The sequence below is a fragment of the Oncorhynchus keta genome, chromosome 18, assembly GCF_023373465.1.
Source record: "Oncorhynchus keta strain PuntledgeMale-10-30-2019 chromosome 18, Oket_V2, whole genome shotgun sequence".
NCBI classification, from domain to species: domain Eukaryota; kingdom Metazoa; phylum Chordata; class Actinopteri; order Salmoniformes; family Salmonidae; genus Oncorhynchus; species Oncorhynchus keta.
This window is the reverse complement of record NC_068438.1, coordinates 46,341,263-46,406,262: the sequence shown is the minus strand read 5'-3', so window position 1 is coordinate 46,406,262 and position 65,000 is coordinate 46,341,263. Positions and strand designations below refer to the sequence as shown.

Sequence of the window (65,000 nt, the reverse complement as noted above, 5' to 3'; positions counted from 1 at the left end):
CCCTCTCTTTTCTCTTACTACCTTACTGTTTCTCTTGCTCTTCAAGGATATTCTAATCTATTCAGTTATTTTCCTTTCTTTGCTTATCAGTTTATTTATCTTACTACCACCTTCTGAGTTTAGATATCTTACTTCCTACCACCTTCTGAGTTGTCACATCCCTTTCTTCAGTGAGCCTTGGGGGCGGTGACATGGGGAACATTGACAGACAGGGCAAATGACAGGTATCATCATCTGTCCTACACTTTAAAGGATATTCCCTGTATTCATGTTCTCATGACCAACTATTTATATGAGACTCTCCCTATATTCATGTTGTTCTCATGAGCAAGTATTTACCATGGCAGTCTAAACATTCCCAGCTCTGACCTCTCATTTGTCCCAGGCTTTGATTTTGTTATTCTTTAAAACGTCTGATAGCCAAAACAGTTTATCCTCGTTTCTAGCATGACCTATAGCTTGGCTGGCTGTTTCTCCAGAGGACTGGTTAGTGACAGTTTACTGCAATCCCCGGTTAGTTGGGGGTGATTATTCAAAATTATAGAGAGGTCAAAGGTTATACTGACTCTTAAGATAAGAGCAAGGGGTTAAATCATTATCGTATTAATAATAACATCTCTGTATACTGTATCTACCAGCCCCTTTGTGACAACAAGAAAGACGCTGCAGTTATACACCAAACTCAGCGTTGTAAAGTACTCAAGTAAAAATACATGAAAGTACTATTTACAGTTTTTGACAATTGCTTACACATGATTTCTGAAGCTATGGCTCCTTCTCTCTAGACTACACAAAACCCCCAAAACACACAACATGCAAAACGTCACGCATCTCTTGCAAAACCAAACACTTCATTGAAAACTACTTCTCAAAAAATTGTGTTTTTGCATCAAAACTATACACACAAACCATCAAATGATTAGCACTTAAACACGCCAACGACACACGGATGTGACAAATGTAAAACACTACTACTATCTTGTGTCTTTTGCATGTCCAGTGGAGTCCACGGCAGTTTGTCATAGCACTCACACATACATGCATGTGTACACATATATCTAGTATGTATGCATATTTAGTATATATTTACACTATAAGCAGGAATGCAAGGGGGGGTGGGGGGGGTGAAATGTATTTCTTTCTCAAAACATTGTATTTTCATCCAGATTTCGGGATGAACAGTCACAGACCAAGCACATACAGTAGAAGATAAACAAATAGGCTTCCTCCTCCTTGTCCTCCTCCTTGTCCTCTTCCTTGTCCTCCTCCTTGTCCTCCTCCTTGTCCTCCTCCTTGTCCTCCTCCTTGTTCTCCTCCTTGTCCTCTTCCTTGTCCTCCTCCTTGTCCTTCTCCTTGTTCTCCTCCTTCTCCTCTTCCTTGTCCTCCTCCTTGTGTTCTTCCTTGTCCTCCGCCTTGTTCTCTTCCTTGTCCTCTTCCTTGTCCTCTTCCTTGTCCTTCTCCTTGTTCTCCTCCTTGTCCTCTTCCTTGTCCTTCTCCTTGTTCTCTTCCTTCTCCTCTTCCTTGTCCTCCTCCCTGTCCTCCTCCTTGTCCTCTGCCTTTTCCTCCTCCTTGTCCTCTTCCTTGTCCTCTTCCTTGTCCTCCTCCTTGTTCTCCTCCTTGTCATCTGCCTTTTCCTCCTCCTTGTCCTCCTCCTTGTCCTCTTCCTTGTCCTCTTTATTGTCCTCCTCCTTGTCCTCCTCCTTGTCCTCTTCCTTGTCCTCCTCCTTGTCCTCTTCCTTGTCCTTCTCCTTGTTCTCCTCCTTGTCCTCTTCCTTGTCCTCTTCCTTGTCGTCGTCCCCTTCTTACTCTCACTCCCCTTCCTCTAAGTCTCCAAAATTGGCCTCCATTGTTGTCCAAACCAAGAAAGCCAACCTGAAGCCAATTTATAGTGATCAAGCTCTGATTTCTAAGTGAAGAAATGAGCTATGTGTTTTCACACGTGAGCCCTGAGTGTAGGTAATCACTGAGTGTAGGTAATCACTGGGTGTAGGTAATCACTGGGTGTAGGTCTCCTGACCCCTCCTGTCTCAGCCTCCAGTATTTATGTGTCGGGGGGCTAGGGTCAGTTCGTAATATCTGGAGTACTTCTCCTGTCCTATTCGGTGTCCTGTGTGAATCTAAGTGTGCGTTCTCTAATTCTCTCCTTCTCTCTTTCTTTCTCTCTCTCGGAATGACCTGAGCCCTAGGACTACCTGACATGATGACTCCTTGCTGTCCCCAGTCCACCTGGCCGTGCTGCTGCTCCAGTTTCAACTGTTCTGCCTCATTATTATTCGACCATGCTGGTCATTTATGAACATTTGAACATCTTGGCCATGTTCTGTTATAATCTCCACCCGCCACAGCCAGAAGAGGACTGGCCACCCCACATAGCCTGGTTTCTCTCTAGGTTTCTTCCTAGGTTTTGGCCTTTCTAGGGAGTTTTTCCTAGCCACCATGCTTCTACACCTGCATTGCTTGCTGTTTGGGGTTTTAGGCTGGGTTTCTGTACAGCACTTTGAGATATCAGCTGATGTACGAAGGGCTATATAAATAAATTGGATTTGATTTGATTTGATTTGTAGGTAATCACTGGGTGTAGGAAATCACTGGGTGTAGGAAATCACTGGGTGTAGGAAATCACTGGGTGTAGGAAATCACTGGGTGTAGGAAATCACTGGGTGTAGGTAATCACTGGGTGTAGGTAATCACTGGGTGTAGGTAATCACTGGGTGTAGGAAATCACTGGGTGTAGGTAATCACTGGGTTTAGGTAATCGGTTAATGAGTGTGGCATTTTGAATGGAGGTGTTTTCCACACGAAACTGTTAGTTTTGAATCATCTGTCTAATGTACAAAACTGTGTTTAGTGTTTTGCAAAAAAGTGTGTTTTATAATTGCAAACTGAGTGTATAGCAGATAATGTATTTGCAGATTTGCAAACTTGGTCTGAAGATTAGGAACATGAGTTAATGGTTTCACTGAGAGTTCCTCAAGTACCGCTTTTAGTGTGTAAGAGAAATTGTTTTTAAACTGTAAGTTGTTTTTTGTGGTATCTGTACTTTACTTTACTATTTATATTTTTGACAACTTTTACTTTTTAATTCTCTACATTTAATTCTCTACATTCCTAAAGAAAATGATGTACTTTTTACTCTATACATTTTCCACGACAACAACATGTACTTATTACATTTTGAATGATTAGCAGGACAATACAATTGTCTAATTCACACACGTATCAAAATAACATCCCTGGTCATCCCTACTTTTTCTTATCTGGTGGACTTAGGAAACACATGCTTTGTTTGTAAATGATGTCTGATTGTTGGAGTGTGTCTCTGGTTATAGGTAAATGATGTCTGATTGTTGGAGTGTGTCTCTGGCTATAGGTAAATGATGTCTGATTGTTGGAGTGTGCCTCTGGCTATAGGTAAATGATGTCTGATTGTTGGAGTGTGTCTCTGGCTATAGGTAAATGATGTCTGATTGTTGGAGTGTGTCTCTGGTTATAGGTAAATGATGTCTGATTGTTGGAGTGTGTCTCTGGCTATAGGTAAATGATGTCTGATTGTTGGAGTGTGCCTCTGGCTATAGGTAAATGATGTCTGATTGTTGGAGTGTGTCTCTGGCTATAGGTAAATGATGTCTGATTGTTGGAGTGTGCCTCTGGCTATAGGTAAATGATGTCTGATTGTTGGAGTGTGTCTCTGGCTATAGGTAAATGATGTCTGATTGTTGGAGTGTGCCTCTGGCTATAGGTAAATGATGTCTGATTGTTGGAGTATGCCTCTGGCTATAGGTAAATGATGTCTGATTGTTGGAGTGTGCCTCTGGCTATAGGTAAATGATGTCTGATTGTTGGAGTGTGTCTCTGGCTATAGGTAAATGATGTCTGATTGTTGGAGTGTGTCTCTGGCTATAGTAAATGATGTCTGATTGTTGGTGTGCCTCTGGCTATAGGTAAATGATGTCTGATTGTTGGAGTGTGCCTCTGGCTATAGGTAAATGATGTCTGATTGTTGGAGTGTGCCTCTGGCTATAGGTAAATGATGTCTGATTGTTGGAGTGTGCCTCTGGCTATAGGTAAATGATGTCTGATTGTTGGAGTGTGCCTCTGGCTATAGGTAAATGATGTCTGATTGTTGGAGTGTGCCTCTGGCTATAGGTAAATGATGTCTGATTGTTGGAGTGTGCCTCTGGCTATAGGTAAATGATGTCTGATTGTTGGAGTGTGCCTCTGGCTATAGGTAAATGATGTCTGATTGTTGGAGTGTGTCCCTGGCTATAGGTAAATGATGTCTGATTGTTGGAGTGTGCCTCTGGCTATAGGTAAATGATGTCTGATTGTTGGAGTGTGCCTCTGGCTATAGGTAAATGATGTCTGATTGTTGGAGTGTGTCCCTGGCTATAGGTAAATGATGTCTGATTGTTGGAGTGTGCCTCTGGCTATAGGTAAATGATGTCTGATTGTTGAGTGTGCCTCTGGCTATAGGTAAATGATGTCTGATTGTTGGAGTGTGCCCTGGCTATAGGTAAATGATGTCTGATTGTTGGAGTGTGCCTCTGGCTATAGGTAAATGATGTCTGATTGTTGGAGTGTGCCTCTGGCTATAGGTAAATGATGTCTGATTGTTGGAGTGTGCCTGGCTATAGAAATTGTCTGATTGTTGGAGTGTGCCTCTGGCTATAGGTAAATGATGTCTGATTGTTGGAGTGTGTCCCTGGCTATAGGTAAATGATGTCTGATTGTTGGAGTGTGCCTCTGGCTATAGGTAAATGATGTCTGATTGTTGGAGTGTGCCTCTGGCTATAGGTAAATGATGTCTGATTGTTGGAGTGTGTCCCTGGCTATAGGTAAATGATGTCTGATTGTTGGAGTGTGCCTCTGGCTATAGGTAAATGATGTCTGATTGTTGGAGTGTGCCTCTGGCTATCTGTAAATGATGTCTGATTGTTGGAATAGGTAAATGATGTCTGATTGTTGGAGTGTGCCTCTGGCTATAGGTAAATGATGTCTGATTGTTGGAGTGTGCCTCTGGCTATAGGTAAATGATGTCTGATTGTTGGAGTGTGCCTCTGGCTATCTAAATGATGTCTGATTGTTGGAATAGGTAAATGATGTCTGATTGTTGGAGTGTGCCTCTGGCTATAGGTAAATGATGTCTGATTGTTGGAGTGTGCCTCTGGCTATAGGTAAATGATGTCTGATTGTTGGAGTGTGCCTCTGGCTATAGGTAAATGATGTCTGATTGTTGGAGTGTGCCTCTGGCTATAGGTAAATGATGTCTGATTGTTGGAGTGTGCCTCTGGCTATAGGTAAATGATGTCTGATTGTTGGAGTGTGCCTCTGGCTATAGGTAAATGATGTCTGATTGTTGGAGTGTGCCTCTGGCTATAGGTAAATGATGTCTGATTGTTGGAGTGTGCCTCTGGCTATAGGTAAATGATGTCTGATTGTTGGAGTGTGCCTCTGGCTATAGGTAAATGATGTCTGATTGTTGGAGTGTGCCTCTGGTTATAGGTAAATGATGTCTGATTGTTGGAGTGTGCCTCTGGCTATAGGTAAATGATGTCTGATTGTTGGAGTGTGCCTCTGGCTATAGGTAAATGATGTCTGATTGTTGGAGTGTGCCTCTGGCTATAGGTAAATGATGTCTGATTGTTGGAGTGTGCCTCTGGCTATAGGTAAATGATGTCTGATTGTTGGAGTGTGCCTCTGGCTATAGGTAAATGATGTCTGATTGTTGGAGTGTGCCTCTGGCTATCTGTAAATGATGTCTGATTGTTGGAGTGTGCCTCTGGCTATAGGTAAATGATGTCTGATTGTTGGAGTGTGTCTCTGGCTATAGGTAAATGATGTCTGATTGTTGGAGTGTGCCTCTGGCTATAGGTAAATGATGTCTGATTGTTGGAGTGTGCCTCTGGCTATAGGTAAATGATGTCTGATTGTTGGAGTGTGCCTCTGGCTATAGGTAAATGATGTCTGATTGTTGGAGTGTGCCTCTGGCTATAGGTAAATGATGTCTGATTGTTGGAGTGTGCCTCTGGCTATAGGTAAATGATGTCTGATTGTTGGAGTGTGCCTCTGGCTATAGGTAAATGATGTCTGATTGTTGGAGTGTGCCTCTGGTTATAGGTAAATGATGTCTGATTGTTGGAGTGTGCCTCTGGCTATAGGTAAATGATGTCTGATTGTTGGAGTGTGCCTCTGGCTATAGGTAAATGATGTCTGATTGTTGGAGTGTGCCTCTGGCTATAGGTAAATGATGTCTGATTGTTGGAGTGTGCCTCTGGTTATAGGTAAATGATGTCTGATTGTTGGAGTGTGCCTCTGGCTATAGGTAAATGATGTCTGATTGTTGGAGTGTGCCTCTGGTTATAGGTAAATGATGTCTGATTGTTGGAGTGTGCCTCTGGCTATAGGTAAATGATGTCTGATTGTTGGAGTGTGCCTCTGGCTATAGGTAAATGATGTCTGATTGTTGGAGTGTGCCTCTGGCTATAGGTAAATGATGTCTGATTGTTGGAGTGTGCCTCTGGTTATAGGTAAATGATGTCTGATTGTTGGAGTGTGCCTCTGGCTATAGGTAAATGATGTCTGATTGTTGGAGTGTGCCTCTGGTTATAGGTAAATGATGTCTGATTGTTGGAGTGTGCCTCTGGCTATAGGTAAATGATGTCTGATTGTTGGAGTATGCCTCTGGCTATAGGTAAATGATGTCTGATTGTTGGAGTGTGCCTCTGGTTATAGGTAAATGATGTCTGATTGTTGGAGTGTGCCTCTGGCTATAGGTAAATGATGTCTGATTGTTGGAGTGTGCCTCTGGCTATAGGTAAATGATGTCTGATTGTTGGAGTGTGCCTCTGGCTATAGGTAAATGATGTCTGATTGTTGGAGTGTGCCTCTGGTTATAGGTAAATGATGTCTGATTGTTGGAGTGTGCCTCTGGCTATAGGTAAATGATGTCTGATTGTTGGAGTGTGCCTCTGGCTATAGGTAAATGATGTCTGATTGTTGGAGTGTGCCTCTGGCTATAGGTAAATGATGTCTGATTGTTGGAGTGTGCCTCTGGTTATAGGTAAATGATGTCTGATTGTTGGAGTGTGCCTCTGGCTATAGGTAAATGATGTCTGATTGTTGGAGTGTGCCTCTGGTTATAGGTAAATGATGTCTGATTGTTGGAGTGTGCCTCTGGTTATAGGTAAATGATGTCTGATTGTTGGAGTGTGCCTCTGGCTATAGGTAAATGATGTCTGATTGTTGGAGTGTGCCTCTGGTTATAGGTAAATGATGTCTGATTGTTGGAGTGTGCCTCTGGCTATAGGTAAATGATGTCTGATTGTTGGAGTGTGCCTCTGGCTATAGGTAAATGATGTCTGATTGTTGGAGTGTGCCTCTGGCTATAGGTAAATGATGTCTGATTGTTGGAGTGTGCCTCTGGCTATAGGTAAATGATGTCTGATTGTTGGAGTGTGCCTCTGGCTATAGGTAAATGATGTCTGATTGTTGGAGTGTGCCTCTGGTTATAGGTAAATGATGTCTGATTGTTGGAGTGTGCCTCTGGCTATAGGTAAATGATGTCTGATTGTTGGAGTATGCCTCTGGCTATAGGTAAATGATGTCTGATTGTTGGAGTGTGCCTCTGGTTATAGGTAAATGATGTCTGATTGTTGGAGTGTGCCTCTGGCTATAGGTAAATGATGTCTGATTGTTGGAGTGTGCCTCTGGCTATAGGTAAATGATGTCTGATTGTTGGAGTGTGCCTCTGGCTATAGGTAAATGATGTCTGATTGTTGGAGTGTGCCTCTGGTTATAGGTAAATGATGTCTGATTGTTGGAGTGTGCCTCTGGCTATAGGTAAATGATGTCTGATTGTTGGAGTGTGCCTCTGGCTATAGGTAAATGATGTCTGATTGTTGGAGTGTGCCTCTGGCTATAGGTAAATGATGTCTGATTGTTGGAGTGTGCCTCTGGCTATAGGTAAATGATGTCTGATTGTTGGAGTGTGCCTCTGGTTATAGGTAAATGATGTCTGATTGTTGGAGTGTGCCTCTGGCTATAGGTAAATGATGTCTGATTGTTGGAGTGTGCCTCTGGCTATAGGTAAATGATGTCTGATTGTTGGAGTGTGCCTCTGGCTATAGGTAAATGATGTCTGATTGTTGGAGTGTGCCTCTGGCTATAGGTAAATGATGTCTGATTGTTGGAGTGTGCCTCTGGCTATAGGTAAATGATGTCTGATTGTTGGAGTGTGCCTCTGGCTATAGGTAAATGATGTCTGATTGTTGGAGTGTGCCTCTGGCTATAGGTAAATGATGTCTGATTGTTGGAGTGTGCCTCTGGCTATAGGTAAATGATGTCTGATTGTTGGAGTGTGCCTCTGGCTATAGGTAAATGATGTCTGATTGTTGGAGTATGCCTCTGGCTATAGGTAAATGATGTCTGATTGTTGGAGTGTGCCTCTGGTTATAGGTAAATGATGTCTGATTGTTGGAGTGTGCCTCTGGCTATAGGTAAATGATGTCTGATTGTTGGAGTGTGCCTCTGGCTATAGGTAAATGATGTCTGATTGTTGGAGTGTGCCTCTGGCTATAGGTAAATGATGTCTGATTGTTGGAGTGTGCCTCTGGTTATAGGTAAATGATGTCTGATTGTTGGAGTGTGCCTCTGGCTATAGGTAAATGATGTCTGATTGTTGGAGTGTGCCTCTGGCTATAGGTAAATGATGTCTGATTGTTGGAGTGTGCCTCTGGCTATAGGTAAATGATGTCTGATTGTTGGAGTGTGCCTCTGGTTATAGGTAAATGATGTCTGATTGTTGGAGTGTGCCTCTGGCTATAGGTAAATGATGTCTGATTGTTGGAGTGTGCCTCTGGTTATAGGTAAATGATGTCTGATTGTTGGAGTGTGCCTCTGGTTATAGGTAAATGATGTCTGATTGTTGGAGTGTGCCTCTGGCTATAGGTAAATGATGTCTGATTGTTGGAGTGTGCCTCTGGTTATAGGTAAATGATGTCTGATTGTTGGAGTGTGCCTCTGGCTATAGGTAAATGATGTCTGATTGTTGGAGTGTGCCTCTGGCTATAGGTAAATGATGTCTGATTGTTGGAGTGTGCCTCTGGCTATAGGTAAATGATGTCTGATTGTTGGAGTGTGCCTCTGGTTATAGGTAAATGATGTCTGATTGTTGGAGTGTGCCTCTGGCTATAGGTAAATGATGTCTGATTGTTGGAGTGTGCCTCTGGTTATAGGTAAATGATGTCTGATTGTTGGAGTGTGCCTCTGGCTATAGGTAAATGATGTCTGATTGTTGGAGTGTGCCTCTGGCTATAGGTAAATGATGTCTGATTGTTGGAGTGTGCCTCTGGTTATAGGTAAATGATGTCTGATTGTTGGAGTGTGCCTCTGGCTATAGGTAAATGATGTCTGATTGTTGGAGTGTGCCTCTGGCTATAGGTAAATGATGTCTGATTGTTGGAGTGTGCCTCTGGTTATAGGTAAATGATGTCTGATTGTTGGAGTGTGCCTCTGGCTATAGGTAAATGATGTCTGATTGTTGGAGTGTGCCTCTGGCTATAGGTAAATGATGTCTGATTGTTGGAGTGTGCCTCTGGCTATAGGTAAATGATGTCTGATTGTTGGAGTGTGCCTCTGGCTATAGGTAAATGATGTCTGATTGTTGGAGTGTGCCTCTGGCTATAGGTAAATGATGTCTGATTGTTGGAGTGTGCCTCTGGCTATAGGTAAATGATGTCTGATTGTTGGAGTGTGCCCCTGGCTATAGGTAAATGATGTCTGATTGTTGGAGTGTGCCTCTGGCTATAGGTAAATGATGTCTGATTGTTGGAGTGTGCCTCTGGCTATAGGTAAATGATGTCTGATTGTTGGAGTGTGCCTCTGGCTATAGGTAAATGATGTCTGATTGTTGGAGTGTGCCTCTGGCTATAGGTAAATGATGTCTGATTGTTGGAGTGTGCCTCTGGCTATAGGTAAATGATGTCTGATTGTTGGAGTGTGCCTCTGGCTATAGGTAAATGATGTCTGATTGTTGGAGTGTGCCTCTGGCTATAGGTAAATGATGTCTGATTGTTGGAGTGTGCCTCTGGCTATAGGTAAATGATGTCTGATTGTTGGAGTGTGCCTCTGGCTATAGGTAAATGATGTCTGATTGTTGGAGTGTGCCTCTGGCTATAGGTAAATGATGTCTGATTGTTGGAGTGTGCCTCTGGCTATAGGTAAATGATGTCTGATTGTTGGAGTGTGCCTCTGGCTATAGGTAAATGATGTCTGATTGTTGGAGTGTGCCTCTGGCTATAGGTAAATGATGTCTGATTGTTGGAGTGTGCCTCTGGCTATAGGTAAATGATGTCTGATTGTTGGAGTGTGCCTCTGGCTATAGGTAAATGATGTCTGATTGTTGGAGTGTGCCTCTGGCTATAGGTAAATGATGTCTGATTGTTGGAGTGTGCCTCTGGCTATAGGTAAATGATGTCTGATTGTTGGAGTGTGCCTCTGGCTATAGGTAAATGATGTCTGATTGTTGGAGTGTGCCTCTGGCTATAGGTAAATGATGTCTGATTGTTGGAGTGTGCCTCTGGCTATAGGTAAATGATGTCTGATTGTTGGAGTGTGCCTCTGGCTATAGGTAAATGATGTCTGATTGTTGGAGTGTGCCTCTGGCTATAGGTAAATGATGTCTGATTGTTGGAGTGTGCCTCTGGCTATAGGTAAATGATGTCTGATTGTTGGAGTGTGCCTCTGGCTATAGGTAAATGATGTCTGATTGTTGGAGTGTGCCTCTGGCTATAGGTAAATGATGTCTGATTGTTGGAGTGTGCCTCTGGCTATAGGTAAATGATGTCTGATTGTTGGAGTGTGCCTCTGGCTATAGGTAAATGATGTCTGATTGTTGGAGTGTGCCTCTGGCTATAGGTAAATGATGTCTGATTGTTGGAGTGTGCCTCTGGCTATAGGTAAATGATGTCTGATTGTTGGAGTGTGCCTCTGGCTATAGGTAAATGATGTCTGATTGTTGGAGTGTGCCTCTGGCTATAGGTAAATGATGTCTGATTGTTGGAGTGTGCCTCTGGCTATAGGTAAATGATGTCTGATTGTTGGAGTGTGCCTCTGGCTATAGGTAAATGATGTCTGATTGTTGGAGTGTGCCTCTGGCTATAGGTAAATGATGTCTGATTGTTGGAGTGTGCCTCTGGCTATAGGTAAATGATGTCTGATTGTTGGAGTGTGCCTCTGGCTATAGGTAAATGATGTCTGATTGTTGGAGTGTGCCTCTGGCTATAGGTAAATGATGTCTGATTGTTGGAGTGTGCCCCTGGCTATAGGTAAATGATGTCTGATTGTTGGAGTGTGCCTCTGGCTATAGGTAAATGATGTCTGATTGTTGGAGTGTGCCTCTGGCTATAGGTAAATGATGTCTGATTGTTGGAGTGTGCCCCTGGCTATAGGTAAATGATGTCTGATTGTTGGAGTGTGCCCCTGGCTATCTGTAAATGATGTCTGATTGTTGGAGTGTGCCTCTGGCTATCTGTAAATGATGTCTGATTGTTGGAGTGTGCCCCTGGCTATAGGTAAATGATGTCTGATTGTTGGAGTGTGCCCCTGGCTATAGGTAAATGATGTCTGATTGTTGGAGTGTGCCTCTGGCTATCTGTAAATGATGTCTGATTGTTGGAGTGTGCCTCTGGCTATAGGTAAATGATGTCTGATTGTTGGAGTGTGCCTCTGGCTATCTGTAAATGATGTCTGATTGTTGGAGTGTGCCTCTGGCTATAGGTAAATGATGTCTGATTGTTGGAGTGTGCCTCTGGTTATAGGTAAATGATGTCTGATTGTTGGAGTGTGCCTCTGGCTATAGGTAAATGATGTCTGATTGTTGGAGTGTGCCTCTGGCTATAGGTAAATGATGTCTGATTGTTGGAGTGTGCCTCTGGTTATAGGTAAATGATGTCTGATTGTTGGAGTGTGCCTCTGGCTATAGGTAAATGATGTCTGATTGTTGGAGTGTGCCTCTGGCTATAGGTAAATGATGTCTGATTGTTGGAGTGTGCCTCTGGCTATAGGTAAATGATGTCTGATTGTTGGAGTGTGCCTCTGGCTATAGGTAAATGATGTCTGATTGTTGGAGTGTGCCTCTGGCTATCTGTAAATGATGTCTGATTGTTGGAGTGTGCCTCTGGCTATAGGTAAATGATGTCTGATTGTTGGAGTGTGCCTCTGGCTATCTGTAAATGATGTCTGATTGTTGGAGTATGCCTCTGGCTATCTGTAAATGATGTCTGATTGTTGGAGTGTGCCTCTGGCTATAGGTAAATGATGTCTGATTGTTGGAGTGTGCCTCTGGTTATAGGTAAATGATGTCTGATTGTTGGAGTGTGCCTCTGGCTATAGGTAAATGATGTCTGATTGTTGGAGTGTGCCTCTTGTTATAGGTAAATGATGTCTGATTGTTGGAGTGTGCCTCTGGCTATAGGTAAATGATGTCTGATTGTTGGAGTGTGCCTCTGGCTATAGGTAAATGATGTCTGATTGTTGGAGTGTGCCTCTGGTTATAGGTAAATGATGTCTGATTGTTGGAGTGTGCCTCTGGCTATAGGTAAATGATGTCTGATTGTTGGAGTGTGCCTCTGGCTATAGGTAAATGATGTCTGATTGTTGGAGTGTGCCTCTGGCTATAGGTAAATGATGTCTGATTGTTGGAGTGTGCCTCTGGCTATAGGTAAATGATGTCTGATTGTTGGAGTGTGCCTCTGGCTATCTGTAAATGATGTCTGATTGTTGGAGTGTGCCTCTGGCTATAGGTAAATGATGTCTGATTGTTGGAGTGTGCCTCTGGCTATCTGTAAATGATGTCTGATTGTTGGAGTGTGCCTCTGGCTATAGGTAAATGATGTCTGATTGTTGGAGTGTGCCTCTGGCTATAGGTAAATGATGTCTGATTGTTGGAGTGTGCCTCTGGCTATAGGTAAATGATGTCTGATTGTTGGAGTGTGCCTCTGGCTATAGGTAAATGATGTCTGATTGTTGGAGTGTGCCTCTGGCTATCTGTAAATGATGTCTGATTGTTGGAGTGTGCCTCTGGCTATAGGTAAATGATGTCTGATTGTTGGAGTGTGCCTCTGGCTATAGGTAAATGATGTCTGATTGTTGGAGTGTGCCTCTGGCTATAGGTAAATGATGTCTGATTGTTGGAGTGTGCCTCTGGCTATAGGTAAATGATGTCTGATTGTTGGAGTGTGCCTCTGGCTATAGGTAAATGATGTCTGATTGTTGGAGTGTGCCTCTGGCTATCTGTAAATGATGTCTGATTGTTGGAGTGTGCCTCTGGCTATAGGTAAATGATGTCTGATTGTTGGAGTGTGCCTCTGGCTATAGGTAAATGATGTCTGATTGTTGGAGTGTGCCTCTGGCTATAGGTAAATGATGTCTGATTGTTGGAGTGTGCCTCTGGCTATAGGTAAATCATGTCTGATTGTTGGAGTGTGCCTCTGGCTATAGGTAAATGATGTCTGATTGTTGGAGTGTGCCTCTGGCTATAGGTAAATGATGTCTGATTGTTGGAGTGTGCCTCTGGCTATAGGTAAATGATGTCTGTTGGAGTGTGCCTCTGGCTATAGGTAAATGATGTCTGATTGTTGGAGTGTGCCTCTGGCTATAGGTAAATGATGTCTGATTGTTGGAGTGTGCCTCTGGCTATAGGTAAATGATGTCTGATTGTTGGAGTGTGCCTCTGGCTATAGGTAAATGATGTCTGATTGTTGGAGTGTGCCTCTGGCTATAGGTAAATGATGTCTGATTGTTGGAGTGTGCCTCTGGCTATAGGTAAATGATGTCTGATTGTTGGAGTGTGCCTCTGGCTATCTGTAAATGATGTCTGATTGTTGGAGTGTGCCTCTGGCTATAGGTAAATGATGTCTGATTGTTGGAGTGTGCCTCTGGCTATCTGTAAATGATGTCTGATTGTTGGAGTGTGCCTCTGGCTATAGGTAAATGATGTCTGATTGTTGGAGTGTGCCTCTGGCTATAGGTAAATGATGTCTGATTGTTGGAGTGTGCCTCTGGCTATCTGTAAATGATGTCTGATTGTTGGAGTGTGCCTCTGGCTATAGGTAAATGATGTCTGATTGTTGGAGTGTGCCTCTGGCTATCTGTAAATGATGTCTGATTGTTGGAGTGTGCCTCTGGCTATAGGTAAATGATGTCTGATTGTTGGAGTGTGCCTCTGGCTATAGGTAAATGATGTCTGATTGTTGGAGTGTGCCTCTGGCTATAGGTAAATGATGTCTGATTGTTGGAGTGTGCCTCTGGCTATCTGTAAATGATGTCTGATTGTTGGAGTGTGCCTCTGGCTATAGGTAAATGATGTCTGATTGTTGGAGTGTGCCTCTGGCTATAGGTAAATGATGTCTGATTGTTGGAGTGTGCCTCTGGCTATAGGTAAATGATGTCTGATTGTTGGAGTGTGCCTCTGGCTATAGGTAAATGATGTCTGATTGTTGGAGTGTGCCTCTGGCTATAGGTAAATGATGTCTGATTGTTGGAGTGTGCCTCTGGCTATAGGTAAATGATGTCTGATTGTTGGAGTGTGCCTCTGGCTATAGGTAAATGATGTCTGATTGTTGGAGTGTGCCTCTGGCTATAGGTAAATGATGTCTGATTGTTGGAGTGTGCCTCTGGCTATAGGTAAATGATGTCTGATTGTTGGAGTGTGCCTCTGGCTATAGGTAAATGATGTCTGATTGTTGGAGTGTGCCTCTGGCTATAGGTAAATGATGTCTGATTGTTGGAGTGTGCCTCTGGCTATAGGTAAATGATGTCTGATTGTTGGAGTGTGCCTCTGGCTATAGGTAAATGATGTCTGATTGTTGGAGTGTGCCTCTGGCTATAGGTAAATGATGTCTGATTGTTGGAGTGTGCCTCTGGCTATAGGTAAATGATGTCTGATTGTTGGAGTGTGCCTCTGGCTATAGGTAAATGATGTCTGATTGTTGGAGTGTGCCCTGGCTATAGGTAAATGATGTCTGATTGTTGGAGTGTGCCTCTGGCTATAGGTAAATGATGTCTGATTGTTGGAGTGTGCCTCTGGCTATAGGTAAATGATGTCTGATTGTTGGAGTGTGCCTCTGGCTATAGGTAAATGATGTCTGATTGTTGGAGTGTGCCTCTGGCTATAGGTAAATGATGTCTGATTGTTGGAGTGTGCCTCTGGCTATAGGTAAATGATGTCTGATTGTTGGAGTGTGCCTCTGGCTATAGGTAAATGATGTCTGATTGTTGGAGTGTGCCTCTGGCTATAGGTAAATGATGTCTGATTGTTGGAGTGTGCCTCTGGCTATAGGTAAATGATGTCTGATTGTTGGAGTGTGCCTCTGGCTATAGGTAAATGATGTCTGATTGTTGGAGTGTGCCTCTGGCTATAGGTAAATGATGTCTGATTGTTGGAGTGTGCCTCTGGCTATAGGTAAATGATGTCTGATTGTTGGAGTGTGCCTCTGGCTATCTGTAAATGATGTCTGATTGTTGGAGTGTGCCTCTGGCTATAGGTAAATGATGTCTGATTGTTGGAGTGTGCCTCTGGCTATAGGTAAATGATGTCTGATTGTTGGAGTGTGCCTCTGGCTATAGGTAAATGATGTCTGATTGTTGGAGTGTGCCTCTGGCTATAGGTAAATGATGTCTGATTGTTGGAGTGTGCCTCTGGCTATAGGTAAATGATGTCTGATTGTTGGAGTGTGCCTCTGGCTATAGGTAAATGATGTCTGATTGTTGGAGTGTGCCTCTGGCTATAGGTAAATGATGTCTGATTGTTGGAGTGTGCCTCTGGCTATCTGTAAATGATGTCTGATTGTTGGAGTGTGCCTCTGGCTATAGGTAAATGATGTCTGATTGTTGGAGTGTGCCTCTGGCTATAGGTAAATGATGTCTGATTGTTGGAGTGTGCCTCTGGCTATAGGTAAATGATGTCTGATTGTTGGAGTGTGCCTCTGGCTATAGGTAAATGATGTCTGATTGTTGGAGTGTGCCTCTGGCTATCTGTAAATGATGTCTGATTGTTGGAGTGTGCCTCTGGCTATAGGTAAATGATGTCTGATTGTTGGAGTGTGCCTCTGGCTATAGGTAAATGATGTCTGATTGTTGGAGTGTGCCTCTGGCTATAGGTAAATGATGTCTGATTGTTGGAGTGTGCCTCTGGCTATAGGTAAATGATGTCTGATTGTTGGAGTGTGCCTCTGGCTATCTGTAAATGATGTCTGATTGTTGGAGTGTGCCTCTGGCTATAGGTAAATGATGTCTGATTGTTGGAGTGTGCCTCTGGCTATCTGTAAATGATGTCTGATTGTTGGAGTGTGCCTCTGGCTATAGGTAAATGATGTCTGATTGTTGGAGTGTGCCTCTGGCTATAGGTAAATGATGTCTGATTGTTGGAGTGTGCCTCTGGCTATCTGTAAATGATGTCTGATTGTTGGAGTGTGCCTCTGGCTATATGTAAATGATGTCTGATTGTTGGAGTGTGCCTCTGGCTATAGGTAAATGATGTCTGATTGTTGGAGTGTGCCTCTGGCTATCTGTAAATGATGTCTGATTGTTGGAGTGTGCCTCTGGCTATAGGTAAATGATGTCTGATTGTTGGAGTGTGCCTCTGGCTATAGGTAAATGATGTCTGATTGTTGGAGTGTGCCTCTGGCTATAGGTAAATGATGTCTGATTGTTGGAGTGTGCCTCTGGCTATAGGTAAATGATGTCTGATTGTTGGAGTGTGCCTCTGGCTATCTGGTAAATGATGTCTGATTGTTGGAGTGTGCCTCTGGCTATAGGTAAATGATGTCTGATTGTTGGAGTGTGCCTCTGGCTATCTGTAAATGATGTCTGATTGTTGGAGTGTGCCTCTGGCTATAGGTAAATGATGTCTGATTGTTGGAGTGTGCCTCTGGCTATAGGTAAATGATGTCTGATTGTTGGAGTGTGCCTCTGGCTATCTGTAAATGATGTCTGATTGTTGGAGTGTGCCTCTGGCTATAGGTAAATGATGTCTGATTGTTGGAGTGTGCCTCTGGCTATCTGTAAATGATGTCTGATTGTTGGAGTGTGCCTCTGGCTATAGGTAAATGATGTCTGATTGTTGGAGTGTGCCTCTGGCTATCTGTAAATGATGTCTGATTGTTGGAGTGTGCCTCTGGCTATAGGTAAATGATGTCTGATTGTTGGAGTGTGCCTCTGGCTATCTGTAAATGATGTCTGATTGTTGGAGTGTGCCTCTGGCTATAGGTAAATGATGTCTGATTGTTGGAGTGTGCCTCTGGCTATCTGTAAATGATGTCTGATTGTTGGAGTGTGCCTCTGGCTATCTGTAAATGATGTCTGATTGTTGGAGTGTGCCTCTGGCTATAGGTAAATGATGTCTGATTGTTGGAGTGTGCCTCTGGCTATCTGTAAATGATGTCTGATTGTTGGAGTGTGCCTCTGGCTATAGGTAAATGATGTCTGATTGTTGGAGTGTGCCTCTGGCTATAGGTAAATGATGTCTGATTGTTGGAGTGTGCCTCTGGCTATAGGTAAATGATGTCTGATTGTTGGAGTGTGCCTCTGGCTATCTGTAAATGATGTCTGATTGTTGGAGTGTGCCTCTGGCTATAGGTAAATGATGTCTGATTGTTGGAGTGTGCCTCTGGCTATAGGTAAATGATGTCTGATTGTTGGAGTGTGCCTCTGGCTATAGGTAAATGATGTCTGATTGTTGGAGTGTGCCTCTGGCTATAGGTAAATGATGTCTGATTGTTGGAGTGTGCCTCTGGCTATAGGTAAATGATGTCTGATTGTTGGAGTGTGCCTCTGGTTATAGGTAAATTATGTCTGATTGTTGGAGTGTGCCTCTGGCTATAGGTAAATGATGTCTGATTGTTGGAGTGTGCCTCTGGTTATAGGTAAATGATGTCTGATTGTTGGAGTGTGCCTCTGGCTATAGGTAAATGATGTCTGATTGTTGGAGTGTGCCTCTGGCTATAGGTAAATGATGTCTGATTGTTGGAGTGTGCCTCTGGCTATAGGTAAATGATGTCTGATTGTTGGAGTGTGCCTCTGGCTATAGGTAAATGATGTCTGATTGTTGGAGTGTGCCTCTGGCTATAGGTAAATGATGTCTGATTGTTGGAGTGTGCCTCTGGCTATAGGTAAATGATGTCTGATTGTTGGAGTGTGCCTCTGGTTATAGGTAAATGATGTCTGATTGTTGGAGTGTGCCTCTGGCTATAGGTAAATGATGTCTGATTGTTGGAGTGTGCCTCTGGCTATAGGTAAATGATGTCTGATTGTTGGAGTGTGCCTCTGGCTATAGGTAAATGATGTCTGATTGTTGGAGTGTGCCTCTGGCTATCTGTAAATGATGTCTGATTGTTGGAGTGTGCCTCTGGCTATAGGTAAATGATGTCTGATTGTTGGAGTGTGCCTCTGGCTATCTGTAAATGATGTCTGATTGTTGGAGTGTGCCTCTGGCTATAGGTAAATGATGTCTGATTGTTGGAGTGTGCCTCTGGCTATAGGTAAATGATGTCTGATTGTTGGAGTGTGCCTCTGGCTATAGGTAAATGATGTCTGATTGTTGGAGTGTGCCTCTGGCTATAGGTAAATGATGTCTGATTGTTGGAGTGTGCCTCTGGCTATAGGTAAATGATGTCTGATTGTTGGAGTGTGCCTCTGGCTATCTGTAAATGATGTCTGATTGTTGGAGTGTGCCTCTGGCTATAGGTAAATGATGTCTGATTGTTGGAGTGTGCCTCTGGCTATAGGTAAATGATGTCTGATTGTTGGAGTGTGCCTCTGGCTATAGGTAAATGATGTCTGATTGTTGGAGTGTGCCTCTGGCTATAGGTAAATGATGTCTGATTGTTGGAGTGTGCCTCTGGCTATCTGTAAATGATGTCTGATTGTTGGAGTGTGCCTCTGGCTATAGGTAAATGATGTCTGATTGTTGGAGTGTGCCTCTGGCTATCTGTAAATGATGTCTGATTGTTGGAGTGTGCCTCTGGCTATAGGTAAATGATGTCTGATTGTTGGAGTGTGCCTCTGGCTATAGGTAAATGATGTCTGATTGTTGGAGTGTGCCTCTGGCTATCTGTAAATGATGTCTGATTGTTGGAGTGTGCCTCTGGCTATCTGTAAATGATGTCTGATTGTTGGAGTGTGCCTCTGGCTATCTGTAAATGATGTCTGATTGTTGGAGTGTGCCTCTGGCTATAGGTAAATGATGTCTGATTGTTGGAGTGTGCCTCTGGCTATAGGTAAATGATGTCTGATTGTTGGAGTGTGCCTCTGGCTATCTGTAAATTATGTCTGATTGTTGGAGTGTGCCTCTGGCTATAGGTAAATGATGTCTGATTGTTGGAGTGTGCCTCTGGCTATAGGTAAATGATGTCTGATTGTTGGAATCTGTAAATGATGTCTGATTGTTGGAGTGTGCCTCTGGCTATAGGTAAATGATGTCTGATTGTTGGAGTGTGCCTCTGGCTATCTGTAAATGATGTCTGATTGTTGGAGTGTGCCTCTGGCTATAGGTAAATGATGTCTGATTGTTGGAGTGTGCCTCTGGCTATAGGTAAATGATGTCTGATTGTTGGAGTGTGCCTCTGGCTATCTGTAAATGATGTCTGATTGTTGGAGTGTGCCTCTGGCTATAGGTAAATGATGTCTGATTGTTGGAGTGTGCCTCTGGCTATAGGTAAATGATGTCTGATTGTTGGAGTGTGCCTCTGGCTATCTGTAAATGATGTCTGATTGTTGGAGTGTGCCTCTGGCTATAGGTAAATGATGTCTGATTGTTGGAGTGTGCCTCTGGCTATAGGTAAATGAAATGATGTCTGATTGTTGGAGTGTGCCTCTGGCTATAGGTAAATGATGTCTGATTGTTGGAGTGTGCCTCTGGCTATCTGTAAATGATGTCTGATTGTTGGAGTGTGCCTCTGGCTTTCTGTAAATGATGTCTGATTGTTGGAGTGTGCCTCTGGCTATCTGTAAATGATGTCTGATTGTTGGAGTGTGCCTCTGGCTATAGGTAAATGATGTCTGATTGTTGGAGTGTGCCTCTGGCTATAGGTAAATGATGTCTGATTGTTGGAGTGTGCCTCTGGCTATCTGTAAATGATGTCTGATTGTTGGAGTGTGCCTCTGGCTATAGGTAAATGATGTCTGATTGTTGGAGTGTGCCTCTGGCTATAGGTAAATGATGTCTGATTGTTGGAGTGTAAAATGATGTCTGATTGTTGGAGTGTGCCTCTGGCTATCTGTAAATGATGTCTGATTGTTGGAGTGTGCCTCTGGCTATAGGTAAATGATGTCTGATTGTTGGAGTGTGCCTCTGGCTATCTGTAAATGATGTCTGATTGTTGGAGTGTGCCTCTGGCTATAGGTAAATGATGTCTGATTGTTGGAGTGTGCCTCTGGCTATCTGTAAATGATGTCTGATTGTTGGAGGTCTGGCTAAGGTAAATGATGTCTGATTGTTGGAGTGTGCCTCTGGCTATAGGTAAATGATGTCTGATTGTTGGAGTGTGCCTCTGGCTATCTGTAAATGATGTCTGATTGTTGGAGTGTGCCTCTGGCTATAGGTAAATGATGTCTGATTGTTGGAGTGTGCCTCTGGCTATCTGTAAATGATGTCTGATTGTTGGAGTGTGCCTCTGGCTATAGGTAAATGATGTCTGATTGTTGGTCTGATTGTTGTGTGCCTCTGGCTATAGGTAAATGATGTCTGATTGTTGGAGTGTGCCTCTGGCTATCTGTAAATGATGTCTGATTGTTGGAGTGTGCCTCTGGCTATAGGTAAATGATGTCTGATTGTTGGAGTGTGCCTCTGGCTATCTGTAAATGATGTCTGATTGTTGGAGTGTGCCTCTGGCTATCTGTAAATGATGTCTGATTGTTGGAGTGTGCCTCTGGCTATCTGTAAATGATGTCTGATTGTTGGAGTGTGCCTCTGGCTATCTGTAAATGATGTCTGATTGTTGGAGTGTGCCTCTGGCTATAGGTAAATGATGTCTGATTGTTGGAGTGTGCCTCTGGCTATAGGTAAATGATGTCTGATTGTTGGAGTGTGCCTCTGGCTATAGGTAAATGATGTCTGATTGTTGGAGTGTGCCTCTGGCTATCTGTAAATGATGTCTGATTGTTGGAGTGTGCCTCTGGCTATAGGTAAATGATGTCTGATTGTTGGAGTGTGCCTCTGGCTATAGGTAAATGATGTCTGATTGTTGGAGTGTGCCTCTGGCTATCTGTAAATGATGTCTGATTGTTGGAGTGTGCCTCTGGCTATCTGTAAATGATGTCTGATTGTTGGAGTGTGCCTCTGGCTATCTGTAAATGATGTCTGATTGTTGGAGTGTGCCTCTGGCTATCTGTAAATGATGTCTGATTGTTGGAGTGTGCCTCTGGCTATCTGTAAATGATGTCTGATTGTTGGAGTGTGCCTCTGGCTATAGGTAAATGATGTCTGATTGTTGGAGTGTGCCTCTGGCTATCTGTAAATGATGTCTGATTGTTGGAGTGTGCCTCTGGCTATCTGTAAATGATGTCTGATTGTTGGAGTGTGCCTCTGGCTATCTGTAAATGATGTCTGATTGTTGGAGTGTGCCTCTGGCTATCTGTAAATGATGTCTGATTGTTGGAGTGTGCCTCTGGCTATAGGTAAATGATGTCTGATTGTTGGAGTGTGCCTCTGGCTATAGGTAAATGATGTCTGATTGTTGGAGTGTGCCTCTGGCTATAGGTAAATGATGTCTGATTGTTGGAGTGTGCCTCTGGCTATCTGTAAATGATGTCTGATTGTTGGAGTGTGCCTCTGGCTATAGGTAAATGATGTCTGATTGTTGGAGTGTGCCTCTGGCTATAGGTAAATGATGTCTGATTGTTGGAGTGTGCCTCTGGCTATCTGTAAATGATGTCTGATTGTTGGAGTGTGCCTCTGGCTATCTGTAAATGATGTCTGATTGTTGGAGTGTGCCTCTGGCTATCTGTAAATGATGTCTGATTGTTGGAGTGTGCCTCTGGCTATCTGTAAATGATGTCTGATTGTTGGAGTGTGCCTCTGGCTATAGGTAAATGATGTCTGATTGTTGGAGTGTGCCTCTGGCTATCTGTAAATGATGTCTGATTGTTGGAGTGTGCCTCTGGCTATAGGTAAATGATGTCTGATTGTTGGAGTGTGCCTCTGGCTATAGGTAAATGATGTCTGATTGTTGGAGTGTGCCTCTGGCTATAGGTAAATGATGTCTGATTGTTGGAGTGTGCCTCTGGCTATCTGTAAATGATGTCTGATTGTTGGAGTGTGCCTCTGGCTATAGGTAAATGATGTCTGATTGTTGGAGTGTGCCTCTGGCTATAGGTAAATGATGTCTGATTGTTGGAGTGTGCCTCTGGCTATCTGTAAATGATGTCTGATTGTTGGAGTGTGCCTCTGGCTATAGGTAAATGATGTCTGATTGTTGGAGTGTGCCTCTGGCTATAGGTAAATGATGTCTGATTGTTGGAGTGTGCCTCTGGCTATAGGTAAATGATGTCTGATTGTTGGAGTGTGCCTCTGGCTATAGGTAAATGATGTCTGATTGTTGGAGTGTGCCTCTGGCTATCTGTAAATGATGTCTGATTGTTGGAGTGTGCCTCTGGCTATAGGTAAATGATGTCTGATTGTTGGAGTGTGCCTCTGGCTATAGGTAAATGATGTCTGATTGTTGGAGTGTGCCTCTGGCTATAGGTAAATGATGTCTGATTGTTGGAGTGTGCCTCTGGCTATAGGTAAATGATGTCTGATTGTTGGAGTGTGCCTCTGGCTATAGGTAAATGATGTCTGATTGTTGGAGTGTGCCTCTGGCTATCTGTAAATGATGTCTGATTGTTGGAGTGTGCCTCTGGCTATCTGTAAATGATGTCTGATTGTTGGAGTGTGCCTCTGGCTATCTGTAAATGATGTCTGATTGTTGGAGTGTGCCCCTGGCTATAGGTAAATGATGTCTGATTGTTGGAGTGTGCCCCTGGCTATAGGTAAATGATGTCTGATTGTTGGAGTGTGCCTCTGGCTATCTGTAAATGATGTCTGATTGTTGGAGTGTGCCTCTGGCTATAGGTAAATGATGTCTGATTGTTGGAGTGTGCCTCTGGCTATCTGTAAATGATGTCTGATTGTTGGAGTGTGCCTCTGGCTATAGGTAAATGATGTCTGATTGTTGGAAAGGTAAATGATGTCTGATTGTTGGAGTGTGCCTCTGGCTATCTGTAAATGATGTCTGATTGTTGGAGTGTGCCTCTGGCTATCTGTAAATGATGTCTGATTGTTGGAGTGTGCCTCTGGCTATAGGTAAATGATGTCTGATTGTTGGAGTGTGCCTCTGGCTATAGGTAAATGATGTCTGATTGTTGGAGTGTGCCTCTGGCTATCTGTAAATGATGTCTGATTGTTGGAGTGTGCCTCTGGCTATAGGTAAATGATGTCTGATTGTTGGAGTGTGCCTCTGGCTATAGGTAAATGATGTCTGATTGTTGGAGTGTGCCTCTGGCTATCTGTAAATGATGTCTGATTGTTGGAGTGTGCCTCTGGCTATAGGTAAATGATGTCTGATTGTTGGAGTGTGCCTCTGGCTATCTGTAAATGATGTCTGATTGTTGGAGTGTGCCTCTGGCTATAGGTAAATGATGTCTGATTGTTGGAGTGTGCCTCTGGCTATAGGTAAATGATGTCTGATTGTTGGAGTGTGCCTCTGGCTATCTGTAAATGATGTCTGATTGTTGGAGTGTGCCTCTGGCTATAGGTAAATGATGTCTGATTGTTGGAGTGTGCCTCTGGCTATCTGTAAATGATGTCTGATTGTTGGGTGTGCCTCTGGCTATAGGTAAATGATGTCTGATTGTTGGAGTGTGCCTCTGGCTATCTGTAAATGATGTCTGATTGTTGGAGTGTGCCTCTGGCTATAGGTAAATGATGTCTGATTGTTGGAGTGTGCCTCTGGCTATCTGTAAATGATGTCTGATTGTTGGAGTGTGCCTCTGGCTATCTGTAAATGATGTCTGATTGTTGGAGTGTGCCTCTGGCTATCTGTAAATGATGTCTGATTGTTGGATGTGCCTCTGGCTATCTGTAAATGATGTCTGATTGTTGGAGTGTGCCTCTGGCTATAGGTAAATGATGTCTGATTGTTGGAGTGTGCCTCTGGCTATAGGTAAATGATGTCTGATTGTTGGAGTGTGCCTCTGGCTATAGGTAAATGATGTCTGATTGTTGGAGTGTGCCTCTGGCTATCTGTAAATGATGTCTGATTGTTGGAGTGTGCCTCTGGCTATAGGTAAATGATGTCTGATTGTTGGAGTGTGCCTCTGGCTATAGGTAAATGATGTCTGATTGTTGGAGTGTGCCTCTGGCTATCTGTAAATGATGTCTGATTGTTGGAGTGTGCCTCTGGCTATCTGTAAATGATGTCTGATTGTTGGAGTGTGCCTCTGGCTATCTGTAAATGATGTCTGATTGTTGGAGTGTGCCTCTGGCTATCTGTAAATGATGTCTGATTGTTGGAGTGTGCCTCTGGCTATCTGTAAATGATGTCTGATTGTTGGAGTGTGCCTCTGGCTATCTGTAAATGATGTCTGATTGTTGGAGTGTGCCTCTGGCTATAGGTAAATGATGTCTGATTGTTGGAGTGTGCCTCTGGCTATAGGTAAATGATGTCTGATTGTTGGAGTGTGCCTCTGGCTATAGGTAAATGATGTCTGATTGTTGGAGTGTGCCTCTGGCTATCTGTAAATGATGTCTGATTGTTGGAGTGTGCCTCTGGCTATAGGTAAATGATGTCTGATTGTTGGAGTGTGCCTCTGGCTATAGGTAAATGATGTCTGATTGTTGGAGTGTGCCTCTGGCTATCTGTAAATGATGTCTGATTGTTGGAGTGTGCCTCTGGCTATCTGTAAATGATGTCTGATTGTTGGAGTGTGCCTCTGGCTATAGGTAAATGATGTCTGATTGTTGGAGTGTGCCTCTGGCTATAGGTAAATGATGTCTGATTGTTGGAGTGTGCCTCTGGCTATAGGTAAATGATGTCTGATTGTTGGAGTGTGCCTCTGGCTATAGGTAAATGATGTCTGATTGTTGGAGTATGCCTCTGGCTATAGGTAAATGATGTCTGATTGTTGGAGTGTGCCTCTGGCTATAGGTAAATGATGTCTGATTGTTGGAGTGTGCCTCTGGCTATAGGTAAATGATGTCTGATTGTTGGAGTGTGCCTCTGACTATCTGTAAATGATGTCTGATTGTTGGAGTGTGCCTCTGGCTATCTGTAAATGATGTCTGATTGTTGGAGTGTGCCTCTGGCTATAGGTAAATGATGTCTGATTGTTGGAGTGTGCCTCTGGCTATAGGTAAATGATGTCTGATTGTTGGAGTGTGCCTCTGACTATCTGTAAATGATGTCTGATTGTTGGAGTGTGCCTCTGGCTATAGGTAAATGATGTCTGATTGTTGGAGTGTGCCTCTGGCTATCTGTAAATGATGTCTGATTGTTGGAGTGTGCCTCTGGCTATCTGTAAATGATGTCTGATTGTTGGAGTGTGCCTCTGGCTATAGGTAAATGATGTCTGATTGTTGGAGTGTGCCTCTGGCTATAGGTAAATGATGTCTGATTGTTGGAGTGTGCCTCTGACTATCTGTAAATGATGTCTGATTGTTGGAGTGTGCCTCTGACTATCTGTAAATGATGTCTGATTGTTGGAGTGTGCCTCTGGCTATCTGTAAATGATGTCTGATTGTTGGAGTGTGCCTCTGGCTATCTGTAAATGATGTCTGATTGTTGGAGTGTGCCTCTGGCTATCTGTAAATGATGTCTGATTGTTGGAGTGTGCCTCTGGCTATAGGTAAATGATGTCTGATTGTTGGAGTGTGCCTCTGGCTATAGGTAAATGATGTCTGATTGTTGGAGTGTGCCTCTGGTTATCTGTAAATGATGTCTGATTGTTGGAGTGTGCCTCTGGCTATAGGTAAATGATGTCTGATTGTTGGAGTGTGCCTCTGGCTATAGGTAAATGATGTCTGATTGTTGGAGTGTGCCTCTGACTATCTGTAAATGATGTCTGATTGTTGGAGTGTGCCTCTGGCTATAGGTAAATGATGTCTGATTGTTGGAGTGTGCCTCTGGCTATAGGTAAATGATGTCTGATTGTTGGAGTGTGCCTCTGGCTATAGGTAAATGATGTCTGATTGTTGGAGTGTGCCTCTGACTATCTGTAAATGATGTCTGATTGTTGGAGTGTGCCTCTGGCTATCTGTAAATGATGTCTGATTGTTGGAGTGTGCCTCTGGCTATCTGTAAATGATGTCTGATTGTTGGAGTGTGCCTCTGACTATCTGTAAATGATGTCTGATTGTTGGAGTGTGCCTCTGGCTATCTGTAAATGATGTCTGATTGTTGGAGTGTGCCTCTGGCTATAGGTAAATGATGTCTGATTGTTGGAGTGTGCCTCTGGCTATAGGTAAATGATGTCTGATTGTTGGAGTGTGCCTCTGGCTATCTGTAAATGATGTCTGATTGTTGGAGTGTGCCTCTGGCTATCTGTAAATGATGTCTGATTGTTGGAGTGTGCCTCTGGCTATCTGTAAATGATGTCTGATTGTTGGAGTGTGCCTCTGGCTATCTGTAAATGATGTCTGATTGTTGGAGTGTGCCTCTGGCTATCTGTAAATGATGTCTGATTGTTGGAGTGTGCCTCTGGCTATCTGTAAATGATGTCTGATTGTTGGAGTGTGCCTCTGGCTATAGGTAAATGATGTCTGATTGTTGGAGTGTGCCTCTGGCTATAGGTAAATGATGTCTGATTGTTGGAGTGTGCCTCTGGCTATAGGTAAATGATGTCTGATTGTTGGAGTGTGCCTCTGGCTATCTGTAAATGATGTCTGATTGTTGGAGTGTGCCTCTGGCTATAGGTAAATGATGTCTGATTGTTGGAGTGTGCCTCTGGCTATAGGTAAATGATGTCTGATTGTTGGAGTGTGCCTCTGGCTATCTGTAAATGATGTCTGATTGTTGGAGTGTGCCTCTGGCTATCTGTAAATGATGTCTGATTGTTGGAGTGTGCCTCTGGCTATAGGTAAATGATGTCTGATTGTTGGAGTGTGCCTCTGGCTATAGGTAAATGATGTCTGATTGTTGGAGTGTGCCTCTGGCTATAGGTAAATGATGTCTGATTGTTGGAGTGTGCCTCTGGCTATAGGTAAATGATGTCTGATTGTTGGAGTGTGCCTCTGGCTATAGGTAAATGATGTCTGATTGTTGGAGTGTGCCTCTGGCTATAGGTAAATGATGTCTGATTGTTGGAGTGTGCCTCTGGCTATAGGTAAATGATGTCTGATTGTTGGAGTGTGCCTCTGACTATCTGTAAATGATGTCTGATTGTTGGAGTGTGCCTCTGGCTATAGGTAAATGATGTCTGATTGTTGGAGTGTGCCTCTGGCTATAGGTAAATGATGTCTGATTGTTGGAGTGTGCCTCTGGCTATAGGTAAATGATGTCTGATTGTTGGAGTGTGCCTCTGACTATCTGTAAATGATGTCTGATTGTTGGAGTGTGCCTCTGGCTATAGGTAAATGATGTCTGATTGTTGGAGTGTGCCTCTGGCTATCTGTAAATGATGTCTGATTGTTGGAGTGTGCCTCTGGCTATCTGTAAATGATGTCTGATTGTTGGAGTGTGCCTCTGGCTATAGGTAAATGATGTCTGATTGTTGGAGTGTGCCTCTGGCTATAGGTAAATGATGTCTGATTGTTGGAGTGTGCCTCTGGCTATCTGTAAATGATGTCTGATTGTTGGAGTGTGCCTCTGACTATCTGTAAATGATGTCTGATTGTTGGAGTGTGCCTCTGGCTATCTGTAAATGATGTCTGATTGTTGGAGTGTGCCTCTGGCTATCTGTAAATGATGTCTGATTGTTGGAGTGTGCCTCTGGCTATCTGTAAATGATGTCTGATTGTTGGAGTGTGCCTCTGGCTATAGGTAAATGATGTCTGATTGTTGGAGTGTGCCTCTGGCTATAGGTAAATGATGTCTGATTGTTGGAGTGTGCCTCTGGCTATCTGTAAATGATGTCTGATTGTTGGAGTGTGCCTCTGGCTATAGGTAAATGATGTCTGATTGTTGGAGTGTGCCTCTGGCTATAGGTAAATGATGTCTGATTGTTGGAGTGTGCCTCTGACTATCTGTAAATGATGTCTGATTGTTGGAGTGTGCCTCTGGCTATAGGTAAATGATGTCTGATTGTTGGAGTGTGCCTCTGGCTATAGGTAAATGATGTCTGATTGTTGGAGTGTGCCTCTGGCTATAGGTAAATGATGTCTGATTGTTGGAGTGTGCCTCTGACTATCTGTAAATGATGTCTGATTGTTGGAGTGTGCCTCTGACTATCTGTAAATGATGTCTGATTGTTGGAGTGTGCCTCTGGCTATCTGTAAATGATGTCTGATTGTTGGAGTGTGCCTCTGACTATCTGTAAATGATGTCTGATTGTTGGAGTGTGCCTCTGGCTATCTGTAAATGATGTCTGATTGTTGGAGTGTGCCTCTGGCTATAGGTAAATGATGTCTGATTGTTGGAGTGTGCCTCTGGCTATAGGTAAATGATGTCTGATTGTTGGAGTGTGCCTCTGGTTATCTGTAAATGATGTCTGATTGTTGGAGTGTGCCTCTGGCTATAGGTAAATGATGTCTGATTGTTGGAGTGTGCCTCTGGCTATAGGTAAATGATGTCTGATTGTTGGAGTGTGCCTCTGGCTATCTGTAAATGATGTCTGATTGTTGGAGTGTGCCTCTGGCTATAGGTAAATGATGTCTGATTGTTGGAGTGTGCCTCTGGCTATCTGTAAATGATGTCTGATTGTTGGAGTGTGCCCCTGGCTATAGGTAAATGATGTCTGATTGTTGGAGTGTGCCTCTGGCTATCTGTAAATGATGTCTGATTGTTGGAGTGTGCCTCTGGCTATAGGTAAATGATGTCTGATTGTTGGAGTGTGCCTCTGGCTATAGGTAAATGATGTCTGATTGTTGGAGTGTGCCTCTGGCTATAGGTAAATGATGTCTGATTGTTGGAGTGTGCCTCTGGCTATCTGTAAATGATGTCTGATTGTTGGAGTGTGCCTCTGGCTATAGGTAAATGATGTCTGATTGTTGGAGTGTGCCTCTGGCTATAGGTAAATGATGTCTGATTGTTGGAGTGTGCCTCTGGCTATAGGTAAATGATGTCTGATTGTTGGAGTGTGCCTCTGGCTATAGGTAAATGATGTCTGATTGTTGGAGTGTGCCTCTGGCTATAGGTAAATGATGTCTGATTGTTGGAGTGTGCCTCTGGCTATAGGTAAATGATGTCTGATTGTTGGAGTGTGCCTCTGGCTATAGGTAAATGATGTCTGATTGTTGGAGTGTGCCTCTGGCTATAGGTAAATGATGTCTGATTGTTGGAGTGTGCCTCTGGCTATAGGTAAATGATGTCTGATTGTTGGAGTGTGCCTCTGGCTATCTGTAAATGATGTCTGATTGTTGGAGTGTGCCTCTGGCTATAGGTAAATGATGTCTGATTGTTGGAGTGTGCCCTGGCTATCTGTAAATGATGTCTGATTGTTGGAGTGTGCCTCTGGCTATAGGTAAATGATGTCTGATTGTTGGAGTGTGCCTCTGGCTATAGGTAAATGATGTCTGATTGTTGGAGTGTGCCTCTGGCTATAGGTAAATGATGTCTGATTGTTGGAGTGTGCCTCTGGCTATCTGTAAATGATGTCTGATTGTTGGAGTGTGCCTCTGGCTATCTGTAAATGATGTCTGATTGTTGGAGTGTGCCTCTGGCTATAGGTAAATGATGTCTGATTGTTGGAGTGTGCCTCTGGCTATCTGTAAATGATGTCTGATTGTTGGAGTGTGCCTCTGGCTATCTGTAAATGATGTCTGATTGTTGGAGTGTGCCTCTGGCTATAGGTAAATGATGTCTGATTGTTGGAGTGTGCCTCTGGCTATAGGTAAATGATGTCTGATTGTTGGAGTGTGCCTCTGGCTATAGGTAAATGATGTCTGATTGTTGGAGTGTGCCTCTGGCTATAGGTAAATGATGTCTGATTGTTGGAGTGTGCCTCTGGTTATCTGTAAATGATGTCTGATTGTTGGAGTGTGCCTCTGGTTATCTGTAAATGATGTCTGATTGTTGGAGTGTGCCCCTGGCTATAGGTAAATGATGTCTGATTGTTGGAGTGTGCCTCTGGTTATCTGTAAAGTATGTCTGTTTGTTGGAATAGGTAAATGATGTCTGATTGTTGGAGTGTGCCTCTGGCTATAGGTAAATGATGTCTGATTGTTGGAGTGTGCCTCTGGTTATCTGTAAATGATGTCTGATTGTTGGAGTGTGCCTCTGGCTATCTGTAAATGATGTCTGATTGTTGGAGTGTGCCTCTGGCTATCTGTAAATGATGTCTGATTGTTGGAGTGTGCCTCTGGCTATAGGTAAATGATGTCTGATTGTTGGAGTGTGCCTCTGGCTATAGGTAAATGATGTCTGATTGTTGGAGTGTGCCTCTGGCTATAGGTAAATGATGTCTGATTGTTGGAGTGTGCCTCTGGCTATAGGTAAATGATGTCTGATTGTTGGAGTGTGCCTCTGGCTATAGGTAAATGATGTCTGATTGTTGGAGTGTGCCTCTGGTTATCTGTAAATGATGTCTGATTGTTGGAGTGTGCCTCTGGCTATCTGTAAATGATGTCTGATTGTTGGAGTGTGCCTCTGGTTATCTGTAAATGATGTCTGATTGTTGGAGTGTGCCTCTGGCTATCTGTAAATGATGTCTGATTGTTGGAGTGTGCCTCTGGGTATCTGTAAATGATGTCTGATTGTTGGAGTGTGCCTCTGGCTATAGGTAAATGATGTCTGATTGTTGGAGTGTGCCTCTGGCTATAGGTAAATGATGTCTGATTGTTGGAGTGTGCCCTGGCTATAGGTAAATGATGTCTGATTGTTGGAGTGTGCCTCTGGTTATAGGTAAATGATGTCTGATTGTTGGAGTGTGCCCCTGGCTATCTGTAAATGATGTCTGATTGTTGGAGTGTGCCTCTGGCTATCTGTAAATGATGTCTGATTGTTGGAGTGTGCCTCTGGTTATCTGTAAATGATGTCTGATTGTTGGAGTGTGCCTCTGGTTATAGGTAAATGATGTCTGATTGTTGGAGTGTGCCTCTGGCTATAGGTAAATGATGTCTGATTGTTGGAGTGTGCCTCTGGCTATCTGTAAATGATGTCTGATTGTTGGAGTGTGCCTCTGGCTATAGGTAAATGATGTCTGATTGTTGGAGTGTGCCTCTGGCTATAGGTAAATGATGTCTGATTGTTGGAGTGTGCCTCTGGCTATAGGTAAATGATGTCTGATTGTTGGAGTGTGCCTCTGGCTATAGATAAATGATGTCTGATTGTTGGAGTGTGCCTCTGGCTATAGGTAAATGATGTCTGATTGTTGGAGTGTGCCTCTGGCTATAGGTAAATGATGTCTGATTGTTGGAGTGTGCCTCTGGCTATAGGTAAATGATGTCTGATTGTTGGAGTGTGCCTCTGGTTATCTGTAAATGATGTCTGATTGTTGGAGTGTGCCTCTGGTTATCTGTAAATGATGTCTGATTGTTGGAGTGTGCCTCTGGCTATAGGTAAATGATGTCTGATTGTTGGAGTGTGCCTCTGGCTATAGGTAAATGATGTCTGATTGTTGGAGTGTGCCTCTGGCTATAGGTAAATGATGTCTGATTGTTGGAGTGTGCCTCTGGCTATAGGTAAATGATGTCTGATTGTTGGAGTGTGCCTCTGGCTATCTGTAAATGATGTCTGATTGTTGGAGTGTGCCTCTGGCTATCTGTAAATGATGTCTGATTGTTGGAGTGTGCCTCTGGCTATAGGTAAATGATGTCTGATTGTTGGAGTGTGCCTCTGGCTATAGGTAAATGATGTCTGATTGTTGGAGTGTGCCTCTGACTATCTGTAAATGATGTCTGATTGTTGGAGTGTGCCTCTGACTATCTGTAAATGATGTCTGATTGTTGGAGTGTGCCTCTGGCTATCTGTAAATGATGTCTGATTGTTGGAGTGTGCCTCTGACTATCTGTAAATGATGTCTGATTGTTGGAGTGTGCCTCTGGCTATAGGTAAATGATGTCTGATTGTTGGAGTGTGCCTCTGGCTATAGGTAAATGATGTCTGATTGTTGGAGTGTGCCTCTGGCTATAGGTAAATGATGTCTGGTTGTTGGAGTGTGCCTCTGGTTATCTGTAAATGATGTCTGATTGTTGGAGTGTGCCTCTGGCTATCTGTAAATGATGTCTGATTGTTGGAGTGTGCCTCTGGTTATCTGTAAATGATGTCTGATTGTTGGAGTGTGCCTCTGGCTATCTGTAAATGATGTCTGATTGTTGGAGTGTGCCTCTGGGTATCTGTAAATGATGTCTGATTGTTGGAGTGTGCCTCTGGCTATAGGTAAATGATGTCTGATTGTTGGAGTGTGCCTCTGGCTATAGGTAAATGATGTCTGATTGTTGGAGTGTGCCTCTGGCTATAGGTAAATGATGTCTGATTGTTGGAGTGTGCCTCTGGCTATAGGTAAATGATGTCTGATTGTTGGAGTGTGCCTCTGGCTATCTGTAAATGATGTCTGATTGTTGGAGTGTGCCCCTGGCTATCTGTAAATGATGTCTGATTGTTGGAGTGTGCCTCTGGTTATCTGTAAATGATGTCTGATTGTTGGAGTGTGCCTCTGGCTATAGGTAAATGATGTCTGATTGTTGGAGTGTGCCTCTGGCTATAGGTAAATGATGTCTGATTGTTGGAGTGTGCCTCTGGCTATCTGTAAATGATGTCTGATTGTTGGAGTGTGCCTCTGGCTATAGGTAAATGATGTCTGATTGTTGGAGTGTGCCTCTGGCTATAGGTAAATGATGTCTGATTGTTGGAGTGTGCCTCTGGCTATAGGTAAATGATGTCTGATTGTTGGAGTGTGCCTCTGGCTATAGGTAAATGATGTCTGATTGTTGGAGTGTGCCTCTGGCTATAGGTAAATGATGTCTGATTGTTGGAGTGTGCCTCTGGCTATAGGTAAATGATGTCTGATTGTTGGAGTGTGCCTCTGGCTATAGGTAAATGATGTCTGATTGTTGGAGTGTGCCTCTGGTTATCTGTAAATGATGTCTGATTGTTGGAGTGTGCCTCTGGCTATCTGTAAATGATGTCTGATTGTTGGAGTGTGCCTCTGGCTATAGGTAAATGATGTCTGATTGTTGGAGTGTGCCTCTGGCTATAGGTAAATGATGTCTGATTGTTGGAGTGTGCCTCTGGCTATAGGTAAATGATGTCTGATTGTTGGAGTGTGCCTCTGGCTATAGGTAAATGATGTCTGATTGTTGGAGTGTGCCTCTGGCTATCTGTAAATGATGTCTGATTGTTGGAGTGTGCCTCTGGCTATCTGTAAATGATGTCTGATTGTTGGAGTGTGCCTCTGGCTATAGGTAAATGATGTCTGATTGTTGGAGTGTGCCTCTGGCTATAGGTAAATGATGTCTGATTGTTGGAGTGTGCCTCTGACTATCTGTAAATGATGTCTGATTGTTGGAGTGTGCCTCTGACTATCTGTAAATGATGTCTGATTGTTGGAGTGTGCCTCTGGCTATCTGTAAATGATGTCTGATTGTTGGAGTGTGCCTCTGACTATCTGTAAATGATGTCTGATTGTTGGAGTGTGCCTCTGGCTATCTGTAAATGATGTCTGATTGTTGGAATAGGTAAATGATGTCTGATTGTTGGAGTGTGCCTCTGGCTATAGGTAAATGATGTCTGATTGTTGGAGTGTGCCTCTGGTTATCTGTAAATGATGTCTGATTGTTGGAGTGTGCCTCTGGCTATAGGTAAATGATGTCTGATTGTTGGAGTGTGCCTCTGGCTATAGGTAAATGATGTCTGATTGTTGGAGTGTGCCTCTGGCTATAGGTAAATGATGTCTGATTGTTGGAGTGTGCCTCTGGCTATAGGTAAATGATGTCTGATTGTTGGAGTGTGCCTCTGGCTATCTGTAAATGATGTCTGATTGTTGGAGTGTGCCTCTGGCTATAGGTAAATGATGTCTGATTGTTGGAGTGTGCCTCTGGCTATCTGTAAATGATGTCTGATTGTTGGAGTGTGCCTCTGGCTATAGGTAAATGATGTCTGATTGTTGGAGTGTGCCTCTGGCTATAGGTAAATGATGTCTGATTGTTGGAGTATGCCTCTGGCTATAGGTAAATGATGTCTGATTGTTGGAGTGTGCCTCTGACTATCTGTAAATGATGTCTGATTGTTGGAGTGTGCCTCTGGCTATAGGTAAATGATGTCTGATTGTTGGAGTGTGCCTCTGGCTATAGGTAAATGATGTCTGATTGTTGGAGTATGCCTCTGGCTATAGGTAAATGATGTCTGATTGTTGGAGTGTGCCTCTGGCTATAGGTAAATGATGTCTGATTGTTGGAGTGTGCCTCTGGCTATAGGTAAATGATGTCTGATTGTTGGAGTATGCCTCTGGCTATCTGTAAATGATGTCTGATTGTTGGAGTGTGCCTCTGGCTATAGGTAAATGATGTCTGATTGTTGGAGTGTGCCTCTGGCTATAGGTAAATGATGTCTGATTGTTGGAGTGTGCCCTTGGCTATCTGTAAATGATGTCTGATTGTTGGAGTGTGCCTCTGGTTATCTGTAAATGATGTCTGATTGTTGGAGTGTGCCTCTGGCTATAGGTAAATGATGTCTGATTGTTGGAGTGTGCCCCTGGCTATAGGTAAATGATGTCTGATTGTTGGAGTGTGCCTCTGGCTATAGGTAAATGATGTCTGATTGTTGGAGTGTGCCTCTGGCTATAGGTAAATGATGTCTGATTGTTGGAGTGTGCCTCTGGCTATAGGTAAATGATGTCTGATTGTTGGAGTGTGCCTCTGGCTATAGGTAAATGATGTCTGATTGTTGGAGTGTGCCTCTGGCTATAGGTAAATGATGTCTGATTGTTGGAGTGTGCCCCTGGCTATAGGTAAATTATGTCTGATTGTTGGAGTGTGCCTCTGGCTATAGGTAAATGATGTCTGATTGTTGGAGTGTGCCCTTGGCTATCTGTAAATGATGTCTGATTGTTGGAGTGTGCCTCTGGTTATCTGTAAATGATGTCTGATTGTTGGAGTGTGCCTCTGGCTATAGGTAAATGATGTCTGATTGTTGGAGTGTGCCCCTGGCTATAGGTAAATGATGTCTGATTGTTGGAGTGTGCCTCTGGCTATAGGTAAATGATGTCTGATTGTTGGAGTGTGCCTCTGGCTATAGGTAAATGATGTCTGATTGTTGGAGTGTGCCTCTGGCTATAGGTAAATGATGTCTGATTGTTGGAGTGTGCCTCTGGCTATAGGTAAATGATGTCTGATTGTTGGAGTGTGCCTCTGGCTATAGGTAAATGATGTCTGATTGTTGGAGTGTGCCTCTGGCTATAGGTAAATGATGTCTGATTGTTGGAGTGTGCCTCTGGTTATCTGTAAATGATGTCTGATTTTTGGAGTGTGCCTCTGGTTATCTGTAAATGATGTCTGATTGTTGGAGTGTGCCCCTGGCTATAGGTAAATGATGTCTGATTGTTGGAGTGTGCCTCTGGTTATCTGTAAATGATGTCTGATTGTTGGAGTGTGCCCCTGGCTATAGGTAAATGATGTCTGATTGTTGGAGTGTGCCTCTGGTTATAGGTAAATGATGTCTGGTTGTTGGAGTGTGCCTCTGGTTATCTGTAAATGATGTCTGATTGTTGGAGTGTGCCTCTGGCTATCTGTAAATGATGTCTGATTTTTGGAGTGTGCCTCTGGTTATCTGTAAATGATGTCTGATTGTTGGAGTGTGCCCCTGGCTATAGGTAAATGATGTCTGATTGTTGGAGTGTGCCCCTGGCTATAGGTAAATGATGTCTGATTGTTGGAGTGTGCCTCTGGCTATAGGTAAATGATGTCTGATTGTTGGAGTGTGCCCCTGGCTATAGGTAAATGATGTCTGATTGTTGGAGTGTGCCTCTGGTTATAGGTAAATGATGTCTGGTTGTTGGAGTGTGCCTCTGGTTATCTGTAAATGATGTCTGATTGTTGGAGTGTGCCTCTGGCTATCTGTAAATGATGTCTGATTGTTGGAGTGTGCCTCTGGTTATCTGTAAATGATGTCTGATTGTTGGAGTGTGCCTCTGGCTATCTGTAAATGATGTCTGATTGTTGGAGTGTGCCTCTGGGTATCTGTAAATGATGTCTGATTGTTGGAGTGTGCCCCTGGCTATAGGTAAATGATGTCTGATTGTTGGAGTGTGCCTCTGGCTATAGGTAAATGATGTCTGATTGTTGGAGTGTGGCCCTGGCTATAGGTAAATGATGTCTGATTGTTGGAGTGTGCCTCTGGTTATAGGTAAATGATGTCTGATTGTTGGAGTGTGCCCCTGGCTATCTGTAAATGATGTCTGATTGTTGGAGTGTGCCCCTGGCTATCTGTAAATGATGTCTGATTGTTGGAGTGTGCCTCTGGTTATCTGTAAATGATGTCTGATTGTTGGAGTGTGCCTCTGGTTATAGGTAAATGATGTCTGATTGTTGGAGTGTGCCTCTGGCTATAGGTAAATGATGTCTGATTGTTGGAGTGTGCCTCTGGCTATCTGTAAATGATGTCTGATTGTTGGAGTGTGCCTCTGGCTATAGGTAAATGATGTCTGATTGTTGGAGTGTGCCTCTGGCTATAGGTAAATGATGTCTGATTGTTGGAGTGTGCCTCTGGCTATAGGTAAATGATGTCTGATTGTTGGAGTGTGCCTCTGGCTATAGATAAATTATGTCTGATTGTTGGAGTGTGCCTCTGGCTATAGGTAAATGATGTCTGATTGTTGGAGTGTGCCTCTGGCTATAGGTAAATGATGTCTGATTGTTGGAGTGTGCCTCTGGCTATAGGTAAATGATGTCTAATTGTTGGAGTGTGCCTCTGGCTATAGGTAAATGATGTCTGATTGTTGGAGTGTGCCTCTGGTTATCTGTAAATGATGTCTGATTGTTGGAGTGTGCCTCTGGTTATCTGTAAATGATGTCTGATTGTTGGAGTGTGCCTCTGGCTATAGGTAAATGATGTCTGATTGTTGGAGTGTGCCTCTGGCTATAGGTAAATGATGTCTGAGTGTTGGAGTGTGCCTCTGGCTATAGGTAAATGATGTCTGATTGTTGGAGTGTGCCTCTGGCTATAGGTAAATGATGTCTGATTGTTGGAGTGTGCCTCTGGCTATAGGTAAATGATGTCTGATTGTTGGAGTGTGCCTGATTGTTGGAGTGTGCTGGCTATAGGTAAATGATGTCTGATTGTTGGAGTGTGCCTCTGGCTATAGGTAAATGATGTCTGATTGTTGGAGTGTGCCTCTGGCTATCTGTAAATGATGTCTGATTGTTGGAGTGTGCCTCTGGTTATCTGTAAATGATGTCTGATTGTTGGAGTGTGCCTCTGGCTATAGGTAAATGATGTCTGATTGTTGGAGTGTGCCTCTGGCTATAGGTAAATGATGTCTGATTGTTGGAGTGTGCCTCTGGCTATAGGTAAATGATGTCTGATTGTTGGAGTGTGCTGGCTATTGATGTCTGATTGTTGGAGTGTGCCTCTGGCTATCTGTAAATGATGTCTGATTGTTGGAGTGTGCCTCTGGCTTCTGGCTATCTGTAAATGATGTCTGATTGTTGGAGTGTGCCTCTGGCTATAGGTAAATGATGTCTGATTGTTGGAGTGTGCCTCTGGCTATAGGTAAATGTGTCTGATTGTTGGAGTGTGCCTCTGGCTGTAGGTAAATGATGTCTGATTGTTGGAGTGTGCCTCTGGCTGTAAATGATGTCTGATAAAAATGATGTCTGATTGTTGGAGTGTGCCTCTGGCTATCTGTAAATGATGTCTGATTGTTGGAGTGTGCCTCTGGCTATAGGTAAATGATGTCTGATTGTTGGAGTGTGCCTCTGGCTATAGGTAAATGATGTCTGATTGTTGGAGTGTGCCTCTGGTTATCTGTAAATGATGTCTTATTGTTGGAGTGTGCCTCTGGTTATCTGTAAATGATGTCTGATTGTTGGAGTGTGCCTCTGGCTATCTGTAAATGATGTCTGATTGTTGGAGTGTGCCTCTGGCTATAGGTAAATGATGTCTGATTGTTGGAGTGTGCCTCTGGCTATCTGTAAATATTATTTAAAAACAGATTGGGGTTGACAGGTGGTTCAGGCCTCAATATAACTCACTGCGGACCTGGACATGACCCCTGGACATGACCCCTGGACATGACCCACTGCTTGGTTTGGATTATGGGACTTGGAACTCTGGCTGTCATTGAACTTAATTTAACTGGACGCCCTTTAGAACCATGTTGTAAACTTGTGAATGTGGAATATGTCGTGTTGTGCACAGAAACAACATGTTTTACATTGTCAATGTCCACAGCTCTGTTGATTATTTACTTTCAAATAAACTTCCGAATGGATCAACATTTTCTCTGTCATCTCAATGTCCGCAATTCAGTGTATTCCTCTTATGAGTTTCTGTCCCACGGCACAGATGTAGACTCTTAATTGGATCACTCTGATGTCACAGAGAATTGTAGTGTGTCCAAGGTTTAAAAATGAAAGCATCTGGTATTACCTGTGATTCTTGGAGTGGGGTGAATTTTTGTGTTTACAAGCTGCATGGGAGACTAGTCACAACACTTCCACTGAACTGAGTTGATTCCTGTCATAGTGATTTCATAGTAATACCATAGTGATCTCATGGTGATGGCATAGTGATGTCATAGTGATGCCATAGTGATCTCATAGTGATGGCATAGTGATGCCATAGTAATGCCATAGTGATCTCATAGTGATGGCATAGTGATGTCATAGTGATGCCATAGTGATCTCATAGTGATGGCATAGTGATGCCATAGTAATGCCATAGTGATCTCATAGTGATGTCATAGTAATGCCATAGTGATCTCATAGTGATGGCATAGTGATGTCACAGTGATGCCATAGTGATGGCATAGTGATGTCATAGTAATGCCCTAGTGATCTCATAGTTATGGCATAGTGATGTCATAGTAATGCCATAGTGATCTCATAGTGATGGCATAGTGATGTCACAGTGATGCCATAGTGATGGCATAGTGATGTCATAGTAATGCCCTAGTGATCTCATAGTTATGGCATAGTGATGTCATAGTAATGCCATAGTGATCTCATAGTGATCTCATAGTGATGACATAGTGATGTCATAGTGATGCCATAGTGATCTCATAGTGATGGCATAGTGATGCCATAGTAATGCCATAGTGATCTCATAGTGATCTCATAGTGATGGCATAGTGATGTCATAGTGATGCCATAGTGATCTCATAGTGATGGCATAGTGATGCCATAGTAATGCCATAGTGATCTCATAGTGATGTCATAGTAATGCCATAGTGATCTCATAGTGATGGCATAGTGATGTCACAGTGATGCCATAGTGATGGCATAGTGATGTCATAGTAATGCCCTAGTGATCTCATAGTTATGGCATAGTGATGTCATAGTAATGCCATAGTGATCTCATTGTGATGGCATAGTGATGCCATAGTAATAACATAGTGATCTCATAGTGATGTCATAGTGATGCCATAGTGATCTCATAGTGATGGCATAGTGATGTCATAGTAACGCCCTAGTGATCTCATAGTGATGGCATAGTGATGTCATAGTAATGCCATAGTGATCTCATAGTGATGGCATAGTGATGCCATAGTAATGCCATAGTGATCTCATAGTGATGTCATAGTAATGCCATAGTGATCTCATAGTGATGGCATAGTGATGTCATAGTAATGCCCTATTGATCTCATAGTGATGGCATAGTGATGTCATAGTGATGCCATAGTGATCTCATAGTGATGGCATAGTGATGTCATTGTGATCTCATAGTGATGTCATAGTGATGTCATAGTAATGCCCTAGTGATCTCATAGTGATGGCATAGTGATGTCATAGTGATGGCATAGTGATGTCATAGTGATCTCATAGTGATGTCATAGTGATGTCATAGTAATGCCATAGTGATCTCATAGTGATGGCATAGTGATGTCATAGTAATGCCATAGTGATCTCATAGTGATGTCATAGGGGTGTCATAGTGGTGATGTGCTATGAAATGCTCAGTAGTGCAGCCTGCAGCCACGGGCAGGTTTATGTAACAGTGATAGACATGGGTCTGATTTAGTCAAACTAATCAAAGATGGGAAACTGTGATAAGAGGAAAGAGCTGAAGGTGTCCAAATACACAAACCTGTGTTCACACACACACACACACACACACACACACACACACACACACACACACACACACCACACCACATGGATTAGCTTTGGACTTTGACTTTTCCTTCATGTGAAGGTCAGTGACGTCAGTCTCTGAACAATACACAACCACACATGTACAGTTACACAATTGTGTACACACACACACACACACACACAAAATTACACATACACACAATTACACACTTACACAGAGACACACACACACTCACACATTGACAGGCCTCTGGGGCATAAAGGTCAGGTGATATGGCATCCATTGCCAAGGACTACAATCACTGGGCTAAACTCCTCACACCAACCTGAACACATCTCTCCTCACTGTCCATTAGGGAGGAACACAATACTATGCTTTATTTTAGTCTGTCACCTGTTCTCTCCCTGCTCTCTCTCTCTCCTCCTTAATCAAAAAAAACATGTACCGGTGTTCTCTGGTCCCCACATGGCAGATCGTGTTCATGCCCCTGAATGTCACTAAGGCTAGTTTCTACAGGAGAGTAAATAAATATGACTGCTCAGCTTAAAGATCACTCCAGTCTTTCTCCTCCACCACAGTTGCAACACTTTTAAAACTGGCCCAAAGAGCAAAGTGGATTTGTAAAGTGCCACTCTTGGATAGAATACAATTGTAAAACAAGCCGGATTTTAACACTTGTAGACTAGAGAGAGAGAGAGAGAGAGAGAGACTCAGTGAGCATAGCCTTGCTATTGAGAAAGGCCACCGTAGGCAGATATGGCTCTCTATAGAGAAGACAGGCTATGTGCAGACTGCCCACAAAATGAGGTGGAAACTGAGCTGCACTTCCTAACCTCCTGCCCGATGTATGACCATATTAGAGACACATATTTCCCTCAGATTACACAGATCCACAAAGAACTCGAAAACAAACCCAATTTTGATAAACTCTCATATCTACTGGGTGAAATACCACAGTGTGCCATTACAGCACAAGAAAAGGGCAACGTGAAGTTGTTAACACTTGGCAATGTTAACACGTTTCCCATGCCAATAAAGCCCTTGAATTAAGAGAGAGAGAGAGAGAGAGAGAGAGAGAGAGAGAGAGAGGGAGAGGGAGAGACAGAGAGAGAGGGAGAGCGACAGAGAGAAAGAGACAGAGGGAGAGAGAGAGAGAGAGAGAGACAGAGAGAGAGAGAGAGCAGAGATTGTATATATATATATATATAATATGACATTTCTAATGTCTTTACTGTTTTGAAACTTCTGTATGTGTAATGTTTATTGTTCATTTTTGTTGTTTTTCACTTTATATATTCACTTTGTATGTTGTCTTCCTCACTTGCTTTGGCAATGTTAACACATGTTTCCCATGCCAATAAAGCCCTTGAATTGAATTGAATTGAATTGAGAGAGAGAGAGACAAGAGAGCAGAGAGAGAGAGAGAGCAGAGAGAGAGCAGAGAGAGAGAGAGAGAGCAGAGAGAGAGAGAGAGAACGAGAGAGAGAGAGCAGAGAGAGACAGAGAGAGAGAGAGACAGAGAGAGAGAGCAGAGAGAGAGAGAGAGAGAGAGAGAGAGAGAGAGAGAGAGCAGAGAGAGAGAGAGAGAGAGAGAGAGAGAGAGAGAGAGAGAGAGAGAGAGAGAGAGAGAGAGAGAGAGAGAGAGAGAGAGAGAGAGAGAGAGAGAGAGAGCAGAGAGAGAGAGAGAGCAGAGAGAGAGAGAGAGAGAATGAGAGAGAGAGAGCAGAGAGAGACAGAGAGAGAGAGAGATAGAGACAGAGAGAGAGAGAGAGCAGAGAGAGAGAGAGAGAGAGAGAGCAGAGAGAGAGAGAGAGAACGAGAGAGATCAGAGAGAGAGAGAGAGAGCAGAGAGAGACAGAGGGAGAGAGAGAGAGAGACAGATAGATGTCCTTTCTATTGTGATTAGATAAAGACAATGATTACAGCAACACTGACATCGTGGAAAAGGCATGTAAACAGTCGACAGAGATGGTGCAATGGTTCTCCCACCACAAATGAGCTGTACAGATGATCAATCACAACTTGTAACGACACAAACCGAGACCATCAAAACAACACAATGCACACTTCTGGGGAGGATGAAATCATCAGGCCCTGCTTAGTTGAACCAGCCTGGATGGAAGTATCCTGTGTGGGGTTAGGGGAAATCATATGGCTTTACAGAAGACAAGCAGAGGCCTATGTACTGAATACTTCATATTGTCATAGTTTCATCCTGTTTCTGTAGCCGGCCTACACAACACAATGCTGGTCTGTGTTTTACTTTGTCTCAAACCGTCAGTGGGACTCTATCCCATCATGCATCACAGAGACCGATCCTTTCTGCTCAAAGGATTTGTGTATTTCAGTTTGGTTCTCTTGTATGTGTTCCTCTCCCTCCTTTTCTCCTCTCCCTCTCTTCCTCCTCTCCCTCCTTTTCACCTCTCCCTCCTTTCCTCCTCTCCCTCCTTTTCTCCTCTCCCTCTCTTCCTCCTGTCACTCCTTTCCTCCTCTCCCTCCTTTTCTCCTCTCCCTCTCTTCCTCCTCTCCCTCTCTTCCTCCTCTCCCTCCATTCCTCCTATCCCTCTCTTCCTCCTCTCCCTCTCTTCCTCCTCTCCCTCTCTTCCTCCTCTCCTCCTCTCCCTCTATTCCTCCTCTCCCTCTCTTCCTCCTCTCCATCCTTTCCTCCTTTACCTCCTTTCCTCCTCTCCCTCTCTTCGCCCTCTCCTTCCTTTCCTGCTCTCCCTCTTTTCCTCCTCTCCTTCCTTTCCTCCTCTCCCCTCTCTTCCTCCTCTCCCTCTCTTCCTCCTCTCCCTCTCTTCCTCCTCTCCATTATTTCCTCCTTTCCTCCTCTCCTTCCTTTCTTTCTCTTCCTCCTCTCCCTATTTTTCTCCTCTCCCTCCCTTTCTCCTCTCCCTCTCTTCCTCCTCTCCCTCTCTTCCTCCTCTCCCTCCTTTCCTCCTCTCCCTCTCTTCCTCCTCTCCCTCTCTTCCTCCTCTCCCTCCTTTTATCCTCTCCCTTTCTTCCTCCTCTCCCTCCTTTCCTCCTCTCCATCCTTTCCTCCTCTCCCTCTCTACCTCCTCTCCCTCTTTCCCTCCTCTCCCTCTCTTCCTCCTCTCCTTCCTTTCCCCCTCTCCCTCTCTACCTCCTCTCCCTCTCTTCCTCCTCTCCATCCTTTCCTCCTCTCCCTCCTTTCCTCCTCTCCCTCCTTTCCCCCTCTCCCTCTCTACCTCCTCTCCCTTTTATTCCTCCTCTCTCTCCTCCTCCTCTCCCTCTCTGCCTCCTCTCCCTACTTTCCACCACCTCCTCATCCCTGTCCTGTGAAATGGGAACCAAATGTACCTCAAAGACATCACAGGGAGATGATAGACCCTAATGTTTATTTCATTCAGCAATCTGTGGTGAGATCTTACGCACGCACATGCACGCACATGCACACACACACACACACACACACACACACACACACACACACACACACACACACACACACACACACACACACACACACACACACACACACACACACACACACACACACACACACACAAGGGTTGTGCATTAGCCCATAACCCCAGCCATCAACATCATAGGCAGTTAACCCACTGTTCCCAGGCCGTCAATGAAAATAAGAATATGTTCTTAACTGACTTGCCTGGTTAAATAAAGGTAAAAAAAAAATAGCATTATCCCATAACCCCAGCCCTCAACAGCATAGCATTATCCCATAACCCCAGCCCTCAACATCATAGCATTAGCCCATAACACCAGCCCTCAACAGCATAGCATTATCCCATAACCCCAGCCCTCAACATCATAGCATTAGCCCATAACCCCAGCCCTCAACAGCATAGCATTATCCCATAACCCCAGCCCTCAACAGCATAGCATTAGCCCATAACACCAGCCCTCCGACATCATAGCATTATCCCATAACCCAAACCCTCAACATCATAGCATTAGCCCATAACCCCAGCCCTCCGACATCATAGCATTATCCCATAACCCCAGCCCTCAACATCATAGCATTAGCCCATAACACCAGCCCTCCGACATCATAGCATTAGCCCATAACACCAGCCCTCCGACATCATAGCATTAGCCCATAACCCCAGCCCTCAACAGCATAGCATTAGCTAAACAGACCTTGGGACAGTAGATCACCTTTTTTGAAAGGGGCAGTAGAGCTAGCTATTGTCTGAGAGAAAATGGCCAAGGACCAACTTTTGTGGATTGAAATCAGGTCTACTTGTAGAGTTGGGACCCTGTAGGTGAGCAGTTCAGGTAATGCAGTGTGATATATATACAGTGGGGCAAAAAAGTATTTAGTCAGCCACCAATTGTGAAAGTTCTCCCACTTAAAACGATGAGAGAGGCCTGTAATTTTCATCATAGGTACACTTCAACTATCCAGAAAATCACATTGTAGGATTTTAAATGAATTTATTTGCAAATTATGGTGGAAAATAAGTATTTGGTCAATAACAAAAGTTTATCTCAATACTTTATATACTGTTATATACCCTTTGTTGGCAATGACAGAGGTCAAACATTTTCTGTAAGTCTTCACAAGGTTTTCACACACTGTTGCTGGTATTTTGGCCCATTCCTCCATGCAGATCTCCTCTAGAGCAGTGATGTTTGGGGGCTGTTGCTGGGCAATACGGACTTTCAACTCCATCCAAAGATTTTCTATGGGGTTGAGATCTGGAGACTGGCTAGGCCACTCCAGGTCCTTGAAATGCTTCTTACGAAGGCACTCCTTCATTGCCCGGGCAGTGGGTTTTGGGATCATTGTCATGCTGAAAGACCCAGCCACTTTTCATCTTCATTGCCCTTGCTGATGGAAGGAGGTTTTCACTCAAAATCTCACGATACATGGCCCCATTCATTCTTTCCTTTACATGGATCAGTCGTCCTGGTCCCTTTGCAGGAAAACAGCCCCAAAGCATGATGTTTCCACCCCCATGCTTCACAGTGGGTATGGTGTTCTTTGGATGCAACTCAGCATTCTTTGTCCGCCAAATACGACGAGTTGAGTTTTTACCAAAAAGTTATATTTTGGTTTCATCTGACCATATGACATTCTCCCAATCTTCTTCTGGATCATCCAAATGCTCTCTAGCAAACTTCAGACGGGCCTGGACATGTACTGGAGTAAGCAGGGGGACACGTCTGGCACTGAACGATTTGAGTCCTTGGCGGCGTAGTGTGTTACTGATGGTAGGCTTTGTTACTCTGGTCCCAGCTCTCTGCAGGTCATTCACTAGGTCCCCCCGTGTGGTTCTGGGATTTTTGCCCACCGTTCTTGTGATCATTTTGACCCCACGGGGTGAGATCTTGCGTGGAGCCCCAGATCGAGGGAGATTATCAGTGGTCTTGTATGCCTTCCATTTCCTAATAATTGCTCCCACAGTTGATTTCTTCAAACCAAGCTGCTTACCTATTGCAGATTCAGTCTTTCCAGCCTGGTGCAGGTCTACAATTTTGTTTCGGGTGTCCTTTGACAGCTCTTTGGTCTTGGCCATAGTGGAGTTTGGAGTGTGACTGTTTGAGGTTGTGGACAGGTGCTTTTATACTGATAACAAGTTCAAACAGGTGCCATTAATACAGGTAACGAGTGGAGGACCGAGGAGCCTCTTAAAGAAGAAGTTACAGGTCTGTGAGAGCATCAGAAATCTTGCTTGTTTGTAGGTGACCAAATACTTTTTTTTCACCATAATTTGCAAATAATTTCATAAAAAATCCTACAATGTGATTTTCTGGATTTGTTTTCCTCATTTTGTCTGTCATAGTTGAAGTGTACCTATGATGAAAATTACAGGCCTCTCTCATCTTTTTAAGTGGGAGAACTTACACAATTGGTGGCTGACTAAATACTTTTTTGCCCCACTGTATATATCGTGTCTACAAACACCTGTCTAAACATGCTGAACTGTGGTAAGGCATGTTTGGCAACCCTTTCAGAGAGAGAGGCGAGCCACAGTACTAAACTCTCCTGTGTTGACAGGAGTACAGTAGGACGACAGACATGATGCAACAGGCAGGAAAAACTGTTACAACACACTCACACACTCACACACACTCACACATCACATAATATTTGAAAATTTGGTGAATTTTTGTCTGCATTTTATTGAGAGTTAAGTGGCATGACCATGGGAGACAAGCACAGAGGACTGGAGTATCACTGGCTGAGGCAGGTTGAATTCTTGATGAAGAAATCACTGGCAAAGCATATGACACTACTAGATGGGAAAACTGATAATCAACACAAAATTATGAAATGAATCTCACAAAATGGATTCAGGAGGACTCCTCCTGAGTCACAGTACAGGAAGTACAGGAAGTCTATCAGATAAAAATGGAGGAAGACATCCGAGCAGCACTCTCTTCTCAGAGACACATTTGGAAATGGTAAGCTAGCACACACACACACACACACATACACATACACAAGCGGAGGCACAAGTGCACACACCCAAACGCACAAACACACACAATATCAGCAGAGAGAGCAGTGAAGAGAGAGTAGTAAAGGGAGAGTAGTAAAGAGAGAGTAGTAAAAGGAGAGTAGTAAAGAGAGAGTAGTAAAGAGAGATTAGTAAAAGGAGAGTAGTAAAGAGAGATTAGTAAAGAGAGAGTAGTAAAGAGAGAGTAGTAAAGAGAGAGTAGTAAAGAGAGATTAGTAAAGAGAGATTAGTAAAGAGAGAGTAGTAAAAGGAGAGTAGTAAAGAGAGAGTAGTAAATAGAGAGTAGTAAAGAGAGAGTAGTAAAGGGAGAGTAGTAAAGAGAGAGTAGTAAAAGGAGAGTAGTAAAGAGAGAGTAGTAAAGAGAGAGTAGTAAAAGGAGAGTAGTAAAGAGAGAGTAGTAAAAGGAGAGTAGTAAAGAGAGAGTAGTAAAGAGAGAGTAGTAAAAGGAGAGTAGTAAAGAGAGAGTAGTAAAATGAGAGTAGTAAAGAGAGAGTAGTAAAGAGAGTAGTAAAAGGAGAGTAGTAAAGAGAGAGTAGTAAAGAGAGAGTAGTAAAAGGAGAGTAGTAAAGAGAGAGTAGTAAAGAGAGAGTAGTAAAAGGAGAGTAGTAAAGAGAGAGTAGTAAAAGGAGAGTAGTAAAGAGAGAGTAGTAAAGAGAGAGTAGTAAAGAGAGAGTAGTAAAAGTTGTAAAGAGAGAGTAGTAAAGAGAGAGTAGTAAAGAGAGAGTAGTAAAGAGAGAGTAGTAAAGAGAGAGTAGTAAAGAGAGAGTAGTAAAAGGAGAGTAGTAAAGAGAGAGTAGTAAAGAGAGAGTAGTACAGGGAGAGTAGTAAAGAGAGAGTAGTAAAAGGAGAGTAGTAAAGAGAGAGTAGTAAAGAGAGAGTAGTAAAAGGACAGTAGTAAAGAGAGAGTAGTAAAGAGAGAGTAGTAAAGAGAGAGTAGTAAAAGGAGAGTAGTAAAGAGAGAGTAGTAAAAGGAGAGTAGTAAAGAGAGAGTAGTAAAAGGAGAGTAGTAAAGAGAGAGTAGTAAAGAGAGAGTAGTAAAAGGAGAGTAGTAAAGAGAGAGTAGTAAAAGGAGAGTAGTAAAGAGAGAGTAGTAAAGAGAGAGTAGTAAAAGGAGAGTAGTAAAGAGAGAGTAGTAAAGAGAGAGTAGTAAAGAGAGAGTAGTAAAAGGAGAGTAGTAAAGAGAGAGTAGTAAAGAGAGAGTAGTAAAGACAGAGTAGTAAAGGGAGAGTAGTAAAGAGAGAGTAGTAAAAGGAGAGTAGTAAAGAGAGAGTAGTAAAGGGAGAGTAGTAAAGAGAGAGTAGTAAAGAGAGAGTAGTGAAGAGAGAGTAGTAAAGGGAGAGTAGTAAAGAGAGAGTAGTAAAGGGAGAGTAGTAAAGAGAGAGTAGTAAAGAGAGAGTAGTAAAGAGAGAGTAGTAAAGAGAGAGTAGTAAAGAGAGAGTAGTAAAGAGAGAGTAGTAAAGAGAGAGTAGTAAAGAGAGAGTAGTAAAGAGAGAGTAGTAAAGAGAGAGTAGTAAAGAGAGAGTAGTAAAGAGAGAGTAGTAAAGAGAGAGTAGTAAAGAGAGAGTAGTAAAGGGAGAGTAGTAAAGAGAGAGTAGTAAAGTGAGAGTAGTAAAGAGAGAGTAGTAAAGAGAGAGTAGTGAAGAGAGAGTAGTGAAGAGAGAGTAGTGAAGAGAGAGTAGTAAAGAGAGAGTAGTAAAGAGAGAGTAGTAAAGAGAGAGTAGTAAAGGGAGAGTAGTAAAGAGAGAGTAGTAAAGAGAGAGTAGTGAAGAAAGAAAGAAAGAAAGATAGAAGGAAAGAAAGAAAAATAGAAGGAAAGAGAGAATGAAAGCAATAGTTCATGTGGGAACGAGGAGTGAGCCAAATCTAAGACAATCCCCTCATTCTTACGGTGTGAAGCCTTAACAGACAGGAAGCAGCAATGAACCATGGGAGATCTAGAGCAGCTCTGTAATGACCGTAGTAGAGGATATGTAAAAGACAAGTTCAGATACAGTATCTGTGTCACTCTGGTCTAATACAGGAAAGACAGAGTGAAAACATGTTTCCTTTTGAAACTGACTATACAGATCCCTCAGAGGCACTAGCTCGGTTTCCATCCAATCGGCGACATATTTTCACAAGAACATTCTAAAATCTACATAAAAATAATAGGAGCATTTGCCTACTGTTTCCTACTGTTTCATTAAACTGTACTTGTTGTGGCTGTGTGTGATGACATAGTGAACATAATTAATGAATTACTTTTTTTAGGGGGTAGATCAGCTTTAATAGAGCATATAGATTGTAGCTTCCATCAATATAATTGTCTGCATCATTTCCAAACCCCCATATATTTTTTTGTTGTAAATTTAAACAGCACCAGTCAAACGTTTGGACACACCTACTCATTCAAGGTTTTTTCTTTCTTTTTACTGTGATCAACATTGTAGAATAATAGTGAAGACTATGAACACTATGAAATAACACATGTGAAAACATGTAGTCCCCAAAAGTGCTTGAGATTCTTCATAGTAGCCACACGTTGCCTTGACGACAGCTTTGCACAGTCTTGGCATTCTCTCAACCAGCTTTATGAGGTGTGCCCCGTTAAAAGGTAATGAAAGAGGATGAGGGTGAAGATCCCGAGAGCGTGGTCAAATAATTCCTGCTTAAACAAGTTAAACAATTTAAAGGCAATGCTACCAAATACTAATTGAGTGTATGTAAACTTCTGACCCACTGGGAATGTGATGAAAGAAATTAAGCTGAAATAAATCACTCTCCCAACTATTATTCTGGGGCGGCAGGGTAGCCTAGTGGTTAGAGCGTTGGACTAGTGACTGGAAGGTGACTGGAAGGTTGCAAGTTCAAACCCCCGAGCTGACAAGGTCGTTCTGCCCCTGAACAGGCAGTTAACCCACTGTTCCTAGGCTGTCATATAATTTTATAATCTATATAATCTGACTTGCCTAGTTAAATAAAAAAAAATTAAAAATAACATTCTTAAAATAAGATGGTGATCCTAACTGACCTAAGACAGGGAATTGTTACTAGGATTAAATGTCAGGAATTGTGAAAAACTGAGTTTAAATGTATTTGGCTAAGGTGAATGTAAACGTCCGACTTCAACTGTATGCACACACACACACACACACACACACACACACACACACACACACACACACACACACACACACACACACACACACACAGTAAAAATCCTTTCCTTTATCCATTAGCAGAATGAGAAGAGTACAGGAGCTGATTCTTGCCAACAGCTCCTCCTCTTCCCTCTCCCTGAATCCAGCTGACTGCGCAAGGATTCAAATACATTTTATTTTTTTACGTTTTTATTTCGCCCTCTCATCCTCTCTCCTCTCCTCTCTCTTCCTCTCTCCTGCCCTCTCATCCTCTCATCATCTCTCCTCTCCTCTCTCCTGCCCTCTCATCCTCTCTCCTCTCCTCTCTCTTCCTCTCTCCTGCCCTCTCATCCTCTCATCCTCTCTCCTCTCCTCTCTCTTCCTCTCTCCTGCCCTCTCATCCTCTCATCCTCTCTCCTCTCCTCTCTCTTCCTCTCTCCTGCCCTCTCATCCTCTCATCCTCTCTCCTCTCCTCTCTCTTCCTCTCTCCTGCCCTCTCATCCTCTCATCCTCTCTTCTCTCTTCCTCTCTCCTGCCCTCTCATCCTCTCATCCTCTCTCCTCTCCTCTCTCTTCCTCTCTCCTGCCCTCTCATCCTCTCATCCTCTCTCCTCTCCTCTCTCTTCCTCTCTCCTGCCCTCTCATCCTCTCTCCTCCCCTCTCTCCTCCCCTCTCTCCTCCTCTCTCCTCCCCTTCTCTCTTCCTCTCTCCAGTCTTCTCTCGTCCTCTCATCCCTCCTCTCTCTTGTCTTCTCAACTCCCCCCCTCTCTCCCCTCTCTCCTGTCCTCTCTCATCCTCTCTTCCTCTCTCCTGCCCTCTCATCCTCTCATCCTCTCTCCTCTCCTCTCTCTTCCTCTCTCCTGCCCTCTCATCCTCTCATCCTCTCCCCTCTCTCCTCCCCTCTCTCATCCTCTCTCTTACTCTCTCCTGCCCTCTCATCCTCTCATCCTCTCTCCTCTCCTCTATCTTCCTCTCTCCTGCCCTCTCATCCTCTCCCCTCTCTCCTCCTCTCTCATCCTCTCTCCTCCCCTTCTCTCTTCCTCTCTCCAGTCTTCTCTCTTCCTCTCATCCCCCCTCTCTCCTCCTCCTCCTCTCTCTTGTCTTCTCAACTCCTCCCCTCTCTCCCCTCTCTCCTGTCCTCTCTCATCCTCTCATCCCTCCTCTCTCCCCCTCCTCTCTCTTGTCTTCTCAACTCCTCCCCTCTCTCCCCTCTCTCCTGCCCTTTCTCATCCTCTCATCCTTCTCCCCCTCTCCTCTGGTCTCTGTGTAGTTTCTATCAGCCCTTGCTGCATGGCTGACTGACCCTAATAATCCTGGGTGTCGAGAGGCTACAGTACTTGTGGTGTCATTGTGCAGAGAGATTGTGTGTGTGTGTGCGTGCCTGCGTGTCTAAACAGGGAGGGGAGTAGAACTACACAGTCATCTCTCACTGACTGAGACAGAAAGGAGGGAGTGAAAGAGAGATGTGGTTCATGAAAAAGAGAAGTAACATAGTAACAATAACATCTGTTAAACACTACGACCAATAACATCTGTTATACGACCAATAACATCTGTTAAACACTACGACCAATAACATCTGTTAAACACTACGACCAATAACATCTGTTAAACACTACGACCAATAACATCTGTTAAACACTACGACCAATAACATCTGTTAAACACTACGACCAATAACATCTGTTAAACACTACGACCAATAACATCTGTTAAACACTACGACCAATAACATCTGTTAAACACTACGACCAATAACATCTGTTAAACACTACGACCAATAACATCTGTTAAACACTACGACCAATAACATCTGTTAAACACTACGACCAATAACATCTGTTAAACACTACGACCAATAACATCTGTTAAACACTACGACCAATAACATCTGTTAAACACTACGACCAATAACATCTGTTAAACACTACGACCAGTAACATCTGTTAAACACTACGACCAATAACATCTGTTAAACACTGTTAAACACTACGACCAATAACATCTGTTAAACACTACGACCAATAACATCTGTTAAACACTACGACCAATAACATCTGTTAAACACTACGACCAATAACATCTGTTAAACACTACGACCAATAACATCTGTTAAACACTACGACCGATAACATCTGTTAAACACTACGACCAATAACATCTGTTAAACACTACGGCCAATAACATCTGTTAAACACTACGACCGATAACATCTGTTAAACACTACGACCGATAACATCTGTTAAACACTACGACCAATAACATCTGTTAAACACTACGACCAATAACATCTGTTAAACACTACGACCAATAACATCTGTTAAACACTACGACCAGTAACATCTGTTAAACACTACGACCAATAACATCTGTTAAACACTACGACCAATAACATCTGTTAAACACTACGACCAATAACATCTGTTAAACACTACGACCAATAACATCTGTTAAACACTACGACCAATAACATCTGTTAAACACTACGACCAATAACATCTGTTAAACACTACGGCCAATAACATCTGTTAAACACTACGACCAATAACATCTGTTAAACACTACGACCAATAACATCTGTTAAACACTAAACACTACCAATAACATCTGTTAAACACTACGACCAGTAACATCTGTTAAACACTACGACCAATAACATCTGTTAAACACTACGACCAATAACATCTGTTAAACACTACGACCAATAACATCTGTTAAACACTCTGTTAAACGACCAATAACATCTGTTAAACACTAACGACCAATAACATCTGTTAAACACTACGACCAATAACATCTGTTAAACACTACGACCAATAACATCTGTTAAACACTACGGCCAATAACATCTGTTAAACACTACGACCAATAACATCTGTTAAACACTACGACCAATAACATCTGTTAAACACTACGACCAGTAACATCTGTTAAACACTACGACCAATAACATCTGTTAAACACTACGACCAATAACATCTGTTAAACACTACGACCAGTAACATCTGTTAAACACTACGACCAATAACATTTGATTTGATTCGACTCAAAATCATACTACGAATCTCTGCCATGAATGCGAACTGCAAGTTGACTTTTGGTTTTATTTTTCCAGACAACATAATGGTTTTGTATAAACAGGCTCAACAACTTATCTTAACTAAATTACATCATGGTGCAGTGTGGCTGTGCTGGGAACACTAAACAGCTGAATGACATCATGGTGCAGTGTGGCTGTACTGGGAACACTAAACAGCTGAATGACATCATGGTGCAGTGTGGCTGTACTGGGAACATTAAACAGCTGAATGACATCATGGTGCAGTGTGGCTGTACTGGGAAACATTAAACAGCTGAATGACATCATGGTGCAGTGTGGCTGTACTGGGAACACTAAACAGCTGAATGACATCATGGTGCAGTGTGGCTGTACTGGGAACACTAAACAGCTGAATGACATCATGGTTTTATTTTTCCAGCAACATAATGGCTTTGTATAAACTGGGAACAACTTAAACAGCTGAATGACATCATGGTGCAGTGTGGCTGTACTGGGAACACTAAACAGCTGAATGACATCATGGTGCAGTGTGGCTGTACTGGGAACACTAAACAGCTGAATGACATCATGGTGCAGTGTGGCTGTGTTAGAAACACTAAACAGCTGAATGACATCATGGTGCAGTGTGGCTGTACTGGGAACACTAAACAGCTGAATGACATCATGGTGCAGTGTGGCTGTGCATCATGGTGCAGTGGCTGTACTGGGAACACTAAACAGCTGAATGACATCATGGTGCAGTGTGGCTGTACTGGGAACACTAAACAGCTGAATGACATCATGGTGCAGTGTGGCTGTACTGGGAACACTAAACAGCTGAATGACATCATGGTGCAGTGTGGCTGTACTGGGAACACTAAACAGCTGAATGACATCATGGTGCAGTGTGGCTGTACTGGGAACACTAAACAGCTGAATGACATCATGATGCAGTGTGGCTGTACTGGGAACACTAAACAGCTGAATGACATCATGATGCAGTGTGGCTGTACTGGGAACACTAAACAGCTGAATGACATCATGATGCAGTGTGGCTGTACTGGGAACACTAAACAGCTGAATGACATCATGGTGCAGTGTGGCTGTACTGGGAACACTAAACAGCTGAATGACATCATGGTGCAGTGTGGCTGTACTGGGAACACTAAACAGCTGAATGACATCATGGTGCAGTGTGGCTGTACTGGGAACACTAAACAGCTGAATGACATCATGATGCAGTGTGGCTGTACTGGGAACACTAAACAGCTGAATGACATCATGGTGCAGTGTGGCTGTACTGGGAACACTAAACAGCTGAATGACATCATGGTGCAGTGTGGCTGTACTGGGAACACTAAACAGCTGAATGACATCATGGTGCAGTGTGGCTGTACTGGGAACACTAAACAGCTGAATGACATCATGGTGCAGTGTGGCTGTACTGGGAACACTAAACAGCTGAATGACATCATGGTGCAGTGTGGCTGTACTGGGAACACTAAACAGCTGAATGACATCATGGTGCAGTGTGGCTGTACTGGGAACACTAAACAGCTGAATGACATCATGGTGCAGTGTGGCTGTACTGGGAACACTAAACAGCTGAATGACATCATGATGCAGTGTGGCTGTACTGGGAACACTAAACAGCTGAATGACATCATGGTGCAGTGTGGCTGTACTGGGAACACTAAACAGCTGAATGACATCATGGTGCAGTGTGGCTGTACTGGGAACACTAAACAGCTGAATGACATCATGGTGCAGTGTGGCTGTACTGGGAACACTAAACAGCTGAATGACATCATGGTGCAGTGTGGCTGTACTGGGAACACTAAACAGCTGAATGACATCATGGTGCAGTGTGGCTGTACTGGGAACACTAAACAGCTGAATGACATCATGGTGCAGTGTGGCTGTGTTAGAAACACTAAACAGCTGAATGACATCATGGTGCAGTGTGGCTGTACTGGGAACACTAAACAGCTGAATGACATCATGGTGCAGTGTGGCTGTACTGGGAACACTAAACAGCTGAATGACATCATGGTGCAGTGTGGCTGTACTGGGAACACTAAACAGCTGAATGACATCATGGTGCAGTGTGGCTGTACTGGGAACACTAAACAGCTGAATGACATCATGGTGCAGTGTGGCTGTGCTGGGAACACTAAACAGCTGAATGACATCATGGTGCTGTGTGGCTGTACTGGGAACACTAAACAGCTGAATGACATCATGGTGCAGTGTGGCTGTGTTAGAAACACTAAACAGCTGAATGACATCATGGTGCAGTGTGGCTGTACTGGGAACACTAAACAGCTGAATGACATCATGGTGCAGTGTGGCTGTACTGGGAACACTAAACAGCTGAATGACATCATGGTGCAGTGTGGCTGTACTGGGAACACTAAACAGCTGAATGACATCATGGTGCAGTGTGGCTGTACTGGGAACACTAAACAGCTGAATGACATCATGATGCAGTGTGGCTGTACTGGGAACACTAAACAGCTGAATGACATCATGGTGCAGTGTGGCTGTGCTGGGAACACTAAACAGCTGAATGACATCATGGTGCAGTGTGGCTGTGCTGGGAACACTAAACAGCTGAATGACATCATGGTGCAGTGTGGCTGTGCTGGGAACACTAAACAGCTGAATGACATCATGGTGCAGTGTGGCTGTACTGGGAACACTAAACAGCTGAATGACATCATAGTGCAGTGTGATTGTACTGTAGTTGGAGGGAACTGCATTGTTTTGGGCCGGGGGGTCTTGGATCTCAGTGCCAGAGGGATCAACAACCAAAGTGAGATGCATCATGGGGATAATTGGCTTATATTTATATTTACAGTAGGGGAGAAGTGATCTGTATGAGATAAGGAGTGTGTCAAATGAAATCAAATGTTTTTGGTCTCCTACACATATTTAACAGATGTTATCGCTGGCGTAGTGTAATGCTTGTGTTCCTAGATCCAACAGTGCAGTAATATCTAACAATACAAAACACGCAAATCCACAAAATAAAAAGTATTTCAGAAATATAGAAATAATTGAATGAGCACCATAATGAACAACATAATGTAAATACACTTCATATGAATATGATGGTGTGTATAGACAGTAGTTATATAGGATGGTGTGTATAGACAGTATAGACAGTAGTTATATAGGATGGTGTGTATAGACAGTAGTTATATAGGATGGTGTGTATAGACAGTAGTTATATAGGATGGCGTGTATAGACAGTAGTTATATAGGATGGTGTGTATAGACAGTATAGACAGTAGTTATATAGGATGGTGTGTATAGACAGTAGTTATATAGGATGGTGTGTATAGACAGTAGTTATACAGGATGGTGTGTATAGACAGTATAATAATAATAATAATAATATATGCCATTTAGCAGTGTTTTATCCAAAGCGACACAGTCATGTGTGCATATGCATTATTTGGTGTTCTCTCTCTCCTTATCTAGGAACTCTCTAATTCAATTCAATTCAATTCAATTCAAGGGCTTTATTGGCATGGGAAACATGTGTTAACATTGCCAAAGCAATGTCTGCAGTGTGGCTCTCTCTCTCTCTCTCTCACTCTCACTTCACTCTAGGACTGAATCTCTCTCACTGTCTCTCCCCCTCTCTCTCTCTCTATCTCTCTCTCTCTCTGTCTCTCTCAGTAGTCTATCTCCCTGTCTCTCTCTCTCTCTCTCCCCCTGTCTCTCTAGTCTCTCTCTCTCTCTCTCTCTCTCTCTCTCTCTCTCTCTCTCTCCCCCTGTCTTTATCTCTCTCTCTCTCCTGTCTCTCTCTCTCTATATGGATGGTCTCTCTCTCAGTATCTCTCTCTATCCCCTGGATGGATCCCTCTCTATTTAGTAGTTATCTCTCTCTGGAGAAGTATCTCAGTAGATCTCTCTCTCTCTCTCTCTCTCTCTCTCTCTTCTCTCTCTCTCTCTATCTCTCAGTCTCTCTCTAGAGATCCCCTGTCTCTCCCTCTCTCTCTCTCTGGTGTCTATCCCTCTCTCTCTCTCTCTCTCTCTCTATCACGCAAACTCTGGATTGAATGATTGAACATGTTAATTACTAAATAACTGCATTGTATTGCATTTCCTTTCTGCTAGAGAACAGTGGGGAGTAATCTTGTGGATGTGTGATATTGGTAGCATTGTTTGCAGTGTAGAAAGATTTCACACAGAGGATCACAGTAGTGGGACACACTTGGCTATGTGCGGTCGAGAGGAGAGAAGAGAGAGATAGACAGAGAGAGACACTGGTTAGGACACAGCCTCTTTCACCCAGCCCACAATGCAGGCCTTTCAGGCCTGACATTTGCCCATCATTAATAATAGACAGCACAGTATGGTGCAGACCAATGGTGTAGAGACAGAGGGAGTGGACTGGGATCAGGGGTCACGTGTTAGGAGGTCATAGTAACTGTCACAGAGAATGTGAGATTGGGGAAAGTGCCATGGTTCCCCTGTATAGCACAGCCCTACAGTACTGTGAGAGGTCCTGGAATGGGAGTAAACTTGTCTGATTGCATTTCACCAGAACCCTCCACTGTCAGGCCAAGAAGTGTTACCAAAGATTTTCTGTATGATTGTAAACAGACTGTGAGGGTAACTGTGTAACTTTAACCATTTAAAGACTGTGAGGGTAACCATTTACAAACTGTGAGACTGTGAGACATGAATAAAATAGTCAGAAATGGAGGGTAAGAATGTGGGTTTGAAAATAGTGGCCAAGATTCTGGATCAATTATGGTCAGCACATCCACCATTACTACACAATGGGCCAATTTTTGAGTGAGAGAGTGAGTTATAGAGGAGAGTGAGATAGAGAGAGAGAGAGTAGATAAATAAATGCCTGAGCTGACAGCTTCATTGTTCAGAAAAAAGACAGACAGCAGATAATGATTAGTAACACAAGATACCCAGTGCTGGCCAATCCAGACTCAATACATGTATTCACACTACTGTAGGAGCTCTCGAATATCAACATAAAAATGTCAGTGTTGATGATGGCCTGGGGTAATAGAGTTTCTGGAGGATACACAAGACATTTAACAGATCGTTTACACACAATAAACTGACACTAACCGAAATCAGTAAGACATTTAAGTGTGTTAACCCTCGTCAAGGCTGCCGGCCCCAGACGGCATCCATAGCCGCGCCCTGAGAGTATGAGAAGACTCGCTGTGTTTACAGACATATTTGATCTCTCCCTTTCCTTTTCGGTTACTGGCCCAATGCTCTAACTCCTAGGTTACCTGCTGCCTGAAATACCTATGTAAGAATGCTGTTCATCGACTTCAGCTCATCCTTCAACACCATAGTGCCCTCCAAGCTCAGCATAATGCTTGTGGCCCTGGGTCTGAACCACGCCGTGTACAACTGGGTCCTGGACTTCCTTACAGGCCGCCCGAAGATGGTGAAGATAGGCAACAACACCTCTGCTCCCTGATCATCAACAAGGGTGCCCCACAAGGGTGCATGCTCAGCCCCGTCCTGTACTCCCTTTTCACCCATGACTGTGTGGCCACGCACGCCTCCAAATAAATCATAAAGTTTGCAGACGACACAACAGTGGTAGGCTTGATAACCAACATTGACGAGGCGGCCTACAGGGAGGAGGTGAGGGCTCTGATGGAGGGGCTCCAACCACATCGACGGGACCGCAGTGGAGAAGGTGGAAAGCTTCAAGTTCCTCAGCGTACACATCACTGACAATCTGAAATGGTTCACCCACACAGACAGTGTGGTGAAGAAGGTGCAACAGTGCCTCTTCAACCTCAGGAGGCAGAAGAAATTTGGCTTGGCCCCTCAGACCCTCATGAACTACTACACATGCACCATTGAGAGCCTCCTATTGTGCTGTATCACCACCTGGTTTGGCAACTGCAACCCAGTATTCCCCAGAGGGTGGTGTCAGCAGCCCATCGGGTCACTGGGGACACACTGCCTGCCCTCCGGGACATCTACAATCCCTGGTGTCACAAGAAGGCCAAGAATATCATCAGGGTCGTCAGCAACCCGAGGGCCACGGCCTGTTCATCCTGCAACCATCTTGAAGATCATCAAGGACCTCAGCCATCCGAGCCATGGCCTGTTCACCCTGCTACCATCTAGAAGGGTGAAGGTGTGTGTAAAGATGGGGGAGTAGGTGTGTGTAATGATGGGAAGCAGGTGTGTGTAATGATGGGTAGCAGGTGTGTGTAATGATGGGTAGCAGGTGTGTGTAATGATGGGGAGCAGATGTGTGTAATGATGGGTAGCAGGTGTGTGTAATGATGGGGAGCAGGTGTGTGTAATGATGGGGACGAGGTGTGTGTAATGATGGGGAGCAGGTGTGTGAATGGGGAGCAGGTGTGTGTAATGATGGGATTTGGTGCATGTAATGATGGGGAACAGGTGTGATGTAATGATGGGGAGCAGGTGTGTGTAATGATGGGAAGCAGGTGTGTGTAATGATGGGTAGCAGGTGTGTGTAATGATGGGTAGCAGGTGTGTGTAATGATGGGTAGCAGGTGTGTGTAATGATGGGGAGCAGGTGTGTGTAATGATGGGGACGAGGTGTGTGTAATTATGGGGAGCAGGTGTGTGTAGTGATGGGGAGCAGGTGTGTGTAATGATGGTGCCAGGACTGGTAGTCAGTTGTCCGGCGACTTCGAGCGCTGGAGAGAGGCAGTGGGAGTAGGCTTGACAACTGGTCACTTTAATAATGTTTACATACTGTTTTCCCCACTTCATATGTTTATACTGTATTCAGCCAAGGCTCATCCTTTATAACTACTGTCTATACACACATCCTATATAACTACTGTCTATACTGTCTATACACACCATCCTATATAATTACTGTCTAACAACCATCCTATAAATTACTGTCTATACTGTCTATACACACCATCCTATATAACTAATGTCTATACACACATCCTTTTACTGTCTATACTGTCTATACACCCATCCTATATAACTACTGTCTATACACACCATCCTGGGTAACTCTGTCTACTACTCATCTATCTGCACCATCCTATATAACTACTGTCTATACACACCATTCTATATAACTACTGTCTATACACACCATCCTTTTATAACTACTGTCTATACTGTCTATACACACCATCCTATATAACTACTGTCTATACTGTCTATACACACCATCCTATATAACTACTGTCTATACTGTCTATACACACCATTGTGTATAACTACTGTCTATACACACCCTATATAACTACTGTTTATACACACCATCCTATATAACTACTGTCTATACACACCATCCTACATAACTGACTATTTTATTCATGTCTCACAGTCTCACAGTTTGTAAATGGTTACCCTCACAGTCTTTAAATGGTTAAAGTTACACAGTTACCCTCACAGTCTGTTTACAATCATACAGAAAATCTTTGGTAACACTTCTTGGCCTGACAGTGGAGGGTTCTGGTGAAATGCAATGAGACAAGTTTACTCCCATTCCAGGACCTCTCACAGTACTGTAGGGCTGTGCTCACGTGCAGGGGAACCATGGCACTTTCCCCAATCTCACATTCTCTGTGACAGTTACTATGACCTCCTAACACGTGACCCCTGATCCCAGTCCACTCCCTCTGTCTCTACACCATTGGTCTGCACCATACTGTGCTGTCTATTATTAATGATGGGCAAATGTCAGGCCTGAAAGGCCTGCATTGTGGGCTGGGTGAAAGAGGCTGTGTCCTAACCAGTGTCTCTCTCTCTCTCCCTCTTTCTCTCCCTCTCGACCGCACATAGCCAAGTGTGTCCCACTACTGTGATCCTCTGTGTGAAATCTTTCTACACTGCAAACAATGCTACCAATATCACACATCCACAAGATTACTCCCCACTGTTCTCTAGCAGAAAGGAAATGCAATACAATGCAGTTATTTAGTAATTAACATGTTCAATCATTCAATCCAGAGAGAGGGTAGAGACAGGGGGGGGGGGGGGACAAAGAGAGAGAGAGAGAGAGAGAGAGAGAGAGAGAGAGAGAGAGAGAGAGAGAGAGAGAGAGAGAGAGAGAGAGAGAGAGAGAGAGAGAGAGAGAGAGAGAGAGAGAGAGAGAGAGAGAGAGAGAGAGAGAGAGAGAGAGAGAGAGAGAGAGAGAGAGAGAGAGAGAGAGAGGGGGAGAGAGAGAGAGAGAGAGAGAGAGAGGGAGACAGGGGGAGAGAGAGAGAGAGAGAGAGACAGGGGGAGAGAGAGAGAGAGGGACAGGGGGAGAGAGAGGAGAGAGAGAGAGAGAGAGAGAGGGGAGAGAGAGAGACAGAGAGAGAGAGAGAGAGGAGAGAGAGAGAGAGAGAGAGAGAGAGAGAGAGAGAGAGAGAGAGACAGGGGAGAGAGAGAGAGAGAGAGAGAGAGAGAGAGAGAGAGAGAGACAGGGGAGAGAGAGAGAGAGAGAGAGAGAGACAGGGGAGAGAGAGAGAGAGAGAGAGAGAGAGAGAGAGACAGGGGGAGAGAGAGAGAGAGAGAGAGAGAGAGAGAGACAGGGGAGAGAGAGAGAGAGAGACAGGGAGAGAGAGAGAGAGGAGAGAGAGAGAGAGAGAGAGAGAGAGAGAGAGAGAGAGAGAGAGAGGGGAGAGAGAGAGAGAGAGAGAGAGAGGGGGAGAGACAGTGAGAGAGAGAGAGTGAGAGTGAGAGTGAGAGTGAGAGTGAGAGAGAGAGAGAGAGAGAGAGAGAGAGACATTGCTTTGGCAATGTTAACACATGTTTCCCATGCCAATAAAGCCCTTGAATTGAATTGAATTGAATTGAATTGAGAGAGAGAGAGAGAGAGAGGAGAGAGAGAACACCAAATAATGCATGCAGAGCAGAATTAGGCCGATACCCACTAATTATCAAAATCCAGAGAAGAGCCGTTAAATTCTACAGCCACCTAAAAGGAAGCGATTCCCAAACCTTCCATAACAAAGCCATCACCTACAGAGAGATGAACCTGGAGAAGAGTCCCCTAAGCAAGCTGGTCCTGGGGCTCTGTTCACAAACACAAAGACACCCAACAGAGCCCCAGGACAGCAGTACAATTAGACCCAACCAAATCATGAGAAAACAAAAAGATAATTACTTGACACATTGGAGAGAATTAACAAAAAACAGAGCAAGCTAGAATGCCTTGCTATTGAGAAAGGCCGCCGTAGGCAGACATGGCTCTCAAGAGAAGACAGGCTATGTGCTCGCTCCCCACAAAATGAGGTGGAAACTGAGCTGCACTTCCTAACCTCCTGCCCGATGTATGACCATATTAGAGACACATATTTCCCTCAGATTACACAGATTCACAAAGAATTTGAAAACAAATTCAATGTTGATGAACTGACATATCTACTGGGTGAAATACCAGTGTGACATCACAGCAGCAAGATTTGTGACCTGTTGCCACGAGAAAAGGTCAACCAGTGAAGAACAAACACCATTGTAAATACAACCCATATTTATGTTGATTTATTCTCTCTTGTGTACTTTAACCATTTGTACATTGTTACAACACTGTATATATATATATATATATATATATATATATAATATGACATTTGTAATGTATTTATTGTCTTGAAACTTCTTATGTGTAATGTTTACTGTTTCCTGTGTGTGTGTGTGTGTGTGTGTGTGTGTGTGTGTGTGTGTGTGTGTGTGTGTGTGTGTGTGTGTGTGTGTGTGTGTGTGTGTGTGTGTGTGTGTGTGTGTGTGTGTTTTTTGTGTGTATGTATGTGTGTGTGTGTGTGTGTGTGTGTGTGTGTGTGTGTGTGTGTGTGTGTGTGTTTTTGTGTGTATGTATGTGTGTGTGTGTGCGTGTGTGTGTGTGTGGCAGATTAGCTTACTGTCTCTGTCATCATTCAGGGCCAGTAAATCTGCAGTCGTCTGCTGTCTATTATAATCAGCTGCTCTGACTCTCTCCCTCTCACACACTGAAGTGATGCAGTACCTCTGCTGTACTACACTGACCTCCTCTGGCCAAGCTGGGACACTGCAGTGACCGTGTTGTAGAGCAAAAGCATAGCCTACCATCTCTCACAGTCTCACAGTCTGACAGTCTCACAGTGTCTCGGTCTCACAGTCTGACAGTTTCACAGTCTGACAGTCTCACAGTCTGACAGTCTCACAGTCTCACAGTCTGACAGTCTCACAGTCTCACAGTCTGACAGTCTCACAGTCTGACAGTCTCACAGTCTCACAGTCTGACAGTCTGAAAGTCTCTCGGTCTCTCGGTCTCACAGTCTGACAGTCTCTCAGTCTCACAGTCTTACAGTCTGACAGTCTCTCGGTCTCACAGTCTGACAGTCTGACAGTCTCACAGTCTGACAGTCTCACAGTCTCACAGTCTGACAGTCTGAAAGTCTCTCGGTGTCTCGGTCTCACAGTCTGACAGTCTCTCAGTCTCACAGTCTTACAGTCTGACAGTCTCTCGGTCTCACAGTCTGACAGTCTCTCAGTCTCACAGTCTTACAGTCTGACAGTCTCACAGTCTCACAGTCTGACAGTCTCACAGTCTCACAGTCTGACAGTCTGAAAGTCTCTCGGTGTCTCGGTCTCACAGTCTGACAGTCTCTCAGTCTCACAGTCTTACAGTCTGACAGTCTCTCGGTCTCACAGTCTGACAGTCTCACAGTCTCACAGTCTGACAGTCTGACAGTCTCTCGGTCTCACAGTCTGACAGTCTCTCAGTCTCACAGTCTTACAGTCTGACAGTCTCTCGGTCTCACAGTCTGACAGTCTCTCAGTCTCACAGTCTCACAGTCTCACAGTCTGACAGTCTCACAGTCTCACAGTCTGACAGTCTGAAAGTCTCTCGGTCTCTCGGTCTCACAGTCTGACAGTCTCTCAGTCTCACAGTCTTACAGTCTGACAGTCTCTCGGTCTCACAGTCTGACAGTCTCACAGTCTCACAGTCTGACAGTCTGACAGTCTCTCGGTCTCTCGGTCTCACAGTCTGACAGTCTCTCAGTCTTACAGTCTGACAGTCTCTCAGTCTCACAGTCTTACAGTCTGACAGTCTCTCGGTCTCACAGTCTGACAGTCTGACAATCTCTCAGTCTCACAGTCTGACAGTCTGGCAGTCTCACAGTTTGACAGTCTGACAGTCTCTCAGTCTCACAGTCTCACAGTCTGACAGTCTCACAGTCTCACAGTCTGACAGTCTGACAGTCTCTCGGTCTCTCGGTCTCACAGTCTGACAGTCTCACAGTCTCACAGTCTGACAGTCTCTCAGTCTCACAGTCTGACAGTCTCACAGTCTCACAGTCTGACAGTCTGAAAGTCTCTCGGTCTCTCGGTCTCACAGTCTGACAGTCTCTCAGTCTCACAGTCTTACAGTCTGACAGTCTCTCGGTCTCACAGTCTGACAGTCTCACAGTCTCACAGTCTGACAGTCTCACAGTCTCACAGTCTGACAGTCTGAAAGTCTCTCGGTGTCTCGGTCTCACAGTCTGACAGTCTCTCAGTCTCACAGTCTTACAGTCTGACAGTCTCTCGGTCTCACAGTCTGACAGTCTCTCAGTCTCACAGTCTTACAGTCTGACAGTCTGACAGTCTCACAGTCTCACAGTCTGACAGTCTCACAGTCTCACAGTCTGACAGTCTCACAGTCTCTCACAGTCTGTCTGACAGTCTGAAAGTCTCACAGTCTGACAGTCTGACAGTCTCTCGGTCTCACAGTCTGACAGTCTCTCAGTCTCACAGTCTTACAGTCTGACAGTCTGACAGTCTGACAGTCTCTCAGTCTCACAGTCTCACAGTCTCACAGTCTGACAGTCTCACAGTCTCACAGTCTGACAGTCTGAAAGTCTCTCGGTCTCTCGGTCTCACAGTCTGACAGTCTCTCAGTCTCACAGTCTTACAGTCTGACAGTCTCTCGGTCTCACAGTCTGACAGTCTCACAGTCTCACAGTCTGACAGTCAGTCTCACAGTCTGACAGTCTCAGTCTTAGTCTCAGTCAGTCTGAGTCAGTCTGAAAGTCTCTCGGTCTCACAGTCTGACA

General features: G+C 43.8%; 1 long non-coding RNA gene across 36 annotated transcripts; it reads left to right on the top strand.

Annotated features, from left to right (window-relative positions):
- Nucleotides 1-8,254: 8,254 nt before the first annotated feature.
- On the top strand, nt 8,255-39,004 carry LOC127908848 (uncharacterized). 36 transcript variants are annotated; one of them, XR_008068681.1, is made up of 7 exons: nt 25,715-25,960; nt 28,626-28,666; nt 30,333-30,701; nt 33,844-33,966; nt 34,254-35,114; nt 35,730-37,164; nt 38,213-39,004. It is a non-coding gene; the product is annotated as an uncharacterized LOC127908848 (long non-coding RNA). The 36 variants fall into 36 exon arrangements; XR_008068708.1 differs by lacking the exon at nt 25,715-25,960 and having other exon boundaries at nt 28,263-28,666; nt 34,254-34,335; nt 34,418-35,114; XR_008068699.1 differs by lacking the exon at nt 25,715-25,960 and having other exon boundaries at nt 28,263-28,666; nt 34,254-34,540; nt 34,664-35,114.
- The last annotated feature ends 25,996 nt before the right edge of the window (nt 39,005-65,000 follow it).